Source organism: Bombina bombina, chromosome 5, assembly GCF_027579735.1.
Source record: "Bombina bombina isolate aBomBom1 chromosome 5, aBomBom1.pri, whole genome shotgun sequence".
Lineage (NCBI taxonomy): Eukaryota > Metazoa > Chordata > Amphibia > Anura > Bombinatoridae > Bombina > Bombina bombina.
In genome coordinates, this window is record NC_069503.1 from 673175420 (window position 1) to 673247508 (window position 72089).

A 72089-nucleotide genomic window follows, 5' to 3' on the forward strand; every position below is an offset into this window, starting at 1 on the left:
TGAACTGTATATGTGAGTGTGTTTATATGTGTATATTTGTGTTTTTGTGTGTGTGTATTTGTGTGTGTGTATTTGTGTGTGAGTATATTTGTGTATGTGTGTGTGTGTGTGTGTGTGTATGTAGCTGTGTGCGCATGTGTTTTTATGAATGTGTGTGTGTATTTGTGTGTGAGTATGTACTGTATGTGTGTGTAGCTGTTTGTGCACATATGTTTGTATGCATGTGTGTGTGTGTATTTGTGTGTGAGTATGTGTGTGTGTGTGCAGCGTATTTGTGGCAAGGCTGATTCGCCATAGTTATCAAGCCCTACAGACCGGCAAAAGTAGAATTTAGTGACGTAACATACGATCCGCCGGACTCAGTCCGACACAAGTTCGGCACAATCTGACTACTTTTGCTAGTTATCAATGAACAACCAGGCACGCTCGCCACTATTCCGGCCCAGCGTACCTGGTTTTCAATCCACCGCCCTGGAGGCGGTGGATCCCATAGGAATCAATGGGAGTCTGACAGCAGCGAAAGCTCATGTTCGCTGCTGCCCGATATCCCATTGATTCCTATGAAAAGTGTCTGCACCTAACACCCTAACATGTACCCCGAGTCTAAACACCCCTAATCTGCCCCCCCTACACCGTCACCACCTACTTTATACTTTTTAACCCCTAAACCGCCGCTCCCGGACCCTGCCGCAACTAAATAAAATGTTTAACCCCTAAACCACCACTCCCGGAGCCCACCGCCCCTACATTAAACTTATTAACCCATATCCTGCCCCCCCTACACTGCTGCCACCTACATTAAACTTATTAACCCGTATCCTGCCCCCCCTACACCGTCGCCACCTACATTAAACTTATTAACCCCTCTCCTGCCCCCTCCTACACCGCCGCCACTATATTAAAGTTATTAACCCCTAAACCTAAGTCTAACCCTAACCCTAACACCCCCCTAACTTAAATATTATTTAAATTAATCTAAATAAAATTACTATTATTAACTAAATTATTCCTATTTAAAACTAAATACTTACCTGTAAAATAAACCCAAAGATACCCACAATATAACTAATAATTACATTGTAGCTATTTTAGGGTTTATTTTTATTTTACAGGCAACTTTGTATTTATTTTAACTAGGTACAATAGTTATTAAATAGTTATTAACTATTTAATAACTACCTAGCTAAAATAAAGACAAATTTACCTGTAAAATAAATCCTAACCTAAGTTACAATTACACCTAACACTATACTACAATTAAATAAATTAAATTAATTAAATACAATTACCTACAATTAAATAAAATTAACTAAAATTAACTTAAGTACAAAAAAAACAAAAACACTAAATTACAGAAAATAAAAAAAAATTACAAGAAGTTTAAACTAATTACACCTAATCTAAGCCCCCTAATAAAATAAAAAATCCCCCAAAATAATAAAATTCCCTACCCTATACTAAATTACAAATAGCCCTTAAAAGGGCTTTTTGTGGGGCATTGCCCCAAAGTAATCAGCTCTTTTACATGTAAAAAAGAAATACACACCCCCCAACATTAAAACCCACCACCCACACACCTAACCCTACTCTAAAACCCACCCAAACCCCCCTTAAAAAACCTAACACTAACCCCCTGAAGATCACCCTACCTTGAGCCGTCTTCACCCAGCCGGGCCTAAGTCCTCAACAAATCCGGGCGAAGTGGTCCTCCAGATGGGCAGAAGTCTTCATCCAATCCGGCCAGAAGAGGTCCTCCAGATGGGCAGAAGTCTTCATCCAGGCAGCATCTTCTATCTTCTTCCATCCGACGAGGAGCGGCTCCATCTTGAAGACATCCGACGCGGAGCATCCATCGATCCCGACGACTAAACAACGAATGACGGTTCCTTTAAATGACGTCATCCAAGATGGTGTCCCTTGAATTCCGATTGGCTGATAGAATTCTATCAGCCAATTGGAATTAAGGTAGGAAAAATCAGATTGGCTGATGCAATCAGCCAATAGGATTGTCCTCACATTGGCTGTTCCGATCAGCCAATAGAATGCGAGGTCAATCCTATTGGCTGATTGGATCAGCTAATCGGATTAAACTTCAATCCAATTGGCTGATTGCATCAGCCAATTGGATTTTTCCTACCTTAATTCCAATTGGCTGATAGAATCCTATCAGCCAATCAGAATTCAAGGGACGCCATCTTGGATGATGTCATTTAAAGGAACCTTCATTCAGTGTTAGGACGTCGATGGAAGAGGATGCTCCTCGTCGGATGGATTGAAGATGGACCCGCTCTGCTCCGGATGGATGAAGATAGAAGATGCCGCCTGGATGAAGCCTTCTGCCGGTCTGGATGTCCCCTTCTGCCCAGATAGGATGAAGACTTCTGCCGGTCTGGAGGTCCACTTGTGCCTGGCTGGGTAAAGACGGCTCAAGGTAGGGTGATCTTCAGGGGGTTAGTGTTAGGTTTTTTTAAGGGGGGATTGGGTGAGTTTTAGAGTAGGGTTGGGTGTGTGGGTGGTGGGTTTTAATGTTGGGGGGTATTGTATTTTTTTTTTACAGGTAAAAGAGCTGAATACTTTGGGGCAATGCCCCGCAAAAGGCCCTTTTAAGGGCTATTTGTAATTTAGTATAGGGTAGGGAATTTTATTATTTTGGGGGGCTTTTTTATTTTATTAAGGGGCTTAGATTAGGTGTAATTAGCTTAAAATTCTTGTAATTCTTTTTAGCGTTTTTTTTTGTAATTTAGTTAATTTTAGTTAATTGTTTTAGTTTTATTTAATTGTAGTTAATTTATGTAATTAATTTAATGATAGTGTAGTGTTAGGTGTAATTGTAACTTAGGTTAGGTTTTATTCTACAGGTAATTTTGTCTTTATTTTAGCTAGGTAGTTATTAAATAGTTAATAACTATTGTACCTAGTTAAAATAAATACAAAGTTGCCTGTAAAATAAAAATAAATCCTAAATTAGCTACAATGTAATTATTAATTATATTGTAGCTATCTTAGGGTTTATTTTATAGGTAAGTATTTAGTTTTAAATAGGAATTATTTAGTTAATAATAGTAATATTTCTTTAGATTTATTTTAAATATATTTAAGTTAGGGGGTGTTAGGGTTAGGGTTAGACTTAGGTTTAGGGGTTAATTACTTTAATATAGTGGCGGCGGTGATTTACTTTACTTTATTATAGTGTCGGTGGTGTAGGGGGGCAGGATAGGGGTTAATATGTATAATGTAGGTGGCGGTGGGCTCCGGGAGCAGCGGTTTAGGGGTTAAAAAATTTATTTTGTTGCAGCGGGGTCCGGGATAGGCAGGATAGGGGTTAATAACTTTATGTAGGTGGCGGCGGTATAGGGGGCGGCAGATTAGGGGTTAATATGTATAATGTAGGTGGCGGCGGGGTCCTGGAGCAGCAGTTTAGGGGTTAATATGTTTATTATAGTTGCGGCGGGGTCCGGGAGCGGTGGTTTAGGGGTTAATATATTTATTATAGTTGCGGCAGGATCCGGGAGCGGCGGTTTAGGGGTTAATATATTTATTATAGTTGCGGCGGGGTCCAGGAGTGGCGGTTTAGGGGTTAATAACTTTTTTTAGTTGCGGGGGGGGGTCTGGGAGCAGCGGTATAGGGGGTAAAACAGTATAGTATAGTATGGGTGCTTAGTGACAGGCTAGCAAGAAAGCTGCGAATAAGCCGATGAGCAGCGAGATCGATGACTGTTAGTTAACAACAGTCCACTGCTCATCGCACTGTACTTGGTGCGCGGCTTTTTGACAGCTTCCTTGATCAATTTGGCGAACGTATTCAGGTCCGCGGCGGCGATGTTAGGCAATCTTAGGCGAGCGTATTGGGGCCGTCGAATGCAGGTAAGTAGACAGCTTGATAAATAGAGGCCTGTATGTTTTGAACCTGTTGGTTTGACAATATATGAGACATTTTACAAAACCTTATAATGTGATTTATTCTAAGATACACTGCCACTTTACAGTATATAGCCCATTTACCTAGCAATAACAAATCTATATAATCTATTTATGGACATTTATATCAGAACAATGCAGTAAATTGCTGCAACATTAATTTTAATCCCACATCTTTAGAAATGTAGAATACTGGGAGAAATGAAAGTTATTAAATTTTTATACAGCAGTTAACGATGACAATCAGCACAGGATTAACCAATTAAACTTTGTAATTGGTTTCAAAGTAATTTCACAACTGCAACAATATCCAAGCAAAAACTTTAATACAATGCCTATCAAATCAGCAAATGGAAAAAAAAATGAAATTACTGATGTCTCCCTCTTGAAGATTTACATTGTGCTTTGTGTGACTATAGTGAATCTCTTTTTGTGATTCCAGCCACTAAGGTCCTTTATCTTCATAGACAAAATAAATGTCCAAGATGTGCCCTCACAGCATCAGTCAATAGTGGGACCAACTGGAGAGCTCTTCCATAGAATATGGATTTTCTTTTCTGTTGATGCTTGAAGTGATATAAAACTCTGTAGGGGTTTGTTGTGAAGAAAATATTAAAGGGTTTAAGATTTTTTTTTCCAACTTTCTGTTTTCTAAGCACAAGACATTAGATAAAATGCATTGAATAAAATTACTTTGTTAGCTATGTAAAAACAGCTGCCAAAATAACAAAAGTAATACTTTTTTATAGGGTTAACAATGAACTTGAAAAGGCAAGCTTTCAATGGTTTCCTCTCTCTTTGGGGGCTGAAGCAATACTGATCGATGTAATGGAATTTACAAATTATAACAAGTAAAATGATTTGTAAATTCCATCATATTGCTCAAAATAGTTTCAGACCAAAGGACACTTTTGAAAGCTAACCTTTTAAAATGCATTGATACTTTAAATAAAAGCTATTTAAAAGAACACTAAAGTCAAAATTAAGCTTTCATGATTTAGACAGAACTTGCCATTTTAAATTAAAAAAAACTTTCCAATTTACTTCTTTTGTCAAATTTGTTTATTTCTCTTTGCATCCTTTGTTGAAAAGCATATGTGCCGTAGACTTGGTTAGCCAAGAAAAATGTTGTTTTGGATGAAATTTTTGTTAAGAATATTCAGGGACATTTGTGTCCCTGCATATTTGTGTTCTCCCCTTTAATTTGTTTCCAATGATCCGCTTTACCTGCTGGAGTGTATTAATTTGTTTACAAGTATTTCCATTACACTTATATTGGCATTTGCAATGTTTATTTAGCCTGTGGTATCCCCACCCATCCTGAAAGTTTTTGGCCTCAAGGCCAAGCTGTGTTAACACAGCCAGTAGAAGAAATTACACTCCCAGTGGGTTATAGAAGAGATAAGGTAATAACATGTTACTTTTCCATTGTTCTCTCCAAGTATTGGTGATTGGTTACAGACATATATAAGATAAAGAAGCAGGTATATGTACTCAATGTGATAAAGTACTGAGATCTGATGTACAAGCTCAACCCGTTTTATAAGTTTGTGGCTTCAAAACACCAAACCAGCTAATTCATATACACAAATAAGCCTTAAAAAAGGAAATCTCATACATTTTATACTCTGCACCTGGTAAAAAAAGTAATTGGAAACACATTAAGTAAAAACTATTTTATAGTATACTGTCCCTTTAAGGCCGACATTTATCAACTCCCGGATGGACAGTGTTCACTCTCGCAAACCCTTGCATATGGCAGCAATACGCTGACTGTATTTAACATTGTTCAAGCATTTACATGTGCAATACCACCTCCTGCTCACACTAGCCCAATGGCACATGAGTAGGGGGTTGTTAATCACTGTACCAGGGGTGATTTAAAGGGACACTGAACCCAGATTTGTTCATTTGAAATTCAGAAAGAGCATGCAATTTTAAGCAACTTTCTAATTTACTCCTAACTTTCTAATTTACTCCTATTATCAATTTTTCTTCGTTCTCTTGCTATCATTATTTGAAAAAGAAGGCTTCTAAGCTTTTTTTTGGTTTCAGTACTCTGGACAGCACTTTTTTATTGGTGGATGAATTTATCCACCAATCAGCAAGGACAACCCAGGTTGTTCACCAAAAATGGGCCGGCATCTAAACTTACATTCTTGCATTTCAAATAAAGATACCAAGAGAATGAAGATAATTTGATAATAGGAGTAAATTCGAAATTTGCTTAAAATTTCATGCTCAATCTGAATCACGAAATTAAATTTTTGGGTACAGTGTCCCTTTAATCTGCCAGCTAACAGCTGTTGTATTTGAAGTAATAAATAATTAGATTACATTGTAAATGTATGCCAGGTACTGACAATATCAAGCAGGCAAATTTGAGCAAAGGTTTATGGATGAAAGATGAAAGGCTAATTAGTTTAGCCTTTTTTTTATGCCACACCGTGCTCAAGCCCATTTCCTGTATGCATTTAGGAGTAAAAGCAAATCACAAGCTCAGTAAAGCCAATAAGCTTTAGTTTTATGGACCTCCAGACTGTATTGATTATATTGTCTATGGGCCCATTTTTCTCAAACTCTCTTATCTGGCAAGATTATCTAAGAAGTTTCATCAGTACAGCATGGTCTCTCAAAGACAGGCTTGAAAGTTCTTTATCTCTACAAGCGGGGTTCTGAATGTGAAGGAAATATAAATATAATACAATATAAAGCTCAACTATAATAATCAGATCAAAAAGGTCCTAATGATCCAAAACTCAAAGGCATGGAGAGGAATCTCACCAATTCATTGGGGGCTTTTTTCTGAGCATTTGTTTGCAATGTAGGTGGCTCTAGCTCAGAAACAGAACTGTGCATAGAGAGATAAACAATTTTCAAGAAAAAAAATTGTCTTTTAAAAAGAATTTGAGGAACCTCGCAATACTGACGAGACGTATTAGATCATCTCACCAGAGTGGAGAAGTTTAGAGCATCGGGTCCAAAAAGAAAAAAATATAAATATAGATAGAGAGATAGATAGATAGATTATGGATGGATGGATAGATAAGATAGATAGATACAGGGAGTGCAGAATTATTAGGCAAGTTGTATTTTTGAGGATTCATTTTATTATTGAACAACAACCATGTTCTCAATGAACCCAAAAAACTCATTAATATCAAAGCTGAATAGTTTTGGAAGTAGTTTTTAGTTTGTTTTTAGTTATAGCTATTTTAGGGGGATATCTGTGTGTGCAGGTGACTATTACTGTGCATAATTATTAGGCAACTTAACAAAAAACAAATATATACCCATTTCAATTATTTATTTTTACCAGTGAAACCAATATAACATCTCAACATTCACAAATATACATTTCTGACATTCAAAAACAAAACAAAAACAAATCAGTGACCAATATAGCCACCTTTCTTTGCAAGGACACTCAAAAGCCTGCCATCCATGGATTCTGTCAGTGTTTTGATCTGTTCACCATCAACATTGCGTGCAGCAGCAACCACAGCCTCCCAGACACTGTTCAGAGAGGTGTACGGTTTTCCCTCCTTGTAAATCTTACATTTGATGATGGACCACAGGTTCTCAATGGGGTTCAGATCAGGTGAACAAGGAGGCCATGTCATTAGATTTTCTTCTTTTATACCCTTTCTTGCCAGCCACGCTGTGGAGTACTTGGACGCGTGTGATGGAGCATTGTCCTGCATGAAAATCATGTTTTTCTTGAAGGATGCAGACTTCTTCCTGTACCACTGCTTGAAGAAGGTGTCTTCCAGAAACTGGCAGTAGGACTGGGAGTTGAGCTTGACTCCATCCTCAACCCGAAAAGGCCCCACAATCTCATCTTTGATGATTCCAGCCCAAACCAGTACTCCACCTCCACCTTGCTGGCGTCTGAGTCGGACTGGAGCTCTCTGCCCTTTACCAATCCAGCCACAGGCCCATCCATCTGGCCCATCAAGACTCACTCTCATTTCATCAGTCCATAAAACCTTAGAAAAATCAGTCTTGAGATATTTCTTGGCCCGGTCTTGACGTTTCAGCTTGTGTGTCTTGTTCAGTGGTGGTTGTCTTTCAGCCTTTCTTACCTTGGCCATGTCTCTGAGTATTGCACACCTTGTGCTTTTGGGCACTCCAGTGATGTTGCAGCTCTGAAATATGGCCAAACTGGTGGCAAGTGGCATGTTGGCAGCTGCACGCTTGATTTTTCTCAGTTCATGGGCAGTTATTTTGCGCCTTGGTTTTTCCACATGCTTCTTGCGACCCTTTTGACTATTTTGAATGAAACGCTTGATTGTTCGATGATCACGCTTCAGAAGCTTTGCAATTTTAAGAGTGCTGCATCCCTCTGCAAGATATCTCACTATTTTTGACTTTTCTGAGCCTGTCAAGTCCTTCTTTTGACCCATTTTGCCAAAGGAAAGGAAGTTGCCTAATAATTATGCACACCTGATATAGGGTGTTGATGTCATTAGACCACACCCCTTCTCATTACAGAGATGCACATCACCTAATATGCTTAATTGGTAGTAGGCTTTTGAGCCTATACAGCTTGGAGTAAGACAACATGCATAAAGAGGATGATGTGGTCAAAATACTCATTTGCCTAATAATTCTGCACTCCCTGTAGATATAGACAGATAGATAGATAGATAGATAGATAGATAGATAGATAGATATAGATAGATAGATAGATAGATAGATAGAGATAGATAGATAGATAGATAGATAGATAGATAGATAGATGAAAAGGCTACAGAGAGATGGATGATATATAAGACAGATATACATACAGTAGATGATATATAGACAGACAGACAGACATACAGATAGATAAATAGATAGATAGATAGATAGATAGATAGAGAGATGATAAATAGATAGACAGACAGACAGACAGACAGACAGACAGACAGACAGATAGATAGATAGATAGATAGATAGATAGATAGATAGATAGATAGATAGATAATAGATGGATGGATAGATGAGAAAGATAGATAGATAGATGATGATAGATATGTAGATAGATAGATAGATAGATGATAGATAGATAGATAGATAGATAGATAGATATATAGATGATAGATATGTAGATAGATAGATAGATAGATAGATAGATAGATGATAGATAGATAGATAGATAGATAGATAGATAGATAGATAGATGAAAAGGCTGCAGAGATGGATGGATATATGAGATAGATATATATATAGATAGATGATATATAGACAGACATACAGACAAATAGATAAGATAGATTGATCATAGACAGATGAAAAGGCTGCAGAGATGGATGGATATATGAGATAGATATATATAGATAGATGATATATAGACAGACATACAGACAAATAGATAAGATAGATTGATCATAGATAGATGAAAAGGCTGCAGAGATGGATGGATATATGAGATAGATATATATAGATAGATGATATATAGACAGACATACAGACAAATAGATAAGATAGATTGATCATAGATAGATGAAAAGGCTGCAGAGATGGATGGATATATAAGATAGATAGATATAGATAGATAGATGATATATAGACAGACATACAGACAAATAGATAAGATAGATTGATCATAGATTGATGAAAAGGTTGCAGAGAGCAACACAGATATTCCATTCTTAACAAATTTAGGGAGCTTCCCATTCCACTCATTGCTTTAGTAATGCAAATCAAACAAATACTGTACATGCTTAAGAAAGCTTATTCAGCATTTACAGTTATTAGAAGACATAAAGTTTACTTGTAACTGCCTCAAGGAGAGATAGAAAGTCAAACTGTTTGTTTATACTTTATCAGATTTTTTGTATGCATGATGCAAGATATATTTCTGTTATCCATTACTTTCTGAATAAATAAATAAAGAATAAAAGATGCTTACATTGATAACATATATTTCTCTGAGGGTGAGTTGGAAAAGAAATACATATAGACAGTAAAAACAAAACCTAGAAGCAAACAAGGAGCAAAAGATGCATTGTGGTCCTGAGTGAATTCACTTAATACTTTTATGTGTCAGAAGCCATTGTACATATCATTTAGAATCAGAATGTTATGCTCCTTTGTGCTTTATATCTTCCATGAGACCTTGGCAGTGAAAAAAATGCTTGTGAAGGATTGTCGGTTTCTAGCCAGTCCAGGCAGTGTATTCCCTGTCATGAATGGTAATACATGCAGACAAGTGCACGTTAATTTTACATTATTCATTCTGACAAGGATGTTGATGTAGTGGTTTTCTGCATTTGTTGTTTTAGGCAGACACAGAAGGGAGCTTTAAGGCATGAGCAAAGTCAAAACTACTTGTTTTTTTTTTTGCTTATTCAATGGAGGGTCCTCTTTCTGATAAATAGTCTTTTCTTTTACTGTACCCGCAGTGATGTTTTAGCAGCATACAGAGAAATAAAAGAGCTGTATTTCCTGTTTGATCTGCAAAGAAAAGGTAGTCATGGCAATTCAATCACATCAAGCTGAGGCAACAAAAGCTAACATGCAAATCAAATATTTCTTTGTATTTGTATATGAATTGAATTAAATATCATGTCAATAAGTTAGTAAAACACTCATAAATGTTTAAACAAATTTCAAGTTCATTAACCGATATTCCATATTCCTAAATATAGATAGAAAACTTTAAATTAACAAAAAAGGAAGATTATTTCATATTTGTTTTATTGATATCATTAGAATGTAATACATTTTTCAAGCCTAATTGTCTATGTTTCCAGGAAGAGTGATTGTTTGCGCTCGCATTCGAGCATTACAACTGCGAGAAGAAATTTTTTTGAGCTTGTAGATTTGGGCTCCTATTATGAGTTGAAAGTAAAAATATTGCGCTCTTGTGTTCGCAAAGTTGCAGTAACAAATAGACTTGGGAATGCAAAATCGCAGTCCCCATCGACTTCAATGGAGACGAAAAAGAGCTCCAATGTATTTATGTGTTTATATGTATATATATCTGTAAATACATAAATACATTTACATATTTAGACATGTATATGTATGTATCTCTATGTTAAAGTCCTTTGCAGTCCTTTTTTTTTTCTTACCTGAGTCCTTATATCTTTGAACCCTTATAACTTTTTTAAGCAATTTTATTTTTAATAATTTTAATTAGATAGTTTTATTATGAGTGTAACTGTACTTTTAAATATATTTTTGATGTGTTTTGTCCAACTTTTTATTCAAGCTTAACAGTTAACCAGAACTCTAGAACTTATTCTAGTGTAAATCGCAATTGCGCTTATGCGCCCGCATTTACTTTTAATTTGTAATATGAGCAAAATTTAAGTTCCGTGCAAACAGCTTTGAAAAACCTGATATCACTTGCATGCAAAACGATAGAGCTCCATTCATAATCTAGCCCCTAGATTGCTACTCTGTTAGATAAGTGCATACTGCTCCTCAGGGGCGTGTTCAGCACTAGCTTCTGATGAGGACTGCTTTGCTTCCTGCCTGCATTTGTGACAATTTTTTGGAACTTTACTAACTCTATATAAGAACAAAGCAAGACACTTATTTTTTCTTCTCACCACTGGTGTGCCAGCTTCAGTTCCTGACCTTCATGGCCTGTTTCTTTTGGACATTACTACTTCCTGTTTATCCTGACCATTCCTACCCTGATCTAGTACTGTTTATCACCGTTTAACGTCTAGCACTAGTATACGCAATCAAAGGGTGCAAATCTGCAATAGGGATCTGCTCAATAGCCCCAATATAACATACAACTCCACTGACCAAGATAGCAGAACATCCAAGGAACAATTTACAGCATGTTTATTATGCATAAATAACAACAAAAAGTAGCAACATTTCAGGTTATTATTTTCCTGCTGACCATTTATGCCTGTTTGGTAACTAATCACCATTATTTTCCTACCGTTCACTACTGTCTGTCTTCTTGCTAACAATTTCTGTATTTATTTTTTAATAATCTTTTTATTAGTATACTAGTCTTAAAGCCCATTACATGGGCCAAAATCACCTCTGCCTCATCCCCCCTCCGTGCCACTATCAAGTTTTATTTTCTGTAGCGTAGCAGTCCCACCCATCCCCGCCCCCCTCCAGCTATGATCCGCCCACCCGCCTCCCTCCTAACCCTCCCACGTAAGGACTTGTGGCGTTTCTTGGGCAGACACGTGCCAGTGATCCTCATGCGCCTCTGCCTCACGTGTAGTCTGTCACGGATCACTGATTCTTAAGGCCAGGTGTGTTTGTCTCTACTGCACATGACTGCATCGGACAAACACACCTGGCCTTTTATAATATAGGATAATATACAACATACAGAGAAAATAATCATTTAAAAAAGGACAAATAACAATGAAACAAGGCATAATAAGAACATTCTATTTTGAAATAACAGATCATTTACTAAACCAAAAAAGTTTAACAAGATAAATATAATAACATATAGGTCATACATAAAAATACTATCAGCTAGATTACGAGCTTCATAACGCTGCTTTTCCCCTAAAGCCGCTATTACAAGTCTTGCAGGTATAGCTGAACCGCACACTTTTTTGGCCGTCACGCGACATCAGTACCGCACTTTTAAAAAAGTCATTTTTCAATGGGACTCCCATAGCGCCGGTATTACGAGTTTTGCTGTGAGGCCAAAAAGTGAGCGGTATACCCTATACCGACAAGATTCACACCGCCATCTAAAATCAGTAGTTATGAATTTTATGTTACAAAGCATAAAACTCATAACTAAACTGTCACAAAGTACACTAACACCCATAAACTACCTATTAACCACTAAACCAAGGCCCTCCCGCATCACAAATAGGAAAATAAAATTATTAACCCCTAATTCGCTGCTCCGGACACCTCCGCCACTTAAAAAATGTATTAACCCCTATTCCGCCTCTCCCCGACATCGAAAACACTATTTAAATATAATTAAAGGGCCACTGTAAGTAAATATTTTCTATGCCTGTTACTAACTAACTACCCCAAATATGCTTTTTATCAATAGCATTTCATTAACATATCTCTACCGTATATTAGAAATCTTGTCTGCAAATTTAATTGTTTTCCAAACCCACTCCGTGGGTATCCTTTGCTCTGTACCAATCCGTTTACAATACCTAGGTTTCAAAATGGCGCATTAAACACAAAGTTATTGGTTTAAGTATTTTGAACATGCAGTGCTGAAAATAGTGGGCAGGATAACGTGACATCATCGGCGAATAAAAGATATAACTTTTAGAACGTTATGAAACTTCGTTTTGGAGAAAATATAGGTCAGTAGATTTTAATTAATGTTTATTAACTTTAATATGTTAGTTGTTTAGCTTAAAAATTATAACAGAAAGTAATCCTTTAACCCCTAATCTGCCGTCCGTCCACTCCGCCGCTATAATAAACCTACTAACCCCTAAACCTAACCCTAAAGTAACCCTAACCCTAACACCCCCTAACTTAAATATAATTAAAATAAATCTAAATAAAACATACTATTAATAACTAATTCCTATTTAAAACTAAATACTTACCTATAAAATAAACACTAAGCTAGCTACAATATTACTAATAGTTATATAGTAGCTATCTTAGGTTTTATTTTTATTTCACAGCTAAGTTTGTATTTATTTTAACTAGATAGACTAGTTAGTAAATAGTTATTAACTATTTACTAACTACCTAGTTAAAATAAATACAAAGTTACCTGTGAAATAAAACCTAACCTGAGTTACACTAACACCTAACATTACAATAAAATTAAATAAATTAAATTATCAAAATACATTTATCTAAATTACAAAAAAATAAACACTAAATTACACAAAATCACACTCTCCAGAATGATATTGTAAAGGGGTAGCCCAAAAACATAAGGAGCAATTAAAGGGACACTGAACCAAAAATTTTTATTTAATGATTCAGATAGAGCATGCAATTTTAAGCAACTTTCTAATCTACTCCTATTATCAATTTTACTTTGTTCTCTTGCTATCTTTATTTGAAAAAGAAGGCATCTAAGCTAAGGAGCCAGTCAATGTTTGGTTCAGTACACTGGACAGCACTTGTTTATTGGTGGGGGAATTTATCGACCAATCTGCAAGAACAACCTAGGTTGTTCACCAAAAATGGGCCGGCATCTAAACTTACATTCTTGCTGTTCAAATAAAAATTCCAAGAGAATGAAGAACATTTTATAATATGAGTAAATTAGAAAGTTGCTTAAAATTGCAGGCTCTATCTGAATCTTTAAAGAAAAAATTGGGTTCAATGTCCCTTTAAATGTACCGCGCTCTTAGTGTGAAAACACGCTCCGGCTGTTATAGCCACATTGGTACAAAGCAGTGTTATGGTGCATACTGTTCCACACTAGCATACAAGAAATCTCCAACTGAACTAGCATAAACAAGCCGTTAGAGTGCTACCATATCATATGTTGTGTGCATGTCCTGGCTGTGTATATATTACCAACTTCCCACACGACAAAGCGGGGTTCAACAGTATACCTCTCTATTAAGACACACCAGCTCAAATCAGGATACAATCCTCCATCAACATCTTGGGGACTATTTATCAAGCTCTGAATGGAGCTTGATGCCCCGTGTTTAAAGACCACTGCTCCATAACCTGTCCGCCTGCTCTGAGGCGGCGGACAGACATTGCCGAAAATCAACCCGATCCAATACGATTAGGTTGATTGACACCCCGCGAATCTGCAGGGGGCGACGTTGCACCAGCACTTCACAAGAGCTGCTGGTGCAATAATAAATGCTGACAGCGTATGCTGTTGGCATTTATAGATGTGCAGGGGACATGGTTCGCTATAGTGGATCATGTCCATCCACACAATGATAAATGGACCCCCTTGTCTTTATTTGGTGAAATAAATTTAAAGTTGTAACAATTTTTGCACCGCTATCTCTATATATTTTTCTGTATTAAGTTGAACATTGTACTGCTCTAGAACCAAACAAACTTTATTTTCCTCAATGAGTTTGGTTATTGTAGGAATCTTCCTGCTTTTCCGTTATCTTAAAATTAAGTTTCTAGAATAAATTATTACTATATTGATATATGTTATATTTTCTGCCCAATTTACCATCTATTTATAAAATAACATTGGCTGGCAATATATTAATTTTCCTCTTTATCAGTCTAGATAGCTAAAAAGACTTTAAGCCAAAATTGTTCAATCTTAGGGCAGGTTAAAAACATATGAATTAAGGGCTAGTTTACAACTGGACCGCTAACGCCGCGATATAATTAACCAGCCATTATAAGAGGTTGATTATTGCTACCGCAAGCTCACGGTAGCAATTAGCGCTCAGAAAATTAACCAGAGATGAGATCTCTGGTTAATTTTCTTAAAGTGCCCCAAATGCCCTCAAAACAGTGGGCATTATAGTTTTTAATTTAAACCATTGCACTAGGCAGTTTTTGGGGTCTAAAGTTAGTGGGAGTAGGGGTGTAAGAAAAAAAAAATGCCTGTACATTGCAGTCTATGGGAACTGTGTGTTCTCAGTAAAATTATATTAACACATAAATATATATGTATATAATCATATACATATATATATTTAAATATACTGATGTCGCTGCACTACTTAACCCTTTGTTGCTCGACGTTCTGATGACATCTCTGATGGCATCAGAACAAGGCTCCTATTGTAGCCTATGGAAGCTTGCGTTCACATTTCTGTTAACTTGTAATACCAGCTCACATTAGAGTTTAAACCCTTTTTAAAAAAAATCACCAATCAAAACCATTTTTACTAATTAACTCATTGATATAATTCCTTGCCTGCAAATATGCAAAACAAATGCCCTTCTCATAAAATTACCAATACATGAAAAAGAATCAGATATCTGATATTTAAATTTTAGACATTTCAAACTATTTGCCAAGGCCATATTGGAGTTTTGGAAAACTTTAATAACCTTAACTTTAGTAGGTAACTTGTCAACAGTAATGCGAAATATAATTTTCAGTTGAAAAGGATACACTATTTAATAGTAAAATAATTACTATCCATAAGCCAATAAGGTGCAATTTTACTTATACAAATCCAATCATATTATTCTATATGTGGGTAGTCAAACCCTTCAAAAGATTTTAACAAACGCACACCTAGAATACGAGTTTTGTCGGTAATGCTGTGCGGTGCTAACGACGAGCAGTTTTCCCTCACCGCTCACCTACAGACAACGCTGGTATTACGGGGCTTTAGAAACCCGGCGTTAGCCGCAGAAAAGTGAGCAGAGAGTAAAATTTAGCTCTACATCTCACTTCAATACCAGCGCTGCTTACGGTAGCGGTGAGCTTGTGCACGATTTCCCCATAGGAATCAATGGGGCAGAGCTGGCTGAAAAAAACCTGCAAAAAAGCAGCGTAAAGCTCCTAACGCAGCCCCATTGAGTCCTATGGGGAAATACTTTTATGTCTACACCTAACACCCTAACATGAACCCCGAGTCTAAACACCTCTAATCTTACACTTATTAAATCCTAATCTGACGCCCCAACGTTGCTGCCACTATATTAAAGTTATTAACCCCTAAACCTAAGTCTAACCCTAACCCCCCCTAACTTAAATATAATTTAAATAAATCTAAATAAAATTACTATCATTAACTACATTATTCCTATTTAAAACTAAATATTTATCTATAAAATAAACCCTAAGATAGCTACAATATAACTAATAGTTACATTGTAGCTAGCTTAGGGTTTATTTTTATTTTACAGGCAACTTTGTATTTATTATAACTAGGTACAATAGTTATTAAATAGTTATTAACTATTTAATAACTACCTAGTTAAAATAAATACATTTACCTGTAAAATAAATCCTAACCTAAGTTACAATTACATCTAACACTACACTATAATTAAATTAATTACCTAAATTACAGGTAAAAGAGCTGAATACTTTGGGGCAATGCCCCGCAAAAGGCCCTTTTAAGGGCTATTTGTAATTTAGTATAGGGTAGGGCTTTTAATTATTTTGGGGGGCTTTTTTATTTTATTAGGGGGATTAGATTAGGTATAATTAGTTTAAAAAAACTTGTAATTATTTTATTATTTTCTGTAATTTAGTGTTTGTTTTTTTCGTACTTCAGATAATTTTTTAAAATTGTATTTAATTGTAGTTAATTTAGGTAATTCATTTAATTATAGTGTAGTGTTAGGTGAAATTGTAACTTAGGTTAGGATGTATTTTACAGGTAAATTTGTCTTTATTTTAACTAGGCAGTTATTAAATAGTTAATAACTATTTAATAACTATTGTACCTAGTTAAAATAAATACAAAGTTGCCTGTAAAATAAAAATAAACCCTAAGATAGCTACAATGTAACTATTAGTTATATTGTAGCTAGTTTATGGATTATTTTATAGGTAAGTATTTAGTTTTAAATAGGAATAATTTAGTGAAATGTAGTCATTTTATTTAGATTTATTTAAATTATATTTAATTTAGGGGGGATTAGGGTTAGACTTAGATTTAGGGGTTAATAACTTTAATATAGTTGTGGCGACGTTGGGGGCGGCAGATTAGGGTTTAATAAATGTAGGTAGGTGTCGGCAAAGTTAGGGGCGGCAGATTAGGGGTTAATAAAATTAAATATATTTTTTATAGTGGCGGCGATGTCCGGTTCAGCAAATTAGGGGTTAAACATATTTATTAAGTGTTTGCGATGTGGGGGGCCTCGGTTTAGAGGTTAATAGGTAGTTTATGGGTGTTAGTGTACTTTTTAGCACTTTAGTTAAGAGTTTTATGCTACGGCATTAGCGCATAAAACTCTTAACTACTGACTTTTAAATGCGGTAACAGTCTTGACAGGAGAGGCTGTACTGCTCACTTTTGGTTAGACTCGTAATACCGGCGTTATGCAAGTCCCATAGAAAATATAGGATACGCAATTGACGTAAGTGGATTTTTCGTCAATTGCGTAAATTGATGATGCAATCAGCCAATAGGGTGGGTTTTAATGTTGGGGGGTATTGTATTTTTTTTTACAGGTAAAAGAGCTGATTACTTTGGGGCAATGCCCCGCAAAAGGTCCTTTTAAGGGCTATTTGTAATTTAATATAGGCTTTTTATTATTTTGGGAGGCTTTTTTATTTTATTAGTGGGATTAGATTAGGTGTAATTAGTTTTAAAAAATCGTAATTATTTTATTATGTTTTGTAATTTAGTGGGTTTTTTTCATACTTTAGTTTATTTTATTTAATTGTATTTAATTGTAGTTAGTTTAGGTAATTAATTTAATTATAGTGTAGTGTTAGGTGTAATTGTAACTTAGGTTAGGATTTATTTTACAGGTACTTTTGTATTTATTTTAAATAGTTAGTTAGTAAATAGTTAATAACTATTTAATAACTATTCTACCTAGTTAAAATAAAAACAAAGTTGCCTGTAAAATAAAAATAAACCCTGAGATAGCTACAATGTAACTATTAGTTATATTGTAGCTAGCTTAGGGTTTATTTTATAGGTAAGTATTTAGTTTTAAATAGGATTAATTTATTTAATTGTATTAATTTTATTTAGATTTATTTAAAATTATATTTAAGTTAGGGGGGTGTTAGGGTTAGGGTTAGACTTAGGTTTAGAGGTTAATATATTTATTATAGTGGTGGCAACATTGGGGGCAGCAGATTAGGGGTTAATAAATATAATGTAGGGTTCGGCAATATTGGGGGCAGCAGATTAGGGGTAAATACATATAATGTAGGTGGCGGCAGTATCCGGAGCAGGAGATTAGGGGTTAATAATATAATGTAGGTGGCGATGATGTCGGGGGCAGCAGACTAGGGGTTAAGTGTAAGATTAGGGGTGTTTAGACTTGGGGTTCATGTTAGGGTGTTAGGTGTAGACATAAATGTATTTCCCCTTAGGAATCAATGGGGCTGCGTTAGGAGCTGAACGCTGCTCTTTTGCAGGTGTTTGGTTTTTTTTCATCTGGCTCTCCCCCATTGATTCCTATGGGGAAATCGTGCACAAGCACGTTTTGCCAGCTCACCGCTACCGTAAGCAGCGCTTGTATTGAGGTAAGATGTGGAGCTAAATTCTGCTGCGTTTAAAAAATCCTGTAATACCAGCGTTGTCTGTAGGTGAGCGGTGAGGGAAAACTGCTCGTTACCTGCTGTTACCGCAAAACTCGTAATCTAGTTCCTATTTAGATTCTCCATACAAAATAAAAGATTGCCTGCATAGAGTGATAATTTCCAAATGTTATCCCTTCTATTTCATCTCTCAAAACACAGGCAGAGGGCTCTATTTCTAATTAAAAAGAAGTGGAGACAACTGACACATTGTTTGATTCTTCTAGATAAATTAATGCTTTTTTAAATTAATCCATTGACTATAAGACAGGAAATTGTAATTATCATATATAAGTTTAACATATTTTAAAAAGGCACCAGCAAATTAAAAATTTTTAATAGATGTAATAAGATTGTCCCAGTATATGGAATCAAATGCTTTTTGGTTGTCAGGCATCACAATAGCAATATCCATGGGAAATTTAACATTTTTAAATCTTTTAATTCCAAAAATATTAACTAAGAAAAAGCTTTGCCTAAACCTGCTCTGATCAGGATAAATTAACATACCTAAATGTTTTTGCAGCCTTCCAGCAATTATTCCTGCTAAACATTTATAGTCAACTCAACATTAAGAAGTAATATAGATCTATATGAATCTAAGGTCTCAGGATTTTTGCTTGATTTGAGAATCAAAGAAACTAACAAATTAGTAAAATTAATTGACATTTTCTTACCATCTTTATAATAAATATTAAATAAAAATGTAAGGACGGGAAGATCAGGTTCTGAAATGTTATAAAATTCTGCTGTGAGGCTGTCTGGTCCAGGAGTTAATTGATTTTTACCTTTTTTTTTATCTCTGCCATTATTTGTTCGTCTGTTAGATTAGATTAATTTCCCATAAATGATCTTTAGATATTTAAGGTATTATTATTATTATTATTGGTTATTTGTAGAGCGCCAACAGATTCCGCAGTGCTATAAACAAAGGGGGAGTACAACAAAACAATTATAGGGATCAAATGGGTAGAGGGCCCTGCCAAGAGTTGCACTGTTGTAGTCAGCTCTTAAGAAGGTGATCTACAAACATCTGGACTCTTAGGCTTACATGCTAAGGGGGTTCAGGGGATAGCAATGAAGGAGAGGAACTGGCATCAGGAAAGGTTAGTGTAGATTGTATGCATAAACAGTAGAGTCTTTAAAACCACTTGAAGCTTTTAAAACTAGAAGAGAGTCTTGTGTAGCGAGGCAGAGAGTTCCACAAGATGGAAGCCAGTCTGGAGAATTCCTGTAAACGGGAGTGTGCTGAGGTGACAAGAGAGGAGGAGAGTAGGAGGTCATGAGCAGAGCGAAGGGGACGGGAGCGAGAGAATTTTGTGTTTGATCCTAGAGGCAAGAGGAAGCCAGTGAAGGGATTGGCAGAGAGGTGCAGCAGATGAAGAGTGACGTGTAAGGAAGATGAGTCTGGCAGAGGCATTCATTATGGATTTTAAAGGAGCTAGGCGGCAGGTGGGGAGACCAGAGAGGACAGAGTTGCAGTAATCAAGGTGGGAAAGAATGAGAGGGTGGATTAAAATCTTAGTTGTGTCTTGTGTAAGGAAGTGTCTAATTTTAGAGATGTTTTTAAGGTGGAAGCAGCAGGCTTTAGCCAAGGACTGAATGTGAGAAGTGAAAGAAAGATCTGAGTCAAATGTGACCCCGAAACATTCAGAGTGCGGGGTAGGGGTAATGATGGAGTTGTCAACAGATTAGAGAGAAATATCAACAAATAGAGAGATTTGGGGTGGAGAGTTTTGAGGAAGGGGGGAAAATAAGGAGCTCAGTTTTGGAGAGATTTAGCTTGAGGTAGTGAGAGGACATCCAGTTAGAGATGTGAGAAAGACACGGGATAGCAAGGAAGGAGATAGGTCTGGTGCAGAGAAGTAGATTTGGGTGTTGTCGGAATACAAATGATATTGTAAACCATGGAACTTTATTAGGGAACCTAATGATGACGTGTAGATTGAGAAGAGAAGGGGACCGAGGATAGAGCCTTGTGGTACTCCGACAGAAAGTGGTGACGGGGCAGAGGAGGCCCCAGAGAAGGCTACACTAAAGGTATTGTTTGACAGGTAGGAAGAGAGCCACGAGAGGGCTGTGTCACAGATGCCAAAGAATTGGAGGGTTTGGAGCAAAAGAGGGTGGTCAACAGTGTCAAAGGCTGTGGACAGATCAAGGAGGATAAGCAGATAGAAGTGGCATTTTGATTTTGCTGTAAGTAGGTCGTTGGTAACCTTAACAATTGCTGTCTCTGTGGAGTGATGGGGACGAAATCCAGATTGCAGTGGGTCAAGGAGGGAGTTTATTGTAAGGAAATGGGATAGGTGTGCATAAACTAATTTTTCAAGAAGCTTTGATGCAAGAGGGAGGAGGGAAATAGGGCGGTAGTTGGATGGGGAGGCAGGATCAAGGGAAGGTTTTTTGAGGATAGGTGTGACCAGTGCATGTTTCTTTGATGAGGGAAATATACCGGTGCTGAGGGAGAGGTTGAAAGTGTGTGTGAGTATAGGGGTGAGGGTAGCAGAGAGGGAGGGGAGTAGCTGTGAGGGGATAGGGTCAAGGGGACAGGTAGTGAGGTGAGAGCGCAGTATAAGTGCCAAAACTTTTTCCTCTGTGACAGGGGAGAATGAGCAAAGTTTAAGGTTATGTGGGTTGTGGTTGATTGAGAGCATTTGAGGGGGTGAGAGAAAGGAATTATGTTGAGAGCTGATTTCATTTCTGAGTCGATTTTGTTATTGAAGTGGCTGGCAAAGTCTTGAGCTGACAGAGAAGTTGTATTAGGAGGTGGGGGAGGGCGGAGAAGGTTATTGAAAGTGGAGAACAAACATTTTGGGTTTGAAGAAAATTTAGAGATAAGAGTAGAGAAGTAATGTTGCTTATGGAAATTAAGGGCAGAATAGTAGGAGTTCAAGATAAATTTGTAATGTTGAAAATCAGCTGAATTCCTAGATTTCCTCCAGTGCCGCTCAGCAGTACGGGAACATCTGTGTAGGTAACGTGTCAAAGGAGTATGCCAGGGCTGAGGATGAGTGTTTGATTTCCGAGCTATGGTAAGAGGGGCGAGATTGTCAAGGACGGATGTAAGTGTGCAGTTATAGTGGCAGATAGATTGGTCAGGGCAGGAAAAGGAGGAGAAGGATGAGAGGAGAGGTTTGATGGAATTAGAAAGCTGTTGTTGATCTAATGACATAATGCTTCTGTGAAATTTGGTGTGAGAAGCAGAAGGAGGGAAAGTTTTAGGGAGGTATGATATGTTGCAAGTAAGGAGATGGTGGTCAGAAAGAGGAAAGGGTGAGTTTGGGAAGTTTGAGAGAGTGCACCAATAGCTAAAGATCAGGTCAAGGGAGTGCATCCTGGTTATTATTACCTGTGCTTTCGCTTTTCATTATTGCCTCTTTTCCTGCTTACCTTACTGCCTGTATTATTGATGGCCAATACTGCCTGAGTTACTGTTAAATACTAATGCCTATGCTCCTGCAAGCTATTATTGCTGTTGCTCCTGAAGAGCATTACTACTTGTGTTCTTCTCAGCACTACTGCCTGCACTCCAGTTTGCCATTAATACCTGTGTTCTGTTGACTGCCTACTTCCTGCACTATTGTTGACTATCACTTCCTGTGTTTCTGCTGACAATTTCTACATGTGTTCTGTTGATACCTTCTGCTTCTATAATTTCTGCCTGGGTTCCTGTTGGTCTGCCTATTTTTCTGCTATTTTTCTACTTTGTTCATACTGGTCATTTGCTCACCATTACTGTCTGTCCTCTTCCCAGTCATCATAGTTTATGTTTTTGTGCCTGTTGGCATTCTACTTTGTTTATACTGGTCATTTGCTCACCATTACTGTCTTTCCTCTTCCCAGTCATAATAGTTTATGTTTTTGTGCCTGTTGGGCAACCCATGGCTATTGTCTCATACTTAGGCCTCTATTTAACAAAGTTCTTGCGGACCTGATCCGACAGTGTGGATCAGGTCCGCAAGACCTCGCTGAATGCGGAGAGCAATATGCTCTCCGTATTCAGCATTGCACCAGCAGCTCCCAAGAGCTGCTGGTGCAATGCCGCCCCCTGCACACTCGTGGCCAATCGGCCACCAGCAGAGAGGTGTCAATACGATCGGGTTGAATTCCGGCGATGTCTGTCCGCCTGCTCAGATCAGGCGGAGAGGGTTATGGAGATAGGCCCCTTAACCTGATGACCTGTTTCTGCCATATTTTTCTGCTGTGATCCACCCTGCTGTTTCTAGTCTACCTAGATCTTTCTCTGGCTATTGAACTTGACCTCCATTTGACTCTGACTGCAGATATGTTAAATTATTTCTGGTCTGGTTTCCTGCATTATTTGTTTCATATTTCATACCATAATTCCCAGATAAATATCTGTGATATGTTTATATACTTAATTTTCTAATATAAAAAAAAACCTTGAAAAGCTGCTTCTGGTTATATGTCTCACTTGCCAATTTGTCAACAACCGCAAAACTCTATCGAGACAATAATTCATAGCTTACAATACATATTCATATACTGTACAGTCAATCTAAAAAAATGTTTAAGTTAGATTTAGAAATAACAATTGTATTTGGTTCTAAAATAAACTAAAATTCCCTATGCACTTGGGAAAATATGGAAATATATGTACTTGTAAAAAATTATACTTAGCCAAAAGTAAAAAAGGATGATAAGTTAACTTTACAGCCAAGGGAAATATCTAGTTTTAGATATAATTTACAATTCACATATATTTAGTTTGGTAAGGCTGTAAGAATAAAATTTATAGTGTAAGAAGGGAATTTTATAAACAGAACTTTAATGAGATACTGGATTTGGAATAATAAGATGAGGATTGTGTGAAATTTTTACAATAATCAATTTGTGGAGACTCATGAATAAAACCCTAATAAAATGGCAATGATTTGTTATAGTTATTAATCCCAAGCTAATTTGTACTGTTGGGCCCAAAGCATACTGTATTTATAATGAAGAGTAGTACCTAATTAGTGTCCATTAAAATCAAATTTCTTCATACCCACTCTTCTGCCCTTGCATCATTGCAGGTTGATGCATTCTTCAGGCGTGCCAGCCTCATTGTCTGAGTAAAGACACTCTTCTTCCACTTGCTCAATTAAACAATAATCAGGTATTCTGCACGTTTTGGCTATCCCAGCCTTTGTTTAATTGAGAAGGGGATGCAGAATGTCTATGGAGCCGATCAATCAAGGGCCGAATGATTTATCAAGGGCCTGAAGGCTCACCGGAAATAGCAGTTATGAGGCAGTGGTCTTAACATCGGGTTGATTGACACCCCCTGCTAGTGACCGTGAATCTGCAGGGGGCGGCATTGCACAAGCAGTTCACCAGAACTGCTTGTGCAATATTAAATGCCGACAGTGTATGCTGCCGGCATTCACCGATGTCTGTCGGACATGATACGCTACAGCGTATCATATATATATATATATATATATATATATATATATATATATACTTATCCAGGTTCCTAGATTTATTCTGGATGATGAAAAATTAATAAAGTTACTTTGAGGTCTGGACAAGTAAGCATGGTTAGAACAGAGGATATATAGAGAAACAGCTGAATTTCCTCACAGTGTATGCGAGCAGTTGATAGGTAGGCAGTTGAAAGGGTAATTCCATGTTCTGCTAGGTTAATACTGGGGAACTTAAGTTTCAAGGTATTCCAGTCACTAGCCATACTAAAATGGAGGTTGATGTTAGACCAGACAAGATACTAGAAATAAATTAGCAAACTGCTGGCAAAGACAAGAGTATGGGAGCAAAATGCAGCAAAATAGCAGGTGAGAAAACAAAGTGATGTATGGAATCTCAGTTTTACTTAAGAAGTAGTATGAAGTGAAGAAATCTACTTGGGCATGAAGCTATGTAAATAGCATAGTGCTAATATTTTATTACTCTTCTGATCAGTCGTACGATTTATTGTTCAATAATACAAGTCTCATGCAGCACATGGTCCTACATGATTCTTTCTCAAGTGTGCAAGTACTAACTCTTATACTTCACTATCCATAGTCTATCCTATAAATATAATATATCCTGCTCTAGAGATTTTATAGGATATCATTTTGCTTAATTCAGTTTATGAATGAACTTATCTTTACTGTGTTTAAATGCAGTGGAGGATGTATGTGAATATTAAAAAATGTGATATATGTATTAATTACCATTGACTTTGGACTTTAAAGAAGATAGTGCTGCTTAAACTATTAAGCCCCATGCCTGTTAGGCCACTTAAAAATTATTCAGTGAGCACAAATATTATAACCTTCAAATAACCTACGAACAGATTTCTATACTTCAGGCAAATCTGTTCCTTTGGCTTTTCCGAATTGTGGCACTTAATTTGAAATTATTCTCATTTTATTTAAATTAAACTGGTCTTTTCCCCAAGCATCTTCAAGATGCAGCAATTTTAAGTAGTTATGATGAATATAGTATCTAAAACACTCATAGCCCAAAGGTAACCCTGACTTTGCATGACCTGTCACCAAGAATACCTACATTCATTTATTTATGTGAAATAATGTACCAGCTGCTCAAAAACATTATCAAGAGATTTTTTTATAAGAAAGCTGATAAGACCATAATTAGATATTTAAATAGCTCAAAATGAAGAGTGCCAAATGAGAAAAACACATCACTTTGTCTCATAGGTACCAAGAGGTAAATTTGTTTCTTTGTGTTAAACTAAACATCTGCTTATATATTTAATATGCACATTGGGACTCTATTGTATTGAATTTAAATTAAATTGAAATTAAAATGTGTCAAACAATCCATTCAGTCAAACCATAATATCTCTGTCTTTCTTAATTTTATTTTAGGTTACTAGAACAGTATAAGTTACTTATTAATTGTTTATCTATCTATCTATCTATCTATCTATCATCTATCTATCTCTATTTATTTATACTGCATTGATTATGTTAGAATAAGTTGGTGCATATCATTTATTAGCAATGAATATATATGTATATATATATATATATATATATATAGTTTTGTTCTTCTACCAGTTGACATCTACAATGTTTATCAACATGAATATAGGCAATGGAGGCTCCTCAATGTGGGTAGTATATGCACTGTTACACCAAATAAAGTGCCCACAACCAGATACAAATGTCAATAATACTGTAAAGTTACATATTTTTTATCTTGCCATAGTCAAATTGTGTTTTCTTTTTATTAAAACATGCATTCATCTTTTAAAATATAATAAAGAAAAGTATATATATATATATATATATATATATATATATATATATATATATATATATATATATACAGTAAGATATATATATATATATATATATATATATATATATATATATATATATATATATATATATATGTATGTATAAGGATTTTGCTATTGCTGCTTTGTGCTGAGGACAAATTAGTGAAGCTGTGCAGTGGCGGAAAGGGACAGGCCTGATTAATGTGACCATATTGCCGCTTTAAAAAGAGACACATATGAAAAATACATATGTCAGGGCTGTTTAAAGAAACATTTTGATTAATGTTCCATTATAAGAACCCTGCCATATGTATGTTTCATATGTGTCCTTTTTTAAAGTGGCAATATGATCACCCTAGGCTTGACTGGATTATTAGTGACAACATGCAAAGATGCTCTGGGATAAAAAAAAGAAGCCTCCCCCTTTATAAAGTTGTAATGAAAAATTGGGCAGAATTGTAAACTGAAAGTCATGTAAAATAACATGCACTCTGGGCATCTCCTCAAGCTACCCAAAAAATTTGTTAACCCCTACACTTCTTTTAGTCTGTATTTTGGAGATCAATATCACATATGAGCTCCAACTCCCGTTTGTGTGGGAGATGTGTGGCGCACAAGAGCAGAGGCACTGTGTTGTTTTTTCCTTGTCCTCTGCAGCTAAATAACTAGAAACTAAATAACTTACAATCAGATCAAACTAACCAACAATCTGCTGTAGAGTGCTCACTTATTTACTTCCCCCACCGACCCATCTCTGCTCTCTCCTAGTAAAACCTCCATCAGATGCCCACCAATCAAGCATCCATGAGGATTGCTGCAAAGGTGATAAAGAAGCACCTGTTGTTGTTTTTTTCTCCCCCCCCCCCCCACACTTGGGCCAGTTGTGCTGCTGTGCAGGGCTGAGTGATTATCGATTATCACTTCCCCACAATGTTGGTTAACAGAACTTCCTTCTGCTGGAAATGTGAGTGGATGTGATGGCCACACATCTATGCAAAACCATCCCTTCTCCAGTGCTTAGTACCAGCATATAACCACAGCTAAAAATAATGATAATCAAAACACTGTCTCTGTTGCATTTAATTAATCAATAGAAAGAGTAAGCAATGCAATTTGCAGAGGGGGAGACAAATTGAAAATCCTGGCATTGGCACTTGGAGCAATGAACTGTGAACCTATTATATTTTTATAGAGGCTTGTCATGCATAGAGAGCATCTAAACATGCAAGAGAGACACATTTTTTCTACTAACATGTTTTCTAAAAGAGTGGCTGGTCATTTGCTTTTCAGCTGTTTAGCCACCAATTTAAGAAGCACAATTTTCATGATATTAGACCAAAACCAGAAAAGGTGGGTTTGGTACTGCACATGTCTGAGGATCTGGCACATGCCGCCACCTAAATGGGTTGCTGAGGATTTGCACAAAGCTCTAAGGTTTTACATTCTGGACATGATTTTGAAGGGTTGGGAGGAGTTAAACCACAAAAATATACAAGATGTCAGTTGCTGCAGTTAAAATAAAAAGTCTCTTTATTTAGAAATGTTTAAAATACAGAGGGAACATACCCTACTAGAAAAGAAAAACAACAGACTAACATGTTTCAGCTTGCGCCGTACTCATAGTCCTAAAACATCATACAAGCACTCCTGCTTAAAAACCCTGTGCTAGGGTTTGATTGGTAGAAATCTTAATTATCAATTAGGGTTTTAAAGGTGCAGTACATAGAACTCTTATTTTAACAATGGGATAGATTATATATACACATCAATTCATGCAATTTAGAGTATATACTTGTACAATACCCTAAGTTCACACATGTCTAACATTTTCTTTATGCCTCAATCTCATATTTCTTTTGTTAGAGATGGATTAAACTGAAAATAAAAATCCTGCATTTTAAATTTCAAACTTTAAGTTTTAAATTTTACATTTTAACATTTTAAAGTTTTAAATGGGGAAAAGTGGAGTTGAGTGGGATATACAAAACAGTGAATTCACTGAGTTTATAGATATGTGGTGGGCTTAGAGAGAGGAAAAACTAATTCTTCTAAATATAGATTTCATGTCAAATTTCATACAATTTTTTTCCTATAGATTTATCTCTAAGGAGGCTGCAATGATTTACCTAATTTTTATAGTAGAAGCTATACAGACTTAATAGTAGATTAAACCTTGTAATGGATTAAATGACCGAATAAAGGAGTAACATATAACGTATAACTTATGTGTTTTTGTGTGACTCTAAGTATGTTATCTCCATAAACAAGGTTGGGCAAAAACATATATTCTTATATATATACTGGTCATCTACACACATAAGTGCTATTGACCAATATATATTTGGGAACTTGCATGAAACAATTGTTTATTGATTTTAGGTTTCAAGGGCCCTTGAAAGCTCCTAGGCTTTAGAACCTTAAAAAACCTTTGAGGGGACCCAAAGGAGGGGGGGAGGACGTAATCAATTCCAATGATTGATAAAGTCATACTCAGAGTTCAGACCAAAAGGGACCTTGGTCTGAAGTCTGAATATCCAGTACATCTCCTGTCTGGATAAAATTTGGAATTTGTCTCCACCCCTCCCTCGGGCCTGAACTTTCTCAATTACCATCCATCTGAGGCTTGCACAATCTTTATCATGTGTATTAACAAAATGATTAACTACGGGGGTGGTGCTCTTACCTACTCTAATGGTTGATAAATGCTCACGTATCCGTGAGCGTACCTCTCTTGTTGTTAAACCTATGTATTGGAGGTTACAAATTGTGCACCACAAAAGATAGATACAATAGGTGGATCTACAGTTTACACAGGCTGCTACTTCAAAACTTTCCCCTGTGGTGCAGGATTGAAATGATGAGCTTATGTGGACGTGTTCACATGCTTTGCATTGAGTGTTCCCACATCTATATGTGCCCCTATGTCTAAGCCAGGAAGATTGTATAGCTGGAGCCGGTTTTTTGAGTTGTGAGGGAGACAGAATGCTACCCACAGATTTATTCCGTCGATACGAAAATCTGCAGCCTTTTCTTACTGCATCAGCTAGGCAATCATCAGCTGCCAGTAGTTTGAAATGTCCCCGGATTATATTGCAAATAGTGTGGTATTGTTCAGAATAATCTGTAACAAATGTCAATTTGCATTCTTGGTGACCACTAGGTTTAATGCGATCCACCAAAAGGGAATCTCTTGTCAGTTTGTCTACTTCGTTTCTAGCTTTCCTAAGCACCTTGGTACTATATCCCCTTTCTTTTAATCTATCCTGTAATGCTTCTGCATGGCGTTCATAGTCATTTACTTTTGTACAGTTTCTTTTAAGACAAATAAATTGTCCCTTAGCCACGGAATATGGAACTTGACGAGGATGGCAACTTTGGGCATGTAATATACTGTTCCCTGAAATGGGCTTCCTATATACTTCTGATGTAATGTCGCCTGATTGCCATCCCCTAAGCTCCACATCCAAAAAGTGAATACTCTGTTTGTTTGTTTCATGTGTGAAACGCAGATTAAAATCGTTCTGATCCAGATATTTAACAAATTCATCTACTGGGTATTTCTCACTGTCCCAAACAAACAGCAAATCGTCTATGAAACGATGGTACATCCTAATGGCAGGACGGAAGGTGTTACCATCCGCATAAATGTGGGACCGCTCCCACCAACCCATATATAGGTTGGCATAAGTGGGGGCGAACTTAGCGCCCATAGCGGTCCCACATTTCTGCAGATAGTAATCACCCTCAAATTGGAAATAATTATGTGAAAGGAGAAATTCGGTGACCTCCAACACAAAGGCTCTAAAAGGCTCACTGTAAGTTGTCTCATTGATCAAAAAGTATTCAATAGCCTTTAATCCTAGATGATGGGGAATTGAAGAGTACAATGCTGTGACATCTACTGTGAGCCACATAGAATTCTGTGTCCATCTGATTTGATCAATAAGGTTCAGAACATGTTTTGTGTCCCTGATATAGCTAGGGAGGGCCCTGACCAAAGGTTGTAACAAGTCATCCAACCACTCTGAAAGATGTTCTAGCATAGATCCTATTCCACTCACTATCGGTCTTCCCTGCACGTTTTCAATTGTTTTATGCACCTTAGGAAGGTGGTGGAAAATTGGAATTACCGGGTGTTTGACATACAAATATTGACAGGTGTCATTGTCAATAAAACCCTCTTCCACAGCACCATCCAAAAGGTGCATAAGTTGTCTCTGAAACACATTCGTCGGGTCTCCCCTCAATTTGATGTAACTGTTGTCATCTTCCAGTTGTCTCAAGGCCTCACTTATATAGTATGACCTATTCATGACAACTACGGAGCCCCCCTTATCGGCTTGTTTTATGACAATATTCAAATTGTCACTTAATGATCTCAGAGCTTGTTTTTCAAGTACACTTAGGTTGTTTTTAACTGTTTTTTTCTCATGATTTAATTTTCTCAAGTCAGCCTCAACTCTTCTATAAAAAGTCTCTATGGTATTCCCCCTGCTCTGGATTGGGTAGAAAGTAGAGGGATTCTTGTATTTCTTATGCGATGTGGTCTGTGTGTTAGTGATATCAGTTATTGTCTCATGTTCCAACCCCCTCAGAGCTATGAGGTCACATGTATCTTGAAATTGAAACCCTTGGTAAATATTAGAATTCACTTGCCCCTGGGATTGTTCTATAGGAATTTCTGATTCATTGTTTTTGAAGTGTTTACAGAGTGTTAGGTTGCGCACAAATTTATTAAGATCCAACATTGTATTAAACAAATTAAAACTTATAGTGGGCACAAAGCCCAGGCCCAAACCCAACACTCTGTACTCTTCTTTTGTCAAGGTGTGATCAGATAGGTTTATGACGGTTTGTATTTTGATGGCATCCTGATTTGTCTTACTGGGTATCTTCCTTGTTCGGGTAGTGTGATTGTGGTCCCACCTCCCCTGGACCGCTGTCCCATGTGAAAAACCTGTTCCATCTGTGAAAACTCTTCATCTCTACTTGTTGACTCATTCATAGGTTGTTGTTCATAAGATGGAATAGGGTTTACAGATGGTTGGTATTTTCTCTGTGGGTGTGTATTTTGTTGTTGAAAGCTAGGTTTACCAGAGTGTTGGACTGCATATACCCTATTAGGGCCCTGTCTCATATCCATTCTAGTGTGCATATTCCCCCGTCCAGAAAACCTGTTATAATTAGTATTCCTTTTTACCGTATCCTGGAGGGTTTCTTCCTCAGCTGAATATGCACCATCATCCCCAGACTCTGCCTCACTATCTGAAAAGGTAACATTTTTATTACCCCTACCTCTCTGTCTCCTACCTCTTCCTCTCCTATGCCCCCTGTTCTGACTCCTCCTATATTGGAATCTTTGGCCTCTGTTAAACCACCCCACTAACTTAAAACACAATTAATAATAATAATTTTATATATATATATATATATATATATATATATATATATATATATATATACATATATACAGTATATACACGCACATACACACATTTTTTAACTTATTGAAATCCTCTCTATATATTAAAGAAAACTATTTTGTTTTGTTAGTCATTTTCCATTTAATTATTTAATGCAACTGATATCTAAAGAAAACTGCATTAATATTTTATTTTTCTACTTACACAAAGATAGATGGGGTTGTAAATTTGGCAACAACAGTCATTTACTGGAGTCTTGTATCTTATGCTAATTAAGTTATTCCTACAGTTGTTGGTGGGGTTTACAATTGGTGGTTTGGTACTTCCAATAATAGGCATAAAAAAAACAATATGTTCAACAAAGGAGGACAGGGAGGCAAATAACCATAAAAAAAGTGTTTGTTTTTCTTACTATTTTAAGGTTTAAAATAAGCCAGGAATTGAACATATTTGTTGAAGTGTGAACAAAGTGTGTATGAGATTATCAGCCTAATAAAAAAGCTTAAAGGGATATGAAACCCAAATGTTTTCTTTCATGACTTTCCGATAGCGCATGCAATTTTAGGCAACTTTCTAATTTACTCCTATTATCAATTTTTCTTCATTCTATTGGTATCTTTTTTGAAAATCCGGAGCCGGACCATTTTGCTTCAGCAACTGCGTATCGCTTGCTGATTGGTGGTTAAATGTAGTCACCAATCAGCAAGCGATACCCAGGGTGCTGAACCAAAAATGGGTCGGCTCTTAAGCTTACATTCCTACTTTTTCAAATAAAGATACCAAGAGAATGAAGAAAAATTTATATTAGGGGTAACTTAGAATGTTGTTTTCACTTGCATGCTCTATCTGAATCATCAAAGAAAAAAATTGGGTTTCAAAATGTTTTTAAAAACCTTGTGAGAAAAAGCTTGCTAACTGATTAGAAAAAAAAAAGAGATTTGAATAAACTCCAATATATGTTTTTAGTGGGTATTTTTAAAAATGGCCATTTTTTTAGCTTCTTTAAATCATAATAAAAATATGTTGCTGTTTTTTTTGTTAGTTTTTTTTGGGTTTTTTTTTGTTTAATCTAGAATTTTAAAAAAACATAAGCATTATTACATTTCCCATATTAGGGTAATTATGAAGCCACTGTTTTACAGTTGCTTGTTAGCCTCATAAGGGAAAAATAATAAAAAAGTATGAAAAAAGTTTTTCTTATTTAAAAGAGACTCTACAGATATAAGGTGACCACAGCCTTCATTTAAATGCATAGATTTCTTGACTAATCTAAAACATACACACACTCCAAAAACTCATTTTCTTTCCTATCCATTAGAACAAACACAGCAGCGACTGGATAAGCAATTGAAAGTTATTGTGGATTGTACGCAGAACAGAGTAAATCAAGAGGTCACTAAGGAAACCAAACATGATATATCGCTCTTCACTGTATAATGTATATTTTAATTTCGCACTACATCTAACTTTCTATGGATGTAATTATTTATAATAAAATAGTATAATTCTGCAATCATTGTTCTGTGTCAGGCCCCATTAATAATTACCAAATACACACAAAAGAATAACTATATAAATAGTAACGCTTAAGATAATAATATTTTACTTTATTTTAATAAATGTTTGTAGTTATTCTCTTTGAAATATAAAATGTCACTAACAGTCTGACTAATTTCTGGAACATAAGGTAGTGTGTGCTGTAAAATGCTTCTAAGCTGTGATCTTGTAAATCATAATTAAAAGTAAAAAAAAAACATAGTAAAACAGTTTAAGAAATCAGTAAACAGAAATAAACTATGCTTTTTTCCTGTCTGTAACTTTGAGATAGCTAGTAACATTTTTCTTCCTCACTAGTATATTTTTTCCAGTGACCATCACTTAAAATCATCAAGCCCTAGATTAATGCATTTGCACTTTGATTCCATAATAAGGACTAGATTACGAGTGGAGAGCTATCGTTTCCGTGCAAGCGATATCGTGTCTTCGGGGCCGTTTGCGCGCAAGTTAAATTCTGCTTGTATTACAAGTTGAAAGTAAGGGGCTGATTTATGATGGCTCGAATGGGGCCATCTCGCCCTGTTTCCGAGCGAGCCTTCCGCAGTTAAGAAGCAGCAGTCTTAAGAACGATGCTCCTTAACTGTATTGGCCGCCTCTGAGCGGCATACAACAATCAACCCGATCCTATACGATCAGGTTGATTGACACCCCCTGCTAGAGGCACCAGAACTGCTTGTGCAATGCTGAATGTGGAAAGCGTATGCTGTCCGCCTTCAGCTATTTCTAGCGGACATGATACGCTACAGCGTATCATGTCTGCCAGGCATTTGATAAATTGGCCCCAAAATGTGAACACAATTGTGATGTATGTTAGCATGATTACCGCAACTTCAGAGCTTTGATTAACTGTTACACTCAAATAAAAAGTGTAAAAAAACACATAACAATACATTTAAAAGTACAGTTACACTCATAATAACACTATCTTATAAAAATCATAAAAACAATGCAATAAAAGGTTATAAGGGCTCAAAGATATTGATATATGTCTCAGGTGTTAGAAGAAAAAAAAAAGAATGCAAAGGGATTTAACATAGAGATACATACATATACATGTCTAAAAAAGTAAATGTGTGTGTGTATATATACAGTATCTATCTATCTATCTATCTATCTATCTATCTATCTATCTATCTATCTATCTATCTATATATCTATATATATATATATATATATATATATGTGTGTGTGTGTGTGTGTACATATGTATTAATGTATTTATATGGGTATATATGTATTTGCAGACATATATACACATATCAACACATAAATACATATGCATTGGAGCCTTTTGCAGTCATTTAGATGAAAACATGAAAAATTATATTTATGCAATATTCATATTTCCTAAAGTGTTATTCTGTGTATTTACTGTAAATCTTTCACATTCCAATGTTCTGCACATAGCAGAATATGTGCTATGTATTTTTAAATAGATATTCCTATATATATTTGTATGTATCTATACATATATAATCATGGGTGTGTGTGTATATATATATATATATATATATATATATATATATACTGTGTGCATATATATATATATATATATATATATATATATATATATATATATATATATATATAAATATATATGTATAAATACCTGTATATATTTCTGCAAAAATCCATCACATATATTTAAATATCTCTTTAAGAATAAATTGAACATATTTTGCCATATGCCAAACATTGGACTATGAAATATGTAATGTAATCTTATGTTACGCTCATAAATAACTGTGATCGCGTTTGCACAACTTGTGCTGTGATTTTTCCACCTTTTTTTGACTCCTTGGAAGTCTTTGGGATAATTCTGCATTTGTGAGTTCTGAAAGTCTATTTGTTTCCATGACTTTGCGAACATAAGAGCACAAACATTTTACTTTCAACTTGTAATACAAGCTAGAATCTCGAAACCCAAAAAATCAATTCTAGCGGTTTTAAGACTTGAATGCGAAAGCAAACTACCACTCTACTTGTAATCTGGCCCTGAATGTTTATATTCAACTGCTTACAATTTTGGATTTATTTAGCAAATATAACTGAAATTTATTATTTTAAAAAACCCAGGTATGTGAAGTAAATCATTCTGTACACTTGAGTAATTTAGAAGGTTTTATTTGAATTATTATTTTTTTACACAACATTATGATGTTGAAAAATGCTTCTATAGATAATTATTTAGGCACACATTTAGTAGTTTTACTTTGGCAGATCATCAATCCATAGAGTTTAGTTCCTTTTGTAAACTAAGTAAACCTGTTGCCTTGCTTCATAGTGAAATAGTATTATCTTTATTTCTTGCTATAGCTTGCCATAGCTAATCAATTTATTTTCTTATAGACATTTTCTTTGAAAAGGACATAACCAGCCAACCAACTGACTATAATATTTTGTTTAAAAACAAATAATTTTTCTTATAATTGCACAAAAAATTAAATGATATACTTTTTTTTTTGTTTTTTGTTTCCTGTATGGGTAATTAGGGGTGGGGTTATTTTCACCTGTGTGGGCCTTGCAAGCCTATAAATTTAGCACAGTAACTTTGTTGAGCTTACTCTAAGTGGGTCTGCTGTATTGATTCTCTGTTAAAGTAAGATTGTTTAAGTATAATAGTTAGCTAACCAAGGTAGTTAGGCAAACAAGGATTTGGAGTAACCAAGGGGAAATATAATTATTTTATATTTTTAAGTTAAACCTTTTATTAAGAATGTGTGAGAATCTCATTCAGTGTACAGCTTGCCACATGTTTGCATCACTGGAGCAGCCGCTTCTGGGATTATATGTTTGTGGAAAGTGTGAGCATATTGTCTCTTTAGAAACTCGTATTGGAGATCTGGAGGAACGAATTGCAACACTGCATGAAATTCAGACACTTGAAAGGGAAATGGATAGGACTGAGCTGGTTGTTAATGGTTCTAGCAGTGGGAATGGGGACGATTCAGATGAGGAGACTCCAGGATGTAGCTGGGTCACAGTTAGAGGGCGAAGTAAAGGTAAGCGGAAGAGACAGGCCAGTTCTGAGCTGGTACACCCCAATAGATTTGCCAGATTAAGTGAAGATGATGGGGATATCAGTTTGGGGGTGGCAATGTCAGAGAGGGCTGGTTTTCCTAGTATAGTGAACAGCCCTTTAGTTGTGGAAGAGCAGCATACTATGGTGGGCAGTCCTTCAAACATGGTAGAGGAGCATACAAGTCAGGGCCTGAGGCAAATGTTTGTGGTAGGAGACTCTATTATTAGGAAGGTTGATAGGGTAATTTGTCAGCCAGACCCTTTAAATAGAACAGTTTGCTGTCTTCCAGGGGCTCGTGTTAGGCATATTGTGGAGCGTATTGATAGATTGTTAGATGGATGTGGGTCTGATCCTGCAGTCATGGTGCATATTGGTACTAATGAAGGAATTGGCGGGAGATTGAGAGTCCTAAAAAATGACTTCAGGGAGTTAGGTAGCAAGCTTAAAGCAAGGACCTCCAAAGTAATATTTTCTGAGATATTACCAGTGCTGTGTGCTAACTCAGTAAGGCAGAAGGAGCTAAGGTCTGTTAATTCATGGTTAAAAATATGGTGTAAAAATGAGGGGTTTGACTTTTTAGAGCACTGGGCTGATTTTTCATTAGGGTACAATTTGTAAAGTAAGGATGGATTGCACCTGAATGACATGGGTGCTGATGTGTTGGGGGAAAGGATGGTAGCACGTTTAGAGAACCTTTTAAACTAGGCAAAGGGGGGAGGGTCAGTTAGAACACAATAGAACAGAGAGATCAGTCTGTGAATATGTCACTCCCTTAATATCTCAAGGAAAGGATGATTTAAGAAATGTCACATTAGAAAGTATAGAGGATAGCACACCAAGTAGCAGCAGAAAGCATATGAAAATTAAATGTATGACAACAAATGCAAGAAGCACGACAGGTAAAATGGGGGAGCTGACGCTCTTAGTTGCAGAAGAGGACTATGATGTTATCAGTAAAACTGAAACTTGGTGCGATGATTCACATGACTTGGCAGTTAACTTAGAGGGGTATACTTTATTTAGGAAGGACAGGAATAATAAAAGGGGTGGAGGAATCTGCATGTATATTAAACCTAACCTTAAACCTACAATAAGGGAAGATATTTATGATACAATTGACAATGTAGAGACCCTGTGGGTTGAAATAAAGAGTGGGGGGAAAATCCTAAAAAAAAATAATACTAGGAACATGCTACAAGCCCCCTAACATTAGTGACCTGGAGGAAACTCAACTACTAATGCAAATAGGTAAGGCTGCTAATAATAGTGCTGTAATTATGGAAGATTTTAACTAGCCTGATATAAACTGGACCAATGAAACTAGTAATTCAGCTAAGGGGGATAGATTTTTAAATTTACTCAGGGATAACTTCTTGTCACAATTAATAGAGGAGCCAACTAGGAGTAAAGCTCTTTTGGATTTAGTGCTATCAAACAATACAGATATAATATCAAACATAGAAGTCAAAGAACATTTGGGTAACAGTAATCATAATATGGTCACATTTGAAATCTATTTTCATATGCAGTGTCTTAAAGGTTTAACTAAGACTTTTAATTTAAAAAAAACAAAATTCAACGATTTAAGGAAAACATTAAATAATATAAGTTGGGACAATGTATTCTCTAATAAAAATACAGAGGATAAATGGATAATATTTAAAAATGTGTTAAATAAATATACATATCAACAAATACCATATGGTTATAAAAATAAAAAATCAAAGCCGTTGTGGATAAATGTGTTATGAGAAATTAGGAAAAAACGTAGGGCATTTAAATTATTCAAAGAAAATAGTACAGACTCAACATACAATATTTATAAGGAATGTAACAAAGCATGCAAAAAAGCAATCAAATTAGCCAAAATTGAAAATGAAAAATTAATTGCAAAGGATTCTAAGCCTAACCCTAAAAGGTTCTTTAAGTACATAAATAGCAAAAAATCTAAGAAGGATAATATAGGTACATTAAAATGCATGGAGGGTAGCATGATAATGACAGGGAGAAGGCTGAGGTACTAAACCAGTTTTTTTCTTCAGTATACACAAGAGAGGAACCAATGGATGATACTTTGGAACAAAATAGAACATTTTGGAAAAGAGATTAAACTTCTTGCGCTATAAATCCAACAGCAAGGACCAGCACCACAGATGGATACTAGTTCCCTACAAACTAGCAAAAGGAATATTGAAGTGAAAAAAAACAAGTGCTGTGGGCGCCTTAAAGGGCAGGTAAAAAAAATATATGAGTTGATTATGTCCTAATACATATGAAAAAAATCTTTTAACAAATGATAGGTAAATGATCAAGAAAAAAAATCTTTTAACAAATGATAGGTAAATGATCAAGAAAAAACAACAACAGCCAATCGAAATGAATGTTAAAATATAATTTAATTAGACTTTACTAAATGTATTAAAAGAGTGGTAAGAGAAATAATTCACACAATGAGATAAATATAAAAAGGCAATACTAAATGTACATAAATAAATGCATAAAAACTTGTTTATATAAAATGAGTAATTCTGTAAGTGGCCTATCTATGTAGAGAGAAGACCTCTAAAGACACCTCAAAATACTTAGCCTCTGCTGCAGACAGGGTTAAGGAAGCAAAAAAGCAGTACTAATTAGAGTAAACGAATCCTGGTTATTTAAGCAAAATAACAATGAGCTGCAACAATGATGCTCAATTCAATTTCAAAGTTTTAGGATTGGTGTAAAACGGCAATCCTGCGCAGGTTATAGCCGTGGAGAAACAGTGCATTAATTTGTTCAGGAGCTCCAAGTGTTTTTGTTATCCAGTGTAGCGGTTATACCGCCAGCATGAAACAGCTCTGGGAACCCTCTGTGTGTGATGGGAAGAAAGCCGCCGAGCTCCTCTCCCCTACACACTCTGGAATTCCACCCTCAGCTGTGTGATGTCCGTTTGTTGCTTCAGTGTTTCCTGGAGTACGGTGTACTTAGTGAGCCACAATAGTGTGAAGAAAGTAGTTCCGGCAATGTTTCAGCTCTTAGCAGAGCCTTTGTCAAGCCTCACTTTCTTCCCATCACACACAGAGGGTTCCCAGAGCTGTTTCATGCTGGCGGTATAACCGCTACACTGGATTACAAAAACACTTGGAGCTCCTGAACAAATTAAGGTACTGTTTCTCCACGGCTATAACCTGCGCAGGATTGCCGTTTTATACCAATCCTAAAACTTTGAAATTGAATTGAGCATCATTGTTGCAGCTCATTGTTATTTTGCTTATATAACCAGGATTCGTTTTCTCTCATTAGTACTGCTTTTTTGCTTCCTTAACCATGTCTGCAGCAGAGGCTAAGTATTTTGAGGTGTCTTTAGAGGTCTTCTCTCTACATAGATAGGCCACTTACAGAATTACTCATTTTATATAAACAAGTTTTTATGCATTTATTTATGTATGTACATTTAGTATTGCCTTTTTATATTTATCTCATTGTATGAATTATTTTGCTTACCACTCTTTTAATACATTTAGTAAAGTCTAATTAAATTATATTTTAACATTCATTTCAATTGGCTGTTGTTTTTTTTCTTGATCATTTACCTATCATTTGTTAAAAGATTTTTTTCATATGTGTTAGGACATAATCAACTCATATATTTTTTTGACCTGCCCTTTAAGGCGCCCACAGTAGTTGTTTTTTTCACTTCAACAAAATAAAACATGCCAGTCCATACCATTAACTTGATTATGTTTAGATGATATCAGGAAAAAGCTGGATAATATTAAGGTAAATAAAACTCCAGGCCCAGATGGAATACACCCAAGGGTGTTAAGAGAATTTAGCACTGTTATAGACAAACCTCTACTCTTAATTTTTCAAGACTCATTATCCTCAGGCATGGTACCCCAGGATTGGCGTAAAGCTGATGTGGTTCCACTCTTCAAAAAGGGAAGCAGGGATGATCCAGGAAGCTATAGACCAATTAGTCTGACATCAATAGTGGGGACGATATTTGAAGGGATTATGAGGGTTTATATTGATGAGTATATTCGTGTAAACAAGATTATGAGTTCTAAGCAGCATGGTTTTATGAGAAATAGATCATGTCAAGCTAATCTAATTAGATTTTAAGAGGAAGTGAAAATATAGATAAAGGGGAATCAGTTGATGTGATATACTTAGATTTTGCAAAGACATTTGATACAGTGCCACATGAGAGATTAATGCACAAAATTAAGGGACTGGGAATAGCTGAAAATGTTAGCTCATTGATAAATAACTGGATAAAAGATAGGGAGCAACGAGTAGTAGTAAATGGATCATACTCAAATTGGACAAAGGTAATCAGTGGAGTCCCCCAGGGATCAGTACTGGGCCCTGTTCTTTTTAATATTTTTATAAATGACTTGGAGCAAGGATTAAATAGCGACATCTCTATTTTTGCAGATGATACTAAGTTAAGTAAGGTCATTAGGTCAGAGCAGGATGAACTTTCATTACAAAGGGATCTGCAAAAATTAGAAGTATGAGATTTAATATGGAAAAATGCAAGGTTCTACATTTTGGAAGTAAAAATAAGCAGGCAACGTATTTTTTAAATGGGACAAGACTTAGCCAAACAGAGGAGGAAAGGGATTTGAAAGTAGTAATAGATAACAAGCTAAAGATGGGTGCACAATGCAGGGCAGCGGCTTCAAAGGCTAATAGGAAAGGAAAGCATAATTATGTCACTATATAAAGCCCTGGTAAGACCTCACCTTGAGTATGGAGTGCAGTTCTGGGGACCGATCGCAAAAAAAGATATTGCAGAACTAGAAAAAGTTCAGAGAAGGGCCACAAAGCTAATAAGGGGATTGAGGAAATTAACCTATGAGGAGAGGCTAGCCCAGGGGTCAGCAACCTTCGGCTCCCAGATTTTTTGTAACTACATTTCCCATGATGCTCAGATAGCCTAAAGAGTGTCTCAGCATCATGGGAAATGTAGTTCCAAAACATCTGGAAGCCGAAGGTTGCTGACCCCTGGGCTAGCCAAACTGGGTCGGTTTTCTTTAGAAAAAAGGCGCTTGAGAGGTGACATGATTACTTTATATAAATATATTCAAGGCCTATATTCAGAGATGGCAGAAGCTCTGTTTATTCCAAGAAATAAAGAGGTCACAATTTAAGGTTGGAGGAAAGGAGACTTAATCTCCTCCAATGGAAACGTTTTTTCACTGTAAGAGCAATAAAATTGTGGAACTCATAACCAAAGGAGGTAGTGAATGCCAATACCCTAGATATATTTAAAAATAGTCTGAATATATTTCTGTATATAAACAAAATTCATGGATATGATTGCTAGTATTAAATGAGTCAGCTTTTAGTGGGGTTATTTAAAGGGACACTGAACCCAATTTATTTCGTGATTCAGATAGAGCATGCAATTTTAAGCAACTTTCTAATTTACTCCTATTATCAATTTTTCTTCGTTCTCTTGCTATCTTTATTTGAAAACAAAGACATCTAAGCTTTTTTATTAGTTCAGAACTCTGGACAGCAGTTTTTTATTGGTGGATGAATTTATCCACCAATCAGCAAGAACAACCCAGGTTGTTCACCAAAAATGGGCCGGCATCTAAGCTTACATCCTTGCATTTCAAATAGATATACCAAGAGAATGAAGAAAATTTGATAATAGGAGTACATTAGAAAGTTTCTTAAAATGTCATGCTCTATCTGAATCACAAAAGAAAACAATTGGGTTCAGTGTCCCTTTAAGCTTAACTGGAGCTTTTTGTAAGTATTTTAGATTTGTATAGGTTGAACTCGATGGACTTCAGTCTTTTTTCAACCTTATCTACTATGTATGTTTAGATGCATTGAAGAAGATGCCGATTACGATTACATGTATAAAAAGACGTACTTTTACACCCATAAACATCTAAAAGGAAGATTTTTTTGCATATAGAACATAGTCTACATAAATATCTAAAATGGAGCAAACCAATATCATTCCATGTCTATAAATAAAGACAATGATTAACAATATAGAAACTTACAAAATATTAATGGCTTAGTTGATAAAATATATGAATCCTCCAACCTACTGTAATTTCAATGAAAAACCTAAACGCTCTTGTAAAATCAGGTTAGCTGTATTCCAAGCTGTTGTTAATGGTGTGAAGTTGTCATTTGCACGGTCTTAGAAATCCACCTCAATTACCACTAGGCAAATGTGGATTGATAGAATTAATTAAGTTACCACACTAGAGTCATATGGATATGATAAGAGGCAAAAAAATGACTTTACAATATCAGGTTCTTCTGGGACCAGTATTCTTCTCAAGTTTATTTTTCTTTTCTCTGTCTCGCTTTCCATTCTCCAGTGGTTTGTCTCAGGAGGTTCCTGACTGTCTGAGTGGGACCTCCCCCATATGCCCTTTTTGCAGGAACTGTCCATTGCAATAGTTTTGCCCTTTGAGAGGTTGTCATGCTGCTCTTGGTAAAGTTAACATGCCCTTAATTAACACTGGTAGCTCTATCCTGACCTCCACATATAATTAAGCATTCTCTTTGGAGGTAAACTTAATATTCCTTAAAGTGTACATAACATTTGTTTTGAATATTTAATGGACACATAATGTCCTGATGCTAGTGGCTTCAGGTCATTTACTCTAAAACGTAATGTTTGTTTATTGTTTTATAATGAAGCACATATCAGGAAAGATTGTAACTGATGCTGACAATTTTCTAGACTGGAGCTTCTTAATGAAATGGGGTTGTTATACTGAGATCATCATAGAGTTTTTAGCTGAAAGGAACTGAACTAATCATGTTACGCTGGCAGATGCAGGGTATAAGAGGCGAACAAATACCAAGAAACAATACATACAAGTTTCTAAATCAAAATAATATAATGTAAGTATGTATTTAGGAGAATATAAAAATAGGAATCAGAAGTAGTGAAATCAGAGGGCAGCAAAGCCATAGCTACTGAACCTCTTGAGATATCCCTGTTGATGATATCTAGAATAATATAGCATTTATAACCTGGTAATTGATTTGCCTGATGATGAAGGTAAAGTAAACAGATTAAATTTGTCAACAAAAAATTGCTTTGTTCTTTATTTCAGGAAATAAAGGCCTAGATTTAGAGTTTTGTCGGTAACATCCCGCGTAGCTAACGCTGGCTTTTTTCTGGCCGCACCTTTTAAATACCTCTGGTATTGAGAGTTCACAGAATGGCTGCGTTAGGCTCCAAAAAGGGAGCGTACAGGCATATTTAACGCCACTGCAACTCTCGATACCAGAGTTGCTTACGGACGCGGCCAGCTTCAAAAACGTGCTCGTGCACGATTCCCCCATAGAAAACAATGGGGCTGTTTGAGCTGAAAAAAAACCTTACACCTGCAAAAAAGCCGCGTTCAGCTCCTAACGCAGCCCCATTGTTTGCTATGGGGAAACACTTCCTACGTCTGCACCTAACACTCTAACATGTACCCCGAGTCTAAACACCCCTAACCTTACACTTATTAACCCCTAATCTGCTGCCCCCACTATCGCTGACCCCTGCATATTATTATTAACCCCTAAACTGCCGCTCCGTAAACCGCCGCTACTTACATAATCCCTATGTACCCCTAATCTGCTGCCCTAACATCGCCGACCCCTATATTATATTTATTAACCCCTAATCTGCCCCCCACAATGTCGCCTCCACCTGCCTACAATTATTAACCCCTAATCTGCCGAGTGGACCGCACCGCTATTATAATAAAGTTATTAACCCCTAATCCGCCTCACTAACCCTATAATAAATAGTATTAACCCCTAATCTGCCCTCCCTAACATCACCGACACCTAACTTCAAACATTAACCCCTAATCTGCCGACTGGAGCTCACCGCTATTCTAATAAATGTATTAACCCCTAAAGCTAAGTCTAACCCTAACACTAACACCCCCCTAAGTTAAATATAATTTAAATCTAACGAAATTAATTAACTCTTATTAAATAAATTATTCCTATTTAAGGCTAAATACTTACCTGTAAAATAAATCCTAATATAGCTACAATATAAGTTATAATTATATTATAGCTATTTTAGGATTTATATTTATTTTACAGGTAACTTTGTATTTATTTTAACCAGGTACAATAGCTATTAAATAGTTAAGAACTATTTAATAGCTAAAATAGTTAAAATAATTACAAAATTACCTGTAAAATAAATCCTAACCTAAGTTACAATTAAACCTAACACTAGACTATCAATAAATTAATTAAATACAATACCTACAATTATCTACAATTAAACCTAACACTACACTATCAATAAATGAATTAAATACAATATCTACAAATAAATACAATTAAATAAACTAACTAAAGTACAAAAAATAAAAAAATATTTACAAACATTAGAAAAATATTGCAACAATTTTAAACTAATTACACCTACTCTAAGCCCCCTAATAAAATAACAAAGCTTCTAAATTACAAAAGTTCAAAGCTCTTTTACCTTACTAGCCCTGAACAGGGCCCTTTGCGGGGCATGCCCCAAGAAATTCAGCTCTTTTGCCTGTAAAAAAACACATACAATACCCCCCCCCAACATTACAACCCACCACCCACATACCCCTAATCTAACCCAAACTCCCCTTAAATAAACCTAACACTAAGCCCCTGAAGATCTTCCTACCTTATCTTCACCTCACCGGGTATCACTGATGCGTCCTGGCTCCAAAATCTTCATCCAAGCCCAAGCGGGGGCTAGACATCCATCATCTGACGGCTGAAGAAGTCCAGAAGAGGGTCCAAAGTCTTCATCCTATCCGGGAAGAAGAGTAGATCCGGACCGGCAACCATCTTCTTCCAAGCGGCATCTTCTATCTTCATCCGATGAGGACCAGCTCCATCGTGAAGACCTCCAACGCGGACCCATCTTCTTCCGACGACGTCCAACTGAAGAATGATGGTTCCTTTAAGGGACGTCATCCAAGATGGCATCCCTTGAATTCCGATTGGCTGATAGGATTCTATCAGCCAATCGGAATTAAGGTAGGAAAATTCTGATTGGCTGATGGAATCAGCCAATCAGAATCAAGTTCAATCCGATTGGCTGATTCAATCAGCCAATCAGATTGAGCTCGCATTCTATTGGCTGTTCCGATCAGCCAATAGAATGCAAGCTCAATCTGATTGGCTGATCGGATCAGCCAATCAGATTGAACTTGATTCTGATTGGCTGATTCCATCAGCCACTCAGAATTTTCCTACCTTAATTCCGATTGGCTGATAGAATCCTATCAGCCAATCGGAATTCGAGGGATGCCATCTTGGATGACGTCCCATAAAGGAACCGTCATTCTTCAGTTGGACGTCGTCAGAAGAAGATGGGTCCGTGCTGGAGGTCTTCACGATGGAGCCGGTCCTCATCGGATGAAGATAGAAGATGCCGCTTGGAAGAAGATGGTTGCCGGTCTGGATCTACTCTTCTTCCCGGATAGGATGAAGACTTTGGACCCTCTTCTGGACTTCTTCAGCCGTCGAATGATGGATATCTAGCCCCCGCTTGGGCTTGGATGAAGATTTTGGAACCAGGACGCATCGGTGATACCCGGTGAGGTGAAGATAAGGTAGGAAGATCTTCAGGGGCTTAGTGTTAGGTTTATTTAAGGGGGGTTTGGGTTAGATTAGGGGTATGTGGGTGGTGGGTTGTAATGTTGGGGGGGGTATTGTATGTGTTTTTTTACAGGCAAAAGAGCTGAATTTCTTGGGGCATGCCCCGCAAAGGGCCCTGTTCAGGGCTGGTAAGGTAAAAGAGCTTTGAACTTTTGTAATTTAGAATAGGGTAGGGCATTTTTTTATTTTGGGGGGCTTTGTTATTTTATTAGGGGGCTTAGAGTAGGTGTAATTAGTTTAAAATTGTTGTAATATTTTTCTTATGTTTGTAAATATTTTATTATTTTTTGTAACTTAGTTCTTTTTTATTTTTTGTACTTTAGTTAGTTTATTTAATTGTATTTATTTGTAGATATTGTATTTAATTCATTTATTGATAGTGTAGTGTTAGGTTTAATTGTAGAAAATTGTAGGTATTGTATTTAATTAATTTATTGATAATCTAGTGTTAGGTTTAATTGTAATTTAGGTTAGGATTTATTTTACAGGTAATTTTATAATTATTTTAACTATTTTAGCTATTAAATAGTTCTTAACTATTTAATAGCTATTGTACCTGGTTAAAATAAATACAAAGTTACCTGTAAAATAAATATAAATCCTAAAATAGCTATAATATAATTATAATTTATATTGTAGCTATGTTAGGGTTTATTTTACAGGTAAGTATTTAGCTTTAAATAGGAATAATTTATTTAATAAGAGTTAATTTATTTCGTTAGATTTAAATTATATTTAACTTAGGGGGGTGTTAGGGTTAGACTTAGCTTTAGGGGTTAATCCATTTATTACAGTAGCGGCGAGATTCGGTCGGCAGATTAGGGGTTAATAATTGAAGTTAGGTGTCGGCGATGTTATGGAGGGCAGATTAGGGGTTAATACTATTTATTATAGGGTTATTGAGGCGGGAGTGAGGCGGATTAGGGGTTAATAACTTTATTATAGTAGCGGTGCGGTCCGCTCGGCAGATTAGGGGTTAATAAGTGTAGGCAGGTGGAGGCGACGTTGAGGGGGGCAGATTAGGGGTTAATAAATATAATATAGGGGTCGGCGGTGTTAGGGGCAGCAGATTAGGGGTACATAAGTATAACGTAGGTGGCGGTCGGCAGAGTAGGGGTTAATTATTGTAGGTAGCTGGCGGCGACGTTGTGGGGGGCAGGTTAGGGGTTAATAAATATAATATAGGGGTCGGCGGTGTTAGGGGCAGCAGATTAGGGGTACATAAGTATAACGTAGGTGGCGGTCGGCAGATTAGGGGTTAAAAAAAATTAATCGAGTGGCGGCGATGTGGGGGGACCTCGGTTTTGGGGTACATAGGTAGTTTATGGGTGTTAGTGTACTTTAGAGCACAGTAGTTAAGAGCTTTATGAACCGGCGTTAGCCCAGAAAGCTCTTAACTACTGACGTTTTTCTGCGGCTGGAGTTTTGTCGTTAGATTTCTAACGCTCACTTCAGCCACGACTCTAAATACCGGAGTTAGAAAGATCCCATTGAAAAGATAGGATACGCAATTGACGTAAGGGGATCTGCGGTATGGAAAAGTCGCGGCTGAAAAGTGAGCGTTAGACCCTTTCCTGACTGACTCCAAATACCGGCGGTAGCCTAAAACCAGCGTTAGGAGCCTCTAACGCTGGTTTTCACAGCTACCGCCAAACTCTAAATCTAGGCCAAAGTAAATTAAAGCAGAGGGAAACATGTTGTTTTTTTCTCAGATAGACAACCGAGCATTGTAAGATACTGTTGAAGAAACATTGACAACTTAATATATCACAGTCCAACTCTGAATGTGTTTCACATCACCTGAATATGGCTATTCGAATTAAACACATGGCAAAAATAATTGAAATGATAATGAATCAACACATAATCACATTCCCTTGAATTGACTAGTTCTTTACTATGGCTTCCATTTGTCAAGCTGCAAGCAGATAAGGGTCCCAGCCAACAAACCTGTGTGCCAGCATTTGGAGCCAGTGAGGTGGTATACAATGCCTGCACTTATCATTGCACAAGTAGAAATAAACTAAATTCACAATGCAATGTCTTTAATTGCTTAATTTAACTTTCAACTTTATGGAATTCCAATCCATTAGAAGCAAAGATCTTTGAGTTATTTACACTGACTATTTAATTATCTGCAATATGACATGAACCTCTGTTTTTCTTACATTTCTAATGGTTAAGGATGTAAACAGCAATATAAAACTGTATTGGCAGGGTTACAGGATTACACAGGAATGCTTGGCAAAACTAAAGTAAAATGTTGCTGCTAAATGGTTCATTATTGAAGATAATTGCCTAATATGTTTGAATGCAGATTATTTTCACTTACCTAATAATATAAATTTATGAAATGTTCAGTTAACCGTTTCACATAATTTTATAAATAACATTTGTAAATTGTAAATGCCTAGTTAATTACAATATAGGTAACTATATCTTGGTGGGGTACAATTCTTATAGTTTAAAAGTATATAGCAGACATTTAAAATAAATATATAGAAACACAAGATTAAACCTAAAAAAGTGACCAAACTTATGTTTCAAATGGTCAATGCTACTAAATTAGATCATTCCAAAAATACATTGAGATCTTGCAAAAACTCTTTTTTTCTGATGGAGAAAAGCAGGGATTCTCAACTCCAGTCCTCAAATATTCTAACAGGACAGATTTTCATGATATCATAACTAGAGCACAGGTGAAATGATCAGCTGATAGGTGAGAGATTAGTAGCCATGGTTACTGATCAGCTGATTATTATACCTGTGCTCTAGTTAAGATATCATGAAAATCCGGCCTGTAAGGGTATTCAAGTATTGGAGTTGAGAAACACTGGATTAGGTTACTGTTACCAAGTGATTCAATACAACCATGTCATTCATGGTGTGAAGTGAAATAGAATCCATGTGAAAAAAAGGTTTGCTGATTGATTGATTATTTGATTGAATGATTGATTGATTATAATGGACTTTAATCTGGGTACCCATAAGAAGCACGAGAGTCCCCATGTGAATTTATTAAAACTCTTGAATTACGAGTTCAAAAACGGGAACATCGTGGGGGTCAACACAAAACCTACAAGTAAAGGACTTTTATCTGTGTCCAAACTGCCTGGTTTTGCAATTGTGAATTGATCTAATATATTATTTATATTAAATTAAAAATAGCTTGTTTATTTTTAAGTGAATTGAGTATGTAAAATATTTAACAGTAAACCCCTTGATATTTTTTTTAATAATATTTATTTATGTGCAATGAAACAGCTTTGAAAAATAGTTCCATTGTTTATTTTGCCCCCTTTCATGTAATTTAACTCTGAAAGTTGAGACTTGAAATGCACCTGCTGAGTTTTCATACTTTATATCCGTCCCTAATTGGCTTTTATCAGATAACTCCAAAATAATTACCTTTATTTCTGTGGACTAAAGCCCAAATTGGCCTCTCCAAATAAGGCAAATGGAGGTAGGAGCTTTGCTTGTGGATGTTAATTAAGACTTGGCTGATATGTTATTCTATAGCAACACAGCAGAAATATATTGTAGCTACAAGGTGTTTACTGCCCCTTTAAAAAAGCCAAAAAAAACATAATTTATGTAAGGACTTACCTGATAAATTCATTTCTTTCATATTAGCAAGAGTCCATGAGCTAGTGACATATGGGATATACATTCCTACCAGGAGGGGCAAAGTTTCCCAAACCTTAAAATGCCTATAAATACACCCCTCACCACACCCACAATTTAGTTTAACGAATAGCCAAGAAGTGGGGTGACAAGAAAGGAGCGAAAGCATCAAAAATAAGGAATTGGAATAATTGTGCTTTATACAAAAAAATCATAACCACCACAAAAAAAAAGGGTGGGTCTCATGGACTCTTGCTAATATGAAAGAAATTAATTTATCAGGTAAGTTCTTACATAAATTATGTTTTCTTTCATGTAATTAGCAAGAGTCCATGAGCTAGTGACGTATGGGATAGCAGATACCCAAGATGTGGAACTTCCACGCAAGAGTCACTAGAGAGGGAGGGATAAAATAAAGACAGCCAATTCCGCTGAAAAATAATCCACAACCTAAATCAAAAGTTTTAATCTTTATAATGAAAAAAACTGAAATTATAAGCAGACGAATCAAACAGAAACAGCTGCCTGAAGTACTTTTCTACCAAAAACTGCTTCAGAAGAAGAAAACACATCAAAATGGTAGAATTTAGTAAAAGTATGCAAAGAAGACCAAGTCGCTGCTTTGCAAATCTGATCAACAGAAGCTTCATTCCTAAAAGCCCAGGAAGTAGATACTGACCTAGTAGAATGAGCCGTAATTCTTTGAGGCGGAGACTTACCCGACTCCCCGTAAGCATGATGAATCAAAGACTTTAACCAAGACACCAAAGAAATGGCAGAAGCTTTCTGACCTTTCCTGGGACCAGAAAAAACAACAAATAGACTAGAAGTCTTTCTAAAATCTTTAGTAGCTTCAACATAGTATTTCAAAGCTTTAACTACATCCAAAGAATGTAACGATCTTTCCTTAGAATTCTTAGGATTAGGACATAATGAAGGGACAACAATTTCTCTACTAATGTTGTTAGAATTCACAACCTTAGGCAAAAATTGAAAAGAAGTCCGCAACACCGCCTTATCCTGATGAAAAATCAGAAAAGGAGATTCACAAGAAAGAGCAGATAATTCAGAAACTCTTCTAGCAGAAGAGATAGCCATATAGAACAGTACTTTCCAAGAAAGTAATTTAATGTCCAGAGAATGCATAGGCTCAAAAGGAGGAGCCTGTAAAGCTGTCAAAACCAAATTAAGACTCCAAGGAGGAGAGATTAGCTTAATAACAGGTTTGATACGGACCAAAGCCTGTACAAAACAATGAATATCAGGAAGATTAGCAATCTTTCTGTGAAAAAGAACAGAACGAGCAGAAATTTGTCCTTTCAAAGTACTTGTAGACAAACCTTTATCCACACCATCCTGAAGAAATTGTAAAATTCTAGGAATTCTGAAAGAATGCCAGGAGAATTTATGAGAGCCTGCAACATAGTATTAATCACTGAGTCAGAGAAACCTCTATGACTAAGAATTAAGCGTTCAATATCCATACCTTCAAATTTAATGATTTGAGATCCTGATGGAAAAAAGGGCCTTGAGATAGAAGGTCTGGCCTTAACCGAAGTGTCCAAGGTTGGCAACTGGCCTGTGTGGCCATGCTGGAGCTACCAGCAGTACAAATGAGCGTTCCATTAGAATTTTGGAAATTACTTTCGGAAGAAGAACTAGAGGCGGAAAGATATAGGCAGGATGATAATTCCAAGGAATTGACAACGCATCCACTGCTTCCGCCTGAGGATCCTGGGATCTGGACAGATACCTGGGAAGTTTCTTGTTCAGATGAGAGATCTATTTCTGGAAATCCCCAGATTTGAACAATCTGAAGAAAAACCTCTGGATGAAGAGACCATTCGCCCGGATGTAACGTCTGACGACTGAGATAATCCGCTTCCCAATTGTCTACACCTGGGATGTGAACCACAGAAACTAGACAGGAGCTGGATTCCGCCCAAACAAGTATCCGAGATACTTCTTTCATAGCTTGAGGACTGTGAGCCCCCCCTTGATGATTGACATATGCCACGGTCGTGACATTGTCTGTCTAAAAACAAATAAACGATTCCCTCTTCAGAAGAGGCCAGAACTGAAGAGCTCTGAAAATCACATGGAGTTCCAAAATGTTGATTGGTAATCTCACCTCCTGAGATTTCCAAACCCCTTGCGCTGTCAGAGATCCCCAATCAGCTCCCCAACCTGAAAGACTCGCATCTGTTGAGATCACAGTCCAGGTTGGACAAACGAAAGAGGCCCCTTGAATTAAATGATGGTGATCCATCCACCAAGTTAGAGATGATCGAACATTGTGATTTAAGGATATTATTTGTGATATCCTTGTATAATCCCTGCACCACTGGTTCAGCATACAAAGCTGGAGTGGTCTCGTGTGAAAACGAGCAAAAGGGATCGCGTCCGATGCAGCAGTCATGAGACCTAAAATCTCCATGCATAATGCTACCGAAGGGAACAATTGAGACTGAAGGTTTCGACAGGCTGAAACCAATTTCAGACGTCTCTTTTCTGTCAGAGACAAAGTCATGGACACTGAATCTATTTGGAAACCTAAAAAGGTTACCCTTGTCTGAGGAATCAAGGAACTCTTTGGCAAATTGATCCTCCAACCATGTCTTTGAAGAAACAACACAAGTTGATTCGTATGAGATTCTGCAGAACGTGAAGACTGAGCAAGTACCAAGATATCGTCCAAATAAGGAAATACCGCAATACCCTGTTCTCTGATTACAGAGAGAAGGACACTGAGAACCTTCGAAAAGATCCTTGGCGCTGTTGCTAAACCAAATGGAAAAGCAATAAACTGGTAATGCTTGTCTAGAAAAGAGAATCTCAGAAACTGATAGTGATCTGGATGAATTGGAATATGCAGGTATGCATCCTGTAAATCTATTGTAGACATATAATGCCCTTGCTGAACAAAAGGCAGAATAGTTCTTATAGTCACCATTTTGAATGTTGGTATCCTTACATAACGATTCAATATTTTTAGATCCAGAACCGGTCTGAAAGAATTCTCTTTCTTTGGTACGATGAATAGATTTGAATAAAACCCCAGACCCTGTTCCAGAACTGGAACTGGTATAATAACCCCAGCTAGCTCTAGGTCTGAAACACATTTCAGAAACGCCTGAGCCTTCACTGGATTGACTGGAATGCGTGAGAGAAAGAATCTTCTCACAGGCGATCTTATTTGAAACCTATTCTGTACCCTTGCGAAACAAGGTTCTGAATCCAAAGATTATGAACCGAATTAATCCAAACATCTTTGAAAAAACGTAACCTGCCCCCTACCAACTGTGCTGGAATGAGGGCCGCACCTTCATGCGGATTTAGGGGCTGGTTTTGACTTTCTGGAAGGCTTAGATTTATTCCAGACTGGATTAGGTTTCCAACCGGAAACCGTTCCTTTAGGGGAAGGATCGGGCTTCTGCTCCTTCTGATGAAAGGAACGAAAACGATTAGCAGCCCTGAAATTACCTTTAGATTTTTTTCCCTGAGGCAAAAAGGCACCCTTCCCTCCAGTAACAGTTGAAATTATAGAATCCAACTGAGAGCCAAACAACTTATTACCTTGGAAAGAGAGAGAAAGCAAAGTTGACTTAGAAGTCATATCTACATTCCAGGATTTAAGCCATAAAGCTCGTTTAGCTAAAATAGCTAAAGATATATACCGGACATCAACTCTAATGATATAAAAAATGGCATCACAGACAAAGTTATTAGCGTGTTGAAGAAGTTTAACAATGCTATATGTATTATGATCTGTCACTTGTTGCACTAAAGCCTCCAACCAAAAAGTTGAAGCTGCAGCAACATCAGCCAAAGAGATAGCAGGTCTAAGAAGATTACCTGAACATAAATAAGCTTTTCTTAAAAAAGATTCAATCTTCCTATCTAAAGGATCTTTAAACGAAGTGCTATCTGCCGTAGGAATAGCAGTACGTTTGGCTAGAGTAGAGATAGCCCCATCGACTTTAGGGATTTTATCGCAAAATTCCAATCTATCAGATGGCACTGGGTACAATTTCTTAAACCTTGGAGAAGGAGTAAATGAAGTACCCAGACTATCCCATTCCCTAGCAATCACATCTGAGATAGCATCAGGAACTGGAAAAACTTCCGGAATTAACACATGCGGTTTATAAACCGAATTTAAACGTTTAGCAGTTCTAGTATCTAGAGGACTGGACTCCTCCATATCTAAAACAATCAAAACTTCTTTAAGTAGTGAACGAATAAACTCCATCTTAAATAAATATGAAGATTTATTAGTATCAATATCTGAGGTAGAATCTTCTGAACCAGAAAAAACCTCATCAGAAACAGATAAGTCAGAATGATGGCGGTCACCTAAAAATTCATCTGAAATGTGAGAAGTTTTAAAAGACCTTTTACGTTTACTAAAAGGAGAAATAACAGACAGAGCCTTCTTAATAGAATTAGAAACAAATTCTTTTATATAACAGGAACGTCCTGAACAATAGATGTTGAAGGAACAACAACAGGTAAAGGTTTATTACTAATGGAAACAGAATCGGCATTGGAAAGTTTATCATGACCGTTTTCACACACTACAGCTGGAGGAACAGTTACCACAAGTTTACAACATATGCACTTAACTTTGGTAGAACCAGCATCAGGCAGCGTCTGTCCATTAGTAGATTTTGATCCAGGGTCAGGATGAGACATCTCGCAATATGTAATAGAAAAAACAACATATAAAGCAAAATTATCAAATTTGTTAAATGACAGTTTCAGGAATGGGAAAGGATGCAAAAAAATAAGCTTCTAGAAACCAGAAGCAGTGAAAAGAAAATGTTTAAATAAAGTGAGTAAAAAAGACGCCCACATTTTTTTGGCGCAAAAAAATGTCTGAATACACATGCGTAACAGAATACAACTTCCGACGTAAATTATGTCGCCGGAAATGACAAAAAAAAAAAAAATTTAGCACCAAAGAAAGTTCGCGACAAAAAATGACATAAAAAGAAACATTTTCTGCCCCCGCGAGCCTAACAGCACACAGGAAAAAAATGGCCAAATGAAATTTTTCAAGGTAAGAAAAAATAATTAAATGCATTATCCCAATAATGAAACTGACAGTCTGTATAAAAAAGGAATACTGATTATCCTGAATCAAGGCAAATATAAGATTAAAGACATATATTTAGAACTTTACATATAAAGTGCCCAACCATAACCCAGAGTGTCACAAAAAATAAGATTAACTTACCCCAGGACACTCCTCTACATGTAGTAGATAGCCAAACCAGTACTGAAACGAGAATCAGTAGAGGTCATGGTATATAAGAGTATATCGTCGATCTGAAAAGGGAGGTAGGAGAAGAAATCTCTACGACCGATAACCTATGAAATAGATCCCCTAGAGGTAGACCATTGTATTCGAATAGGCAATACTCTCTTCACATCTCTCTGACATTCGCTGCACTCCGAGAGGAAAACCGGGCTTCAACCTGTTGCGAAGCGCATATCAATGAAGAATCTTAAGCACAAACTTACTTCACCACCTCCACGGGAGGCAAAGTTTGTAAAACTGAATTGTGGGTGTGGTGAGGAGTGTATTTATAGGCATTTTAAAGGGACAGTATACTGTAAAATAGTTTTTCCCTTAATGTGTTTACAATTGCTTTTTTTACCAACTGCAGAGTAAAAAATTTATGAAAATTAGCTTTTTAAGGTTTATTTGTGTATATTAAAGCTCTGATTTTGTGTTTTGAAGACACAACCTAATAAAATGGGTTGAGCTTGTAGGTATAATCAGATCTCATTACTGTATCACATTGTGCACATATACCTGCTTCTTTATCTTATATCTGTCCTTAAAACAATCACCAGTACTTTGAGAGAACAATGGAAAATCAACATTTTATTACCTTATCTCTGCTTTATCACACTGGGAGTGTAATTTCTTCTGCTGGCTGTGTTTACAAAGCTTATCTATAGCTGGTACGCGCGGCCACAAACTTTCAGAATAGGTGGGGATACCACATGCTAAATTAACAATTTCAAATGCCAATATAAGGGTAAAGGAGCTACTTGTAAACAATGTAATACACTCCAGCAGGTAAAGTGGATCATTGGGAACAAATTAAAGGGGAGAAAATTTTTGAGTAAACTGTCCCTTTAAGGTTTGGGAAACTTTGCCCCTCCTGGTAGGAATGTATATCCCATACGTCACTAGCTCATGGACTCTTGCTAATTACATGAAAGAAATATTTTTTTTCAATTGGTCAAGTAAAAAATCAAGCAGAGAGCTGCTTGGAAATTGTTTACAAATGGACTGTTATACCTCTGTAGAATTGTTTCATTGCAAAGCTTTGGATGAGTATACAATGGGAAAAACTATTTGGCAACCACATGATATCAACAAAAAAAACCAACAAAAAACAAACAAGCCATGATTTTAGTGCATTGGGATATCCCACTTTGCTAGGGAATGTTCCCTTTAAAAGTTAAAACAAAAACAATGCAAATTTAAATCAATAAAAAAGTTTTTAACAAAAAGTATATAGTTTGTATTGAAATTGGAGTAATGAGTTGGCTTCTAAGTTGGAAAGAGCAATTGGTAGAGAAACAGTCAAAACAAAGCATAGTTGTTCACCAATAATAAAGGGATAATTAGAAGTGTTTGAAGATGTGTGCTTTAGTGAGACATAGTAAAATCAGAGTCTGGAAAATGTAACAAAATCCATTTTATATGTAGATGTTTTATGATCTGCAAAGAATGGGCTAAATACATTGTAGTGAAAGTATATATACAAATATATTGTGAGAGCTTGACTTTTTGTTATAACGTAAAAATAGTGTATATTGTCAACACATAAATGGAAATAATATTTACGTTTTTATACTGAGTATTCTAATATTTTAAGATATACCTTTGAAATATTTACCTATCTTAAGAGAATTATTTTTGTTCAAGTAAAAGATACATCATTATGATGTATTTTTATTAAATGCATGATAGCAAAGTGAAATTCAATTATTTTGTATATCAACTATAGCTATGTCAATCACCCACATCAGATCAGTTCAGGGTGATTTTAATCCACCACTTCTGAGTTGTTTTATATTTTAAGAAACAATGGTCTGCGGCATCTTAATGGGACAGTCTACTCCAGAATTTTTATTGTTGAAAAAAGATAGATAATCCTTTTAAAACCTATTCCCTAGTTTTGCATAACCAACACAGTTATATTAATGCACATTTTACCTCTGTGATTATCTTGTATCTAAGCTTCTGCAGACTGATCCCTTATTTCAGTTCTTTTGACAGACGTGCATTTTAGACAATCAGTGCTGACTCATAAATAACTCCACGGGAGTGAGCACAATATTATCTATATGGCACACATGAACTAGCGCTATCTAGTTGTGAAAAACTGTGAAAATGCACTGAGATAAGAGGCAGCCTTCAAGGGCCTAGAAAGTAGCATATGAACATACCAAGGTTTAGCTTCCAACAAAGAATACCAAGGGAACAAAGCAAATTTGATAATAAAAGTAAATTGGAAAGTTGCTTAAAATGTCATGCCCTATCTAAATCATGAAAGTTTAGTTTTGACTAGACTGTCCCTTTCAGTAACAGGCTTGTTTGTGCAAGCATTTACTGGACCAGCTCAAACATACTCCTGTAGCTTGATAAATTGAGCCTGTGATGTTGATTCTTACCCTTCACATTACCCTTCTAATCCCATAATGAAATGATCCTATAAAATTACATTTACATTATTTTGCATTGGAGTAAATGATATAGGTGGCTATTTAGAGTTTTTAGAGGTGACCTCAATGTTTAAGAGTTATTTGTGGTCTAATTTAATGTAAATAATTATCTCCAGTAGTTCTACAGACATGGATGGTGCAAGTCTTCAGGGTTTGTTATTTTATAAGCAACACAATTCATTTTGCAATATAGTCAGTTTTGCAGTTTCCTATTCTCATATATTTAATATTTAGGGATTGTTTGTGTATTTGGCATGCATGCAAGCACAGAACTTGCTTTGTGGAGAAACCTGAGTTTAGTTTGCATCAGAATCCTTTGGGCAATAATTTCAGGCCTTAAATAGAACTAGATTATACTGGGGATTAACTGATTTGATTCATACAGCAAACACCTATTGTTCAGACTTCCTGTTGGTTCATTTTTGTTTTGTCTGTGGTAGATGCTGTTGGAATACATTAATCACATAGAACAGTTACCAAGGTATTAAGGGATAAAAAAAACCCCACTAAATTCCAGATTACAAGTGGCACACTATTTAGCGCTTTTGCTCATGCACAAATATAGCCAGAAGTAAACTTTTAACGCACTCAGGTTAGCGTGCGTTTTACAAACTGAAAGTAAAATGTTTGACACTCTCTAACTTGAAAAATTAACTTTGTTAACTGCTTCTTCCCATAGACACCATCGCTAACCCAACACCACGTTAAACCTACAGCGCTATCCCAAAGGTAGTTATGAATATTTTACATTACAAGTTTTTTTCACATAGAAGAAAATGTTCTCTCTATTTTTAAATAGATATTTATATATAAATGTCTGATGTATTTTATGAAAAATATTGATCTTTACTTATATATCTATATGCATATATAGAGGTATACAGATATATATATATATATATATATATATATATATATATATATATATATATATATATATATATATATATATATATATATTACAACTAAATAAAAATTATTCTCATGTTTTAATGTATTTGAGTGGAAAGGACTCCAAAGTATTTGTACATATGTATATATGTGTATACATGTGTATAAATGTGATTATATGTATATATATGAATAAACAGTACCTACATATATATACACATGTAAACACATATCTACACATGTATACACATATATACTTATGTATATATACATACATACACATATTTTGACATGTATATGTATGTATATGTACATTATAGCCTTTTCCATTCAATATTTATTTTGTATATTATGAATATTTTTCATTACATAGTGTATATTTGAGTGTAACACTTTATTTTAATGTATTTATGTTGTGTTTGATGCGATTTTTAATTTAGTCATGACCTTTTAGGCGGGAACTTCAGTCTCGCTAACCTGACGAGTACAAATTTAGTTTGCGTTCATGCAGTCGCATTTACTTTCAACTTGTAATATGAGCACAAGTTAGAATGGGCAATATTTCAATAACTCCATCAACTTTATTATCTTACTTATTTTGTGCTTGATGTAGAACTTTCTTATATGCATACAACTCTTCCACAATTCTGTGACTGTAACTCTTAATGGAAAGGACTCCTTGTCCATGTTTTGTTTTCTTTGAAAGCAATTATAACCCTGTTTTGTACTGTCACCATAGTTAAAAAACACACTAAATGGATAGTGCTTTTCAAATAAAGATACATATCTGTATACAAGCATGTATTCAGTATCATATTATAGAGACTCTAAAGCTTAGGCTTTTCATTGTACCTTGTATAATAGCACAATACAATCCTATGTTCCATTAGGGCAGGGGTGTCCAAACTTTGCTCTCCAGAGGTTTTGGAACTACATTTCCCATGATGCTCAGCTAGATAAAATGCTGGCTGAGCATCATCAGAAATGTAGTTCCAAAACCTCTGGAGAGCAAAGTTTGGACACCCCCGCATTAGGGTAATTATTGTTTGTAAAATGAAACCTACAATTTTATTGAACCAGCTATTGATAACTAAAATAGTCCATGCATACATATTGTCATATGGTTACAGCACTCAACCCTTTAATATTTCAGCTGGGAGTTTCTGTATATTAACATGATATCAAAGACCACTTAGCCCTTTTCAATGCAAAAACACCACATTTTATTCTAATTGTTAAATAAAAATTGAATAATAGGAATAGCTGAATGTATTTTCATGAAACCTAGAATGGTGATAGAAGCAGAAACACTGGGGCTTAGAAAGCACACATTGCAATAACGGCTAGAGAAAGACTCAGCAGCCAGAAGTGCCTCCCCACCTCAGGTAATGTTTCATGGTGTAGAAACACTGGATCTACTCTCACTGCTCACAGGACAGATCCAGTAAAGTATGAGTAATTAGGGATGGGCGAATGTGCTTATATCCGAATTCGAATGTTAGAACGAATGTTATTGTAGAAATTCGATTTACATAATAGAATGTTGATAAGAACGAATATTCTTAAAAATTCGATTTTCGAATGTTATTTACAGTTTTTGAATGTCACATTCGAATTCGTATGTCACATTCGAATTTGAATGTTACATTGGAATATCACATTCAAATTTGAATATTACATTTATAAAACACAATTGTAGACTAGAAACACTATTTCGAATGTCACATTCGAATCGAATGTCACATTCGAATTCGAATATTACATTTATAAAACACAGTATTAGACTAGAAATACAATTTCGATTTTGAATGTCACATTCAAATCGAATATCACATTCGAATTGAATATCACATTTAAAACACAGTATTAGACTAGAAATACTATTTCAAATTCGAATGTGACATTCAAATTCGAATGTAGCATTCAAATTCGAATATTACATTTATTAAACACAGTTGTAGACTAGAAATACTATTTCAAATTTGAATGTCACATTCAAATTCGAATGTCACATTTGAATTCGAATATTACATTTCGAAATTGAATGAATACATAGCTAAACATTCTATTATTCAAACAAATATTTTCGAATTTTATTGAAAAATTCGAAAATGAAAATTCGAAAATAGAATGTTAGAATGTTATATAAACATTCGAAATTCGATTCGAACAAACAAATGTATCAAAATTCGTTTTCAATTTTTAGGAACATTCGCCCATCCCTATGAGTAATCTGATCCAGACTGGCAGGCAGCACGGATTCAGCAGCTAAATGTGCTGGAGGGCAGAGAGTATAGAACCAGCCAGCAGGAAGTGTAAGTGATCTGGTTCAGTAGGCGTGACACCAGCAGTCTGTGCTGTGAGCAGAGCTAATCATCACCTAGATTACGAGTTTTGTGCTAAACAGGGTGCGAAAATAATAGGGATAAACCGATATTGTTTTATCAGGGCCGATACCGATACCAATTATTGGCCGTCTTTCAGGCCGATAACTGATAACAGGGGCTGATATGCTGTACATTTAAAGTTTTGAAAAATCAACACACTTTCTACATAAATCTGGTACAAACTGAACATGCTTATTAAAATTTTAAACATTAAAAGTAAACAACTGGGAAAAATAAAGTGCTTGAAAATTAACTTATTAAATGACTTCCCAAAACATAGAAAAATGGCGTAAATACCTTTTAAACTGCACACTAATATAAAATTAAATTTAAGTCACTACTGCAAAGCTAGACACTACATGATTTCTTCAGTACTCCCAGTTAAAGGGACAGTCTAGGCCAAAATAAACTTTCATGATTCAGATAGAGCATGTAATTTTAAACAATTTTCCAATTTACTTTTATCACCAATTTTGCTTTGTTCTCTTGGTATTCTTAGTTGAAAGCTTAACCTAGGAGGTTCATATGCTAATTTCTTAGACCTTGAAGCCCACCTCTTTCAGATTGCATTTTAACAGTTTTTCACCACTAGAGGGTGTTAGTTCACGTATTTCATATAGATAACACTGTGCTAGTGCACGAGAAGTTATCTGGGAGCAGGCACTGATTGGCTAGACTGCAAGTCTGTCAAAAGAACTGAAAAAAGGGGCAGTTTGCAGAGGCTTAGATACAAGATAATCACAAAGGTTAAAAGTATATTATTATAACTGTGTTGGTTATGCAAAACTAGGAAACGGGTAATAAAGGGATTATGTATCTTTTAAAACAATAAAAATTCTGGTGTAGACTGTCCCTTTAAGTAGAAAAACATTATACTGCAGATAGCATAACATTTCAGCATATTCTCCTGTTAAACGGCTTCTGTTTTTTTTCATATATTGCTGCCACTTCACTAAAAACACGCTCACTTGGTACACTTTACAGATAAGGGTTAAAAATTAAGTTAAAAAAAATATATATATATATATATATATATTTATGTATTGGTGTAGGAGGGCACTCACAGGACTTGTATTGAAGCAAAGAACAGTGCAATTTTATTTCCCAATGTGTTTAACATTAAATCCAATGTCAGACATTGAATTTAATGTTAAACAAATTTAGAAATAAAATCGCACTGTTCTTTACTTCAATACAAGTCCTGCAAATGCCCTCCTACACCAATACATTTCTACATACTACTAAGAGGATAGCACCCAGGCGGTGATTACACCTGTGTGGAATGAGTGCTGGGCTACTGGCTAATTATATATATATATATATATATATATATATATATATATATATATATATATATATATATATATATATATATATATATATATACTGCCACTTGACAGGGAAAGAAAGGACATGCTAGATTTATTTATTTGCTTTACTTTTTAATAGTGCAAATACCTTCCCTGGTACTGAGGAGTGGACTAAAAGTTTCTTTATTATGTCACTAATGGCCAGTTTTATACATGCGTAACAGTGCCACCTAATAGTCAGAGCATTGTTATCCACTGCTAGAGAATATTGATACTAGTCTCCTATACTGCATAGCTTTCTACTCAAGATTTGTTGTTGTGGACATTTAATTGATGTGCCTAAACTATCTTTTTTGTTTTTTATGTTTTTTATATGCCCATCAAAGGGGAAAATAAAAATTTTAAATTAAAAAACCGTCAAATATAGCAGCTTTAGTGAAATGTTTTGCAAATGTGTAAAATTTATTACAATGCAACAAATAATGTGCTATTTCTGACAGCAATTAGCAAGCAGTTTGATTTTATGCATTACTGACCCCTATGAGCAAATCAAAAGTAATTTAGCTTTGTGTACTTCAGGGAAACTATGTAGCTTTAAGTGCCCTTAAAGATCACATTTTCCATTTCACAAATCATATATGTTTGTTCATGCAAGTCCATCTACAGACCTATGGTTGTTGGTAACTGAGCTTCCAGGAACACCTGGGCTTGGACTATGTTATCAGTGCTATTTATTATTAGATGCTATGCTATGTCCAGCTTATATGTGCTATAGATGATTTGTGTGATGATTTGTGTCACTTAAACTACATAGTTTCCCTGAAGTACACAGAGCTAAATTTCTTTTGATTTGATCCATATCAGTAATATCGGTAAGTTTCTGGCTGATACCGATTATTTCAGAAATTCCAAATATTGGCCAAAAAATCATCCGCTCAGATAATCGGTCTATCCCTAGAAAATAACGCCCCAAAATTTGCGATTGCACTCCCCATAGCGCTGCCATTACGAGTTACTGAAAAGCCTCCTTGTGCTGGGCGGTATGGTGCGTTAAGCTCTAAATGACACAAAAGCCTAGGGCTGAGTTTACGTGCTCGTGCACGCTTTCCCCCATAGATATCAATAGGGAAAAAGTGTTAGAAAAAAAACTAACACCTACGATTGCAGAATAGAGATCGCCGTAATGCAATCCCCAGTGATGTCTATGGGGAAAAGTAAGTTACATTTAAACCTAACACCCTAACATAAACCCCTAGTCTAAACACCCCTAATCCGCTGCTCTCTTACATCGCTGACACTAATAAAAGTTATTAACCCCTAATCCGCTGCTCTCAGACATTGCAGACACTAATAAAAGTTATTAACCCCTAATCCGCCACTCCCTGACATCGGCAACACCAAATAAAGCTATTAACTCCTAAACTGCCGGTCCCCCACATCGCAACTAATAAATAAACCTAATAACCCCTATACCTCCGGACCCCCACATCGCAAAACGCTAAATTAAACTATTAACCCCTAAGCTTAACATCCCCTAACTTTAAATTAAGTTACAATATAACTATCTTAAAATAAATAAAAACTTACCTGTGGAATGAAAAAAATCATTAAACTATAAATTAACCTAACATAACTATTCTAATAAAATTAAAAAAACTACAAATTAAAAACCTAAATTAAAAATTAAAAAAAAAACGAATACTTCGAAAAAAATAAAAAAATCTAACATTACAAAAAATAATAAACACTAAATTACGAAAAATAAAAAAACTCTAAGATTACAAAAAATAATAAATGAAATGATCAAAAATAAAAGAATTACACCTAATCTAATAGCCCTATAAAAATAAAAAAGCTCCCCAAAATAAAAACACCCCCTAACCTACAATAAACTACCAATAGCCCTTTAAAAGGACCTTTTGAAGGACATTGCCCTAAATTAAACCGCTTTTTACCTAGAAAAGAATACAAACCAACCAACCCCCCAAAATAAAAAAAGTTTAAAAAAAATCTGATACCCATTGCCCCTAAAGGGGCATTTGTAAGAGCATTCAGCTTTTTTACACTGCCCTTAAATGGGCATTTAGGTATTTTACTGCCCATCCCTAATCTAAAAAAAAAAGCCCACCCAATTTAAAAAAAAAAAACTAACACTAACCCTATAAAATCTACTCACGGTTCCTGAAGTCTGGAGATCCATCTCCATCCAGGTTGCGAGAAGTCTTCATCCAGGCAGTGAGAATTCTTCATTCAGGCGGCGACACCTTCATCCATCTCGGGGACGTCTTCTATCTTCATCCTGGCGGCACGGAGCGGAGCTATCCTGGATGGTGATGACATTCTTTGCGGAGTGTCCTCTTTATACGTTCACCGCCGTACGCTGAAGTTTAATGCAAGGTACCCGTTTCTAAATGGCGTACCTTGCATTTATATTGGCTGATTTGATTCTTCAAATTCAAATAAGCCAATAGGATGAGTTTCTGAAATCCTATTGGCTGTTCAAATCAGCTATTTTTTGTAATCTTAGAGTTTTTTATTTTTCACAATTTAGAGTCTATTATTTTTTGTAATGTTAGATTTTTAATTTTTTTTCGTATTATTATTTTTATAAAAAAATTGTTATTTGCAAAAAACTATCGGGAAGGTTCAAGGGGTGGGGCTGCCCTAGTTTCTGCAAGGCTGACCTCTGATCTCACAGACTGTAAAAGGGGGAGGTCTCTTTCCAGGACAGGGTGCAGTGTTGGATATTAACACATGCTCCCTGTGCAGGATGAAAGTGCAGGGACCCTGTTAATATGCATATGTAGGTATCTGTCAGGTATGTGATGAAGAGGGGGGGGGGGGGCTCAGTGTAGGCTGGAAACAACTTCTGAGGTTGTTAAAGGGACAGTTTACCCAAAAGTTTTCTCCCCTTTAATGTGTTCCCAATGATCCATTTTACCAACTGGAGTATATTAAATTGTTTACACATAGCTCTTTTATCCTTATTTCAGTATTTGAAATAGCTGATTTAGCCTGTAGTATCCCCATCTATGAAAGTTCCTATACTGAAGTCCAGGCTATTGACAGGCTATGAAAACACAGCCAGCAGAAGAAATTACATTCCCGGTGTGGTGTAGAACAGATAACTACTAAAATGTGTGTGCACTCAAAGTGATAACATAATGAGATCTGATTTTACCTGCAAGCTCAACCCATTGTAATAGCCTGTGGTTTCAAAGCACAAAACCACCTATTTCTTTTTTTTAATTTATTTATTTATTTATATACCATATGAAAGTACAATTTTGTAATAGGCAATGGCAAAGTAATAACAATATAACAGAGAAAAACATTAAGAACCTGAAACAATTAGCAATTAATACTCTATAAAGACTTTCACAATAGCTTTATGTATGTTACAAAATCAGCTATACAACATATTTCTCTGTCATGTTATAAATTAAACTCTTTCCGATAAGGGAAGAATCTAGAGAAGTATATATAAACTAATCATTTCTAGTATTTGCCTATTGATGTTCCTTTATGCCTTATATCAAGTATTTGTATGGTAAGTTTCCAGCACAGAATATAATTTAAAAAAAAAATTAAAAAAAAACTTAGACAGCACAAAAAAAATCCAAAAAAAAATATCAGCTATTTCATATACACAAATAAAGCAATTTCTCATACATTTTATACACTGCAGCTGATATAACAATTCATTGGAAATACATTAAGTGCACTGCAAATAGTACTGTCATTATTGGGACAGCCAGGTCAGAGAATCTCCTCACTCCTCCCCCAGTAATGGACTGCATATGCAAAGTGTGGCTTTATAAAGATCCCAGCATTTTCCTTCCAATTCTACATCAGTATTTCTATCATGTAGTTCTCATTGCTAGTAAATGAACAGCTATTGAACACCACATAAGGTAATTTGTCTGGGTGATTTTCCATGAGCTGAACTCATCTCACACTTTTTCCTGCCAGAGTCTGATAAAACTTCACCCCAGCAACCAATGGAGTCTCCTGCATATTCAGCACAGAGATTTCTTATTAGCACTACCACAATCCAGAATGAGAGATAATACCGGGGTCATGGTTGTCTACTGTAAACCCAACACTGCTGCACAAAAGGATAAATATTTATATTTTAACAGTTAGCCATGGAAGACCAGTGAGTTAGTTATTTTTCCTTTTTTGATAGAGAGTGTACAAAAAGTTGCAAGCATGTACTGTATGCATTGGTGCTTTTAAAACTCTCCCAGGAAAAATATAGTTAAACCACCTTTATAATATTTTCATAAGTTTTGGGGTGTTTTTTTTCAGATTAGGGTTTGGGTTAATAAGTTTAATTTAATGTTTGCGATGCAGGAGGGCGGCAGTTTAGGCGTTAATAGGTAGTTTATGGGTGTTAGTGAACTTTGTAACATTTCAGTTATGAGTTTTGTGAAACATTTTTGTTACACAAAACTCATAACTACTGCTCTCAGATGGCGGTATGGATCGTGTCGGTATAGGCTGTAACACAAGCATTCAAGCCAGACCGCACAAACTGTAATACCGGCGCTATGAAAATCTCACACAAAAACATATTTTTTTTTTGTGCGGATTAGACGTTGCATTACAGGCTAAGATGCTTGCGGTATAGCTATATTGACACGACTCGTGGGTTACTGCCATTACACTGAAATTGCAATTTTTTCAGCGTTAAAGGGACAATCTAGGCCAAAATAAACTTTCATGATTCAGATAGAGCATGTAATTTTAAACAATTTTCCAATTTACTTTTATCAACAATTTTGCTTTGTTCTCTTGGTATTCTTATTTGAAAGCTTAACCTAGGAGGTTCATATGCTAATTTCTTAGACCTTGAAGGCCACCTCTTTTCAGAATGCATTTTAACAGTTTTTCACCACTAGAGGGTGTTAGTTCAGGTATTTCATATAGATAACACTGTGCTCATGCACGTGAAGTTATCTGGGAGCAGGCACTGATTGGCTAAACTGCAAGTCTGTCAAAAGAACTGAAATAAAGGGGCAGTTTTCAGAGGCTTAGATACAAGATAATCACAGAGGTTAAAAGTATATTAATATAACTGTGTTGGTTATGCAAAACTGGGGAATGGGTAATAAAGGGATTATCTATATTTAAAAACAATAAAAATTCTGGTGTAGACTGTCCCTTTAAAAGCCATAACGCAAAACTCGTAATCTACCTGTTAAGCAGCCAATCACAAGAGAAAAATGTATGCAGTCACCAGTCAGCATCTAGCTCCCTATAGTGTAGGATATGTGTGTATTCTTTTTCAAAAAGGGATACCAAGAGAACAAAGAACATTTGAAAATAGAAGTAAATAAAATGGTGTCTTAAAAGTACATGCTCTATCTGAATCATCCAAGTTTAATTTTGACTTTCCTATAACTTTAATAATGGTAGTGTAAGGTAGCAAAGCCTCCTGCAACGAAATGAAGGGACTGTGCCATCTAGTGGTAGTAAAAATTACTGTTAAAGAAGAATATGGCAACTTTGTTGCAATTAGAGGGGTGAATCCTTACTCACCGGTTATAAGCCATGGTTCTAAAGTATCCGGCCTCTTTCTCCTTGGATTTTTACAGCAGTGGAAGTTTTTCCCAGCCTCCCTGCCCAGTTTTTCATGCTTACCAGTACTGTTGTTTGGCATCATTCAGGCAAATGGCTTCCATTAAGGTTGCTGGTTAAGATAGGCTAGAGGCGGGGATAGGGTTAGTTGGACTAATCGATGTAAGCACTCAGTGGTAGTTTTGGTGCTCCCCAGAAAAATTGCTGGTAGGCTTTTTATTCTGGTGCCTTAAAGGTTGGAGTCACTTTCATGATATCATTATCCCCTAGCAGAGGGAGGTTACGGCCACAAAAAATGGGGTTCAGAGTCTGCAGGGGTGACAGTCAGGCTAACGGGCGGGGTGACGTACCCAGGTCCTGCCCTGGGGGGTACCCCACCCAATGGGTTCTGCTGGCTGAAGATCCCTTAGGACATCTGTTACTCATGACAGAATGGGGCGGAGCCAGTTTTCAGACTCCCCCTACACTTAAAAAATTCCCAAAACACGTGACCTGACCTCTGGCTGTATGGGGCTAGATTTTGCTAGGCCTCGAATGCCGCCACTGGTTCAATATGTTTATGACTTAATTGAAGTCGAGTTATTTATTTAAATCTGTTAAATAAATGCGACCATGATATGGTAAAGTTAAGTTAAGGAATGGTACTAGCAAGGTAGGACATCAGCCCTTAAGGCTCTATTCACATGATTTCAAGCAGCCGCTCCAAACCCACCATCCAGCATATGATCAATGACTCATACTGATGAAATCAGACGCCAACAATGAAACTCTGCAGCAATACAAATGATACCGCACAAGGCAGGGTGCAATGCCACAATGCAGCGTACCAACTGCAGATAAATATTGTAGTAATAAAGTACAGCAGCACTTAGCAGTGAAATTAAAGAAGACATTTATTCCAACATACAGGTAAAAATAACAACCTGTCCGTGTTTGTATTTTTAACTGTATGTTGGAATAAACGGCTTAAGGCTCTATTGCTTGTATAATGTTTGTCTGTTGGCTATGTGCAACATGAAAGTGACATTCTTAAGCTAAAAAACACAGATTTGTATGGTTGTGGTGGATAGTTACATTTTTGTTAATTTTTAATATTTCATTATTTTAAAGGTTGCTTTAACCCAGTTATTGTTAAAGATCTGATAGAGTTGATTTTTGTTAAAAGGGTTGTATGGCTCCAGCATACTACTGAAAGACACTTTACAATGCAAAATGCATGAAAAAAAGTCTGCTATATCCTTTCTTCACTTAAAATTGCCACCACCTACATTTGCCTAGGCAGTGCCCAGTGCATAGAGCATATCTACCAGTTAGTACCCCTCTAAGGCCCGAAAAGTGCACCCAGTGAGTAAAAGCCCAAAACCATGCACTCTCAAGGCCATAATTACATATTGTAGTACCTTTGTGCAACCAATGTCTGCACTTTCTGGATGTACAAAAAAGGTTTAATGTATTATTTGAAATTTCAGGGATTGCACCCTTTCCTCAGATAAATAAATTTCACATAAACTAAATATTTGTATATATCCAGAGATTGGCGGCATTGAGTATGTGTATGTGTGTATGTTTGTCTCTGTATGTAAATATTTATTTACAGTATCTCACAAAAGTGTGTACACCCCTAACATTTATGTAAATATTTTATTATATCTTTTCATGTGACAACACTGAAGAAATGACACTTTGCTACAATGTAAAGTAGTGTGAGTGTACAGCCTGTATAACAGTGTAAATTTGCTGTCCCCTCAAAATAACTGAACACACAGCCATTAATGTCTAAACCGTTGGCAACAAAAGTGAGTACACCACAAAGTGGAAATGTCCAAGTTGGGCCCAAAGTGTCAATATTTTGTTTGGCCACCATTATTTTCCAGCACTGCCTTAACCCTCTTGGGCATGGAGTTCACCAGAGCTTCACAGGTTGCCACTGGAGTCCTCTTCCACTCCTCCATGACAACATCACAGAGCTGGTGAATGTTAGAGACCTTGCGCTCCTCCACCTTCCGTTTGAGGATGCCCCACAAATGCTCAATAGGGTTTAGGTCTAGAGACATGCTTGGCCAGTCCATCACCTTTACCCTCAGCTTCTTTAGCAAGGTAGTGGTCATCTTGGAGGTGTGTTTGGGGTCGTTATCATGTTGAAATACTGCCCTGTGGCACAGTCTCCGAAGGGAGGGGATCATGTTCTGCTTCAGTATGTCCCAGTACATGTTTGCATTCATGGTTCCCTCAATGAACTGTAGCTCCCCAGTGATGGCAGCACTCATGCAGGCCCAGACCATGACACTCCCACCACCATGCTTGACTGTAGACAAGACACACTTGTCTTTGTACTCCTCACCTTGTTGCCGCCACACATGCTTGACACCATCTGAACCAAATTACGTTTTTCTTGGTCTCATTAGACCACAGGACATGGTTCCAGTAATTCATGTCCTTAGTCTGCTTGTCTTTAGTAAACTGTTTGTGGGCTTTCTTGTGCATCATCTTTAGAAGAGGGTTCCTTCTGGGACAACAGCCATGCAGACCAATTTGATGCAGTGTGCGGCGTATGGTCTGAGCACTGACAGGCTGACCCCCCACCCCTTCAGCCTCTGCAGCAATGCTAGCAGCACTCATACGTCTATTTCCCAAAGACAACCTCTGGATATGACTGAACTTCTTTGGTCGACCATGGCGAGGCCTGTTCTGAGCAAATGTACATTTTTATACAGGCTGTACACTCACTACTTTACATTTTAGCAAAGTATAATTTCTTCAGTGCTGTCACATGAAAATATATAATACAATATTTACAAAAATATGAGGGGTGTACTCACTTTTGTGAGATACTGTATGTATGTATGTAGGTAGGTATGCAGGTGTGTAATATATAGATAGATATTTGGAAAATATCAATATTGTTTTCTAGCCAGTGGAGAAAAGTTACTAGCCGCTTGGTATTAAAGATATGAAGAAATCTAACTTATTACTCAACTGCCACAATTTTAAATAAATGTGTATATGATATATTACAGGTAAATACATAAACATGTATTCTTTCCAGCTGCATAAAAGTTTCCATTATTCATTTGTGCCCATGCCTCATGATTTATCTGTTCTCCTTTGCTGCTGGAAAAAATGTTTATTTATTTGAAATTTAAAAGGAAATAAAACATTTAAAAATGCTTAAAGGGACACTATACCCAAACATTTTCTTTCATGATTAAGGTAGAGAATATAATTTTAAACAACATTTCAATTTACTTCTATTACCTAATTTGCTTCATTCTTTAGATATACTTTAATGAAGAAATAGTGATGCACACAGTGAACCAATCACAGGAGGCATCTATGTGCAGCTCCAATCAGCAGCTAATAAGCATATCTAGATATGCTTTTCAGCAAAGAATATCAAGAGAATGAAGCAAAATAGATAATACAAGTAAATTAGAAAGTTGTTTATAATTGTATGCTCTTTCTAAATCATGAAATAAATATTTTGGGTTTCATGTCCCTTTAAAGTTGTCTGGTTCTATGTTAAATAGCCTTTTCTTCTTCTTCTAAGGTGTATATGTTGATCAAGTTCTTTGTTTTAGTTTCTTAGGAAAAACAAAGGAAATTAATTGTCTAAGATGTCAGGTATGTTGTCATTAGTGATGATGCCATTGATTATGTCATGCAAAGCTTAGGAGTAGTGAGTGCAGTTTAAAGTGAATGTCAATTTTGATGCTAAAGTGCCCGGTTTTTAAAAATTTGATTAAAAACAGGGGCACTTTAATTCATCAAAATTTACATTTCACTCCTGTTGAGAAAAAAAATGGAATTTCATTGCTTTTGGATGTTTGATAGAAAACTTAAAAAAAAGTATTTTTAATTTACAGCATATCTTCATCAACAGCTTAAGTATTATATAGTTAAGTGTTTTGTGGTGTAGGAGTTGAATGACATTTGGATAAGTAGGAGTCACTGCTGCCAAGACTGTTCACTATAAAGGCTTTGATTCTGTATAATCACACTTCAGCATATGTACACACATTTTCATTAATCTGTAGCAGTAATGTATGTTTATTAAGCAATTTTATGTGCAGAAGAGAGTAAGATGGATAGATCGATAGATAGATAGATAGATAGATAGATAGATAGATAGATAGATAGATAGATAGATAGATAGATAGATAGATAGATAGAAATATTATTTTGTTATCTGAGTTTACTTATTCTCAACCAAACCTATAAGGTGATTTCCTCGGTTATCTGAGTTCACTTATCGTCGTCTAAACCTATAAGGCAAGTTGTTGGTGAAACAATATTTGATAAAGACCATTTTCTTTAGAATTCAAGTTGTCAAAAATTTTGCAGAAGTGATTCCTACAATTAACAGGATACCAAAGTCACCTTGCAGGTTCTGTCAAAACTATAACAAAACTGGCAAACCCTCTAGTTCATTTTTCCATTATGAATATATTAATTTGGACTGGAAATATATTCTAACAGTGTGCAGACTACATCTAGAAGTGAATATATAATAATTATGTAGTTATAGTCTATATTGCATTGACTACATGTAGAAACAGTAAGGGACTGAGGTCTGCAGTTTGCTTAGGGACTAAAAAAGACAATAAACACCAAGGACTCATTGAAAAGTGGAGAAAGTAAGTCATGTATGT